The sequence below is a fragment of the Hevea brasiliensis genome, chromosome 1 (assembly GCF_030052815.1).
Source record: "Hevea brasiliensis isolate MT/VB/25A 57/8 chromosome 1, ASM3005281v1, whole genome shotgun sequence".
NCBI lineage: Eukaryota > Viridiplantae > Streptophyta > Magnoliopsida > Malpighiales > Euphorbiaceae > Hevea > Hevea brasiliensis.
Window position 1 is genome coordinate 98236706 of NC_079493.1, and position 72089 is coordinate 98308794.

Sequence of the window (72089 nt, forward strand, 5' to 3'; positions counted from 1 at the left end):
ATAACCCTTCTCTGGAGTCCCAAAAATTATTTTAAAATTTTTTCCCCGGGTCTAAGGCTCCTCGTTGCGAGAACCGCAACTTCCCTCTGGTTACCCTTCGCTAGGGCACCGGCTCATTTAACTTGGTTGTATTTTATTTCTAAAATTTTTACTAAATTTTTCTTATTAATATTTGAGTTAATTATGGTTCCTGACTTTAGTTTAAATATTTTTCTAGACGTTCTAGCTGTCCGGACCGACACCGATCACCGAAACAGTAGAATGTACGGAGTTGCTACCGGGAGGATGTTACAATACATATAAGCCTAGGCATACTTTGGGCAAATTAGTACTATTAAGCACTTATAGTTTTATTATTTCATGCTATGTACTATTAAGGGTTCACAAAATATTTTTTTATTTCACTTCATGTACTACCTATGCTTTATACCATTTCCATGTTATTATAATGGGAACATAGGTCCCAAGCACTTATTCGTATAACTTATGTATTTATCACTCTCATTATTTTATGTCATATACTATACATATTTATAGTATTGTTATTTCATATATGATGGAAACATAGGTTCCAAGTGTATTTTTCTATGACTTATGTGTTTAGCAAACCATTTAGGTAAATTTACATTTTATGTGTCAACTAATTTCATGTCACCTTGTAGTGGGAAAGTAGGTCTCACATACCTATTTCATGTAATTTAGCTTGTAGTGACTTATTAGGGATAAGTCCTTACTAAAAAAAAATTTAATTCAAGAATCTTTCTTTAGGTTCAATTTCACTATTTTGATTTTACATATCAAATTGAGCAATTACACATTATTACTAATTTCTTTGAAATGTACATATCACTTTATAGTGGGAAAATAGGTCCCACATACCCTTTCATGTAATTTAGTGTTTAATGGCTCGTTAGGGTTAAATTCCTACCATAAGATAATATATCTCATAGAGCTTTCTTTGGTTTCAGTTTTTATGTCCTAGTTTTACCTATCCGTATGATCAGTTCATAACCACTGTTTGGCCACACTTCCTTCATGGAAGTTGTTCCTCTATATCTTATCTTTATTTTCCCTTTGAATCATGTCAATTTGATTTTTAGAACTCAAGTTGTGGTGGGATAACCATAACTGACTCATTTCCAGATTCTAGTTCCACAACTAGGCAGCTTTTAGACTTAGAGTTTACCTAATTAATAGAACATGTTGCAGTCACTTTTAGGCAGGGTAATCTTCATAAAAATTGTTGCCCTATGTCTTATGATCATTTAGAAATTTGTATCACAATTTTTCAAGTTTTGTGGAATTATTTATGGCCCATTTAACTGGGCTGGACTCCTATACCCTGTGCCAACAGACCTTCAGTTCAGGTCAGTGACTGTAGGTCACCTTAAACTCATAATTTGTAGAAGGTTCCTAAAAAAAAGTTTTATCCCTATCTCTTAGGTTTCTGGAAAGGTATGGTTCATCCCAATTGGATTTTTTTAGTGGGAGATATGACTAAAAGACAGTGCTGGGGTCAAATGAAGTTTGGTCAGATTGAAGGTTTTGATGCAGTGACTTGTTCTAACTATTTGACCTAGTTCTCTTAATTTTTGGGTTTTGGTCAAAATACCAATTTTTTAGGTATGTGTCTTATGGACATTTTGCCACTAGTTTCATTACATTTGAGTTCTTGTAGGCCAAGTTATAGTCATTTTTCCAAAACTAATCGGGTGAGTTTATGCCTAGCAATTTCTAGGCAACACAGGTCTAGACAGTTTTGTGACCCAAATTAGGCCAGCAATTTGGTTTGGTATTTGGCATTTCTGGGTTTAGTAGTCCTCATGAAAATTGTAGCCCTATATCTAAGCTTTCCAATGGTATCAAATTCAGGTCATTTGGACCAGTATAGAGTGAGTTATGGCCAAAAGACTGATTACTGTTCATATAGTGAAATTCTAGGTTCACAATGTAGGTAATCCAGATTTTGTCACTTTTTAGGTCACATTCTAAGAAAAATTTTGGCATGACCTCCACATGAAAATTGGTCTATTATAGGTCATATTTCATTGCCAATTCACCTCATACCAATTGGGGTCACACAATTTCATTTTTAGCCTAAAATGTATACTACCCTCAACAAACACAACTTGCAGAAAATAGCACTCCCAATAATTCATTTCTCCTCTAACTTCCTTACTTCAATTTGACATTCAAGGCACTTCTAAATATCATCAACACATCTCAACAATCCCAATTGCAAGGTATAATACAAAAATATCAAAGTTAGGTCAAACCATAACTCACAATTTCAACCTCATAAAATCTCAATGTAAATCAACTTCTAATACTTATAAATGCATCAACCAACATCATTAAATCACTTTATATACATCAAAGTCATCAAAAACCCTCACTTACCATGGGTACCGAAATTTACTCCCTTCATAACTCACTAATTTCTTTTAGTTTCTTACAAATTTCACTTCATTTTAACCTTAACTCAAGGATTAATAAAGGGAGAAAAGAATATTAGGCCCTAACCTCTTGTGACCCACTTCAAATTTTAACCTTTCTTCTTTTTATCACTATCAATGGCTTCTTTATGGAGTGGGCTAGATTTTTAATGAAGGGGACTATGGGTTTTGGTGAGGAGAAAGCATGGGAAATCAAGCTTTAAGAAAACAAAAATGGAGGGAGAGAGCTCCCATGGTGGCCGGCTCAAAGAGAGGGAGAGAGAGAAGAGGGAGGAAGAAGATGAAGGCTTAGGGTTGGTGAGATTTTGTCTTTTATCTCATTCACACACATATATATATATATATATATATATATATATATTGTACTTTAAATTTTAAATTGTCAGAAGCTCTTTTTTTCATTTTCTTTTCTTTTCTTTTCTTTTCTTCTTCTTCTTCTTTTCTTTTCTCATTTTCCAATTCATTTTATAAATTTTTAATTTATGTTAATTATTTTATTCTCTCAATTTTTATTTTGACTTTTAGGTTAAAATTCACCTCTGGGGGGTGAAATGACCAAAATGCCCTTCGAGATGCTCATCGGTTTATTTTTATTATTTTTATACTAATTAATTAAATTCTCTATATTTTATTTTATTTTATTTTCTCTAAATTTTATTTAACATCTTTAATGTTATCATTTTTTTTTACCTAAATAAACTTTAAAATTGGATCCCAAAATTATTTCCTATTTTTATTAAATTTTCTTTACATTTATTTCATTAATTTAGGTCTCTTCACTATAGTTTAAGTGTGGTCCCACACAATCTGACTGTCCGAATAGACATTGATCGTTGAAACAGTAGAATATATGGACTACCCATGGTGAAGGCGTTACAATACTGGTGCTAGTTCTCACATTACTTATGATGTGCAGGAATTAGCAAATAGCAGCAGCTTGCAGTCACGAGATATTAGACTCTAGGTTGGCAATGGCTCAACTGTTGAAACTTTAGCCATAGGATCTAAATCTTTATACATGTATGGACATGTTTTGTATTTAAATAATGTTTTGCATGTGTCTAATGCTTTTAAGAACATCATTTTTATATCTAGTTTGACTAGAAATAACTATGAATTTCAGTTTTGCATTAGAATCAGCTTTGCATATTCTGAATAGGATTCCATCAAAATCAGTTTCTTCCACACCTTATAAGATATGGCATGGAAGAAAACCAAGTCTTAAGTATGTTAAGATTTGGAGTTGTCCAGCTTATATTAAAAGCTAAACACTGATAAATTGGAAATCATATCAGAAAAAGGTCGATTTGTTAGATATCCAAAAGAAAGTTTTAGATATTATTTTTATTTGTCTACATCACAAAAGGTTGTGGTAAGCAGAGATGCCATATTTCTTGAACAAAGGTTTATTCAATAAGGTAGCAAAGGATGGCAAATAGAGTTAGAATGGGAGAATTTTGACTAACCAACAGATCAAATAGATATAGATCCATCTAGTCAACCTACACCTATTGATGAAACATCTACTGTAATTCCTTACAGATCGACTAAGATATCTCACTCGCTAGAGAGATATGATTTTCTTCATGAAGATGAACAAGAGTTGTTTACTCATGAAGAAATAGATCATGGAGATGATCCTCTTACCCATGAAGAACCTATATCAGATATAGACACTTCAAAATGGATTGACGTTATGAAATTCAAAATTGATTCCATGCATAAGAACCAAGTTTGAGACCTTGTTGAACCACCTAAAGGTATTGTACCTATAGGGAATAAATGGGTTTTCAAGAAGAAAATTGGTTCTGATGGAAAGGTAGAGACCCATAAAGCAAGGCTATTAGCCAAAGGGTTTCGCCAAAGGCAAGGAATCGACTATGAGGAGACTTTCTCACCTGTTGCCATGCTTAAATCAATTAGGATTCTATTAGCAATAGCTGCATACTATGATTATAAGATTTGGCAGATGGATGTCAAAACAGCTTTTCTTAATGGATACATTGATGAAAACATTTTCATGGAATAACCTAGGGGTTTTGAATCCCAAGATGGTTCTAAGGTGTGCAAGCTAAAGCGATCCATTTATGGGTTAAAACAAGCTTCGAGGAGTTGGAACATCCATTTTGATAAAGCCATTAAGTCATTTGGTTTTATAAAAAATGTGGATAAACCATAGGTATATAAAAAGGTTAGTGATAATGTTGTCACTTTCCTTATCTTATATGTGGATGACATTCTGTTGATAGGCAATGATATAGGTATGTTGACAACTATCAAGGTATGGTTGTCAAATACATTCTCTATGAAAGACTTAGAGGAGGTAACCTATATTCTTAAAATTAGCATCTATAGAGATAGAGCGAAAAGAATAATTGGTTTATCCCAAAGTTTATACTTAGAAAAGGTGTTAAAGAGGTTTAACATGCTTGATTCCAAGAGAGGATTGTTACCAGTAAGACATGGTATCCACTTTTCTTAAGAGATATCTACAAAGACACCAAAAGAAAGAGATAAAATGGCCAGGATTTCATATGCTTCAGCTATTGGAAGTTTAATGTATGCAATGTTGTGTACTAGGTCAGATATCACATATGCTGTTAGTTTGAGTAGCAGGTTTCAATCCAATCCAGGTTTAAAACACTAGATAGTTGTCAAGAATATCTTTAAGTATTTGAGAAGAACTAAGGATTTATTCTTGATTTATGGAGGTGGTGACTTGCAATTTGATGGCTATACTAATTTTGATTTTCAATCAGATATCGATGATAGAAAGTCTACTTCTGGGTTTGTGTTCATTTGTAATGGAGGTGCAATCAGTTGGAAAAGTTTCGAACAGAGTATGATTACTGATTCCACTACAGAGGCCAAGTAAATTGCTGCATCAGATGCTGCAAAAGAGGCTATTTGGATAAAGAAGTTTATGACAGAACTTACAATAGTTCCTTCCACTGAGTTAGTAGTTCCTCTCTACTGTGACAACAATGCAGCGATCATATAGGTTAAGGAACCCTAGTCTCACTTGAAATCCAAATACATAGAAAGGCGTTACCACATTATCAGAGAGATAGTTGGGCGAGATGATGTAGCCATGCAGAAAATAGCATCAGCCGAAAATCCAACTGATCCATTCACAAACCCTATGTCACAAACTCATTTAGACCGACATCTTGAGAAGATGAGTCTAAGATAATGTACTGAATAGCTCTAGTACTAGTGGGAGATTGTTCGTAGTATGCCTTAAAGCATATCATTTTGTATGTATCTTGTACATATTTTATTAATAAAAGGTAATTTCCCTTTTCCGTTTACATAATATATTTATGTGTAATAGAAAAGGTCCATTGATATGTTGTTAAAAATTCTATTCTTAAGTTGCTAAGAATATGAGTGATAGTATTTCTAGCACAAAGTATCATAAATTGGCTCACAATTGAGGATACTTCACAAAGGGCATGACTTATCTAGAAAGATTGTAATCATATTTGTTCCCAAGGTATTTATATGAGATATAAATAAGATGGAGTGGTAAGTCTCATGCCACATAATAAACATGATAGGCACTTATACATGATAAGTAGCCCGAACCAGTGATGCATATGACAAGCACATGGAGTTTACTCTTGTTAATGCATTGTCATATTCATATCAGTGTATATAATCTTTAGACCTGAGATAACACAGTTATCTTATATATAGATGGTTTGAGTTTGATACTGCTTTCATACTTGTACTGTGTATGGGTATATGGGCATGTGTTGGCTCCTACTAGTTATATATGGAGATAGGTGTTGATCAAGATGAAATCCGTTACCCCAAGTAAATAGGGATAAAATCCTATGTTCATTTAATTGTTTTTTATCTTTCAAGTTCCTGGCCATGACAGACAGATTTAGTCAGAAAAGAGTTTTTGATAAGAAAATCTAATTAATCAAGAACTGGAATTAAAAGAGAACATAATGTTTATAGCAAATGGGGTTTGACATTAACCATGACTTCAGCTGGAATTGGGATTTTGTAACGGAAAGATTTTAGTGCATGGTAACATATGATTAAAGGTTCATTTAAGGTATTCCTTATTATTGATTGGTTGGCCATGGCATACTATGCTAAGTGTCAACCATGATCTATGAGATGCCTAAAATGATTTAGAGAAATCATTTACGGTAAGAAAGAGTTCTAATGATATTAAGAGTTAATATTATTTCTCATTGCCAATAAGTAATGAGTCTAGTAAGTCACACATCTACACAAGCTAATCACCATTTAAAATGTGATTTAATTGATTAATTGAAGAGTTTAATTAATTAATTAATTAAAGAGGTTTGGTTTGCAATAAGATTGCAAAGTCCCTAACATGACTTGAAACCAAGTCTAGGTTATTGGATGTATAGTATAAATTAAATTTATATTTAATTTGATTAAATATGAATTTAATTATGAGAAATTAATTAATGGAGATTGATTAATTAATTAATTTATATTTGATATAAATTGATTTAAAGAGGAGAAATTATAATTTTGGGTTGAGACCTCAAATTAAAGAGTAAGGGCAAATTGGCACCATATGATCTTGCCACTTGTCTTCCTATGATGGAAGACCACATGTCATGATTTAAATGGAGCTTGACACTTGGCTTCATAGGATTAAATCAAATAATAACAAGATGGGATCTTGTGATGACATGTGGTAAGGGAGTTAGGGTTTGACCTAAGTATATAGAGAAAGGTTAGACGACAACATGATCTGTTCTTCTCCTCTTCAATTTCTTAATTGATTCAAGGGAAAAACTTTGATTTCCTCTGGAATTAAGATTATTAGAAAGTGTTTCTAACAGCCAATACATTCATACTATCTTCACAAATCATAAACCCCATCTCAAAATTTGTTGACAAGGCTTGAGAAGCCAATCCAGGGGCTGCCATTGCATCTTTGGTGTGTGATTGTGGTGGACAAACTAGAGGGAGAACATTTGGGGTCCTAAGAACATCCTAAGAGCTTCAATTGTTCATCAAGAGGTTAGTACCTAAAATCCCTCTTTTAGTTAGGATTTAATTGAATTAAATGTTAATTCATAATCTTTAATGGCAAATGAAATTTTAATGCATGCTAAAATATTTTTTGGTATGCAATTGGGCATTAGAAATTGATTAGGATCATAAGATACTTTGTATGGTGCAGGTAACTTAGAAATAATTTTTGAAATTTAAGACTCTAATGCCCTTTATTCACGCTTCCACTTCTTCAATTTTAATGTACATTTAGGTTAAAAGTTACCTCTATGGGCAAATTGACCAAAATGCCCCTCATCGGTAATAATTCATCTTTTTAATGATGCTTGATAACTCCTTGAGTCCTGATTCACTTATTTGAACTGGTTCTCTTTTCTTTTCTATGATTTTTTCATTCCCAATAGTTTCTCTATTATCTCTTGACCAAGGATGTCATGGGATCCCACACGAATTTAGGGTTATAACTGAGCCCGCAGTCGCTTCCCGAATTGGTCACCCATTGCCAGGATCTCGACTCATTTAACCCAATTGTGCTTCATTTCTTTTATTTTTACCCACCTTTATTCAATCTTTATCAATATTATTTATAACTTCTATATGTGATTTAAGTTTAACTCTAGACATTCTAACTGTCCGGACAGATATTGATCACCGAAACAGTAGAATGCACAGGACTGCTTATTATAAGGGTGTTACAAGATCAAGAACCCTAAGTTCAAAATCTTATTTATTCCAATATCAAGAACCGTAAGTTCAAAATCTTGTTTATTCCAATATTCACTTTCACCTTTCAGTCCTTCAATTATATCTAAAATTAATACTTAGTAGAGCTCAACACATAGCATGCATTAAGAACATTAGTTGAAGATGCAGTCAACATAATCGAGTTAGGAGTTCCAAAGGTTAATGCCTAAATTTTTCATATAAGGTATATGTAAATTTTATGGAAGTCCCTTCTATGAAATGTAATATATATAAAGGTTTATTGTGCTTGCTATCCCACATTTTAGGATGTAATAAATTATTTCTATGAATTATATTATTAAATGTTTCAAGACTTATTAGAGCCCTACGAATGTTTGTGAAATCATGAGCAGACTTGTTATAGGTTTTGGTGGTTTATTACCTGCTTGTTCACCTAACACCGACAACGGCCTTAGATTTGGGTCATTATGATGAACCACTAGCTACATATGTATTTACCTTAACAAGGTTATGGTCTAGTCTCTAGCTGGTTTCATTTTACTTATCGAGCTTGCAAATTATGTATCACTATAAATCTGCTTCTGTCTTGAAATAGTCTTGCATGGGAGTGATAGTTCCAAAAAGGCCTGCAATGGCTGGAGTTTTTTTTCTTGTTAGTGTTGGAAAAAAAAAAAGGGAAAAAGTATAAATAAGTGGCATTAATATGAGCAAACCAACATAAATAGGAAATAAAAAAGAGAATGAATCAAATATTGGATTAAACTAAGAAGAAAAATAATGGCATCAAATCTCGTTTCTTTGCATGTAAATGAACTCCTCTTAGGCAACAGAGAGAGGTAGCTCAAAAGAAAAAGCTATGCTTTTAAGAGAGGGATTTACTCTTAGAATTTTTCTCTAGAGATCTAGAGGGCAATTGTTTTAGTGTGGGCGCCTTAAACACTGGGTAGTGGTCATAGCAAATCTTTATTGAATGTAAAGGGAGTTTTGATTGGATATATTTAAAAGGATATTACAATTTGTACGTTTTAGTATTCTCACAAAGTGAAAAAGAGTTTATTGCTATCTATAGATGTAGGCAAAAATTTGGTGAAACCACATAAAATTTTGTGTCTCTTTTATTTATTGTGACATTTATTTTTGGCCTCATCAAAATTCCCAACAAGTGATATCAGCATTGAAGGTTTAGGAACGATTTAAGAAAAATTCAAAAGATGGCAAGCAATTTATCACACTTCATAGTTGAGAAGTTTGATGGGAAAGTAAGTTTCAGCCTTTAGCAAAAAATAGTGAAGGATCTTCTCATTCAACAAGGTTTGGCAAAAGTGTTGAAGGGAAAGGAGAAAAAAAAAAAAGCCTAAAAAATTGATTGATGCATAATGGAAGGAGTTTGAGGAAAGATCTATAAGTGCAATAAGGCTTTGCATTGTTAATAACATTGTGAAAAAAAAGTTATTGACGAAGATTCTGCCTTGAATATTTGGCAGAAGCTGGAAAAGCTTTATATTTCAGAAAGCACGTCCAACCAGTTGCATTTAAAGCAGACATTATACCAGCTAAGGAGGCAAATGGTGGCAATTTGATGGAGCATTTGAACGAGTCCAATAGAATTTTAAATCAATAAGCAAAAGTTGATATAAAGATTGAGAAAGGACTTAGGGCATTATTGCTTCTTATCTCACTTCCTAACTCATATAAGAACTTTTTAGAATATTTTCTGGTGGAAAATATACCTTGAAGATGGAGCATGCACAAGAAACTCTAATGTCTTATGAAATTCAAAGCAAGCAAAATGCAATTGTCTGAGGTGATAGTGAGGTATTCCTTACTCATGATATGAGCCATCGAGGACAATCCTTTGACAATGGATCTCAAAAGAGACGTAAATAAAAAATTAGAGATGATACTTAAAGCTATCGATGCAAAGAATTTAGGCATATTTAAAGAGATTATCCAAAGGTAACAAAAAAAAAAAAGGTGGAGGAAGATGGTAGAGAGTGTTCTATGGTATTGGTGGTGATGCTGTGTAGTTGAAGCAAGAAATTTTCATTTGCGAAGAGGCAAATGAAAAGCTTGTGTGTGTGTGTGTTTTTATTTTTATTTTTTTTCAACGTAGAGAATTGTTAGTTGAAGGAAGAAAGTTTATTTGCGGTGGAGAATCGTCTCTGTGAGTGTGTGTGTGTGTGCTCTTCTTTTTTTTTTTTCAAAGTGGAGAATTGTTTGTATTAAACAAAAAATGAAAGAGCCAAAATAAGTGGCATTGATATGAGTATACCAATATTAATAGGAAATGAAAAGGAAAAGAATCAAATATTGGATTAAATTAAGGAGAAAATGATAGCAACAAATCTCCTCTCTTTGCATATAAATAGGGGGAGTTGAATTCCTTTTGGGCAATAGTGAGAGGTAACTCAAAAAGAAAGAGCTATGCTTTTTAGAGCCAAATTTACTCTTGGAATTTTTCTTTAGGTATCTAGAGAATAATTGATTCAATGCGGATGATTTAAACGATATTACAATTTTTGTATGTTTTATTGTTCTCATATAGTGAAAAGGGATTTTTCTTGTCTAGACCTGATTCACCAAACCCAAGACATAAGATCATGGTGGGATGTTTATGTCTTGGGTCCATTATAGACTGGGCCTAAGCAAGAATTTTTCTGTGAAGAGAGTTTATTGCTACCCTTGGACATAGAAAAAAAATAGGCCAAACCATGTAAATTTTTGAGTCTCCTATTTTTTTCCTGTGATATTTATTTTTGGGCTCATAAAAAATTCCCAACATTTCTATCTTCGTTAAAAGCTATATAAAGGCTCCTTTTTAATTCCTTACTTTGTGCAGTCCTATATTTTCCTTTCCCTGCACTCTGCTATCGCTAGGTCAATCTACAAGAAAACTCTTAAAATGAGTGCTGACTAGCTTCCCTACGCTTTCATTCTACACATCCTTCGCATAGAGCCGCATTTATTGAGAGAACTTCACAAATTTGTGGTCGTAAATGTTGAGTTTGAGTTACTAAGATATTATGACTTACAACTTTTGACAAACACCAAACTGAACATAATTTTACATCACTGCCATGTATATATGTTATAATTGTAACAAGTAATATAAAGACATTCAGCAAAATTATCAACATTACAATCAACAAGTATAAATTTCATGCAATACCATCATATTACAATCACCTTCCATCCTTTGCCTTGAATGAATAATTCATCATTGTTGATTCCGCCTCCAGACCCCAGTAGGAAGAGGGAAATTGACTACTTGGTTACAGAAGCTAACCTCTGCATAGCATAATAAAGGCATCGCATCTCTCAACTTGCTCCAGTCCATCTTTAGGTGTGGCAACAACCTCAAACACAAACCCTCCAACTTCCAAGTCGTTTCACTTAAGCAAATGTCGACCAGGCGTCCTTCCTCTATGCAAAGATATTCTAAATTAGGAAGCATCTCAGGACTAACCCATCTTGGCAATTTTTCATGATTGTAAGCCCTAAGATACAGCTTCTTAAGGTGAGGCGGAGGTAAAAGTGGATCTAGCATCTTTTGCATTGTTGTACCTTCCATCCCTTCAGAGTCAAAATCAATGGCTAAAAGCTTGAGTTTCTTGAGTTTTGACAGGACACCACATTCCTTCTCTGTTATTTCACTGTTATTGCTCAAACTCATTCGCAATACTCTTAACTCGGTTAGGCCTTCAAGCTCAAGAAGTTGACAACTTCTTCTGTTTGCCTGACGAATCAGTTTCAGTCCAGATATTTGTTGAAGCTGGGACAGCCTGCCTAGTCCACGAGGCAGGTATGGAAGCAATTGGCAAGAGCTTAAGTCCAAGACTACCAGACTCTTCAAAAAAGTGACTGAAGGGCTTATTTTGGATAGCTTATGGCATCCAATTAAAACTAAGAGCTGGAGGTTCTGGAGTTTGCAAATGGAATCCGGCAATTCTTCAAGGCCCTCGGCTCTACTTAGATTTAGATATGCAAGGCGTTTGAGAGAACTAATCCAACTCAAGAGTCTATTTAAAGTGATTTTGTCGAACTTATTGTCTGACAAGTCAAGTGCCCTGAGTGAGTGGAGTGAAACCAAATTCATGGGAGGTTGGCTGCCAGTCACCTGCAGCAATGCTCTGAGCTTTGTATTTCTGTTTAATGATTGCGCATCCATTTCGCTCGTGAATCCTAACCATGGAGAATATTCATTTAATTTTTGTATGCCCTTGCTATCAAAGGTGGAAAGTTTCTCCTCTTGTGCCATCATAAGGGTCAAGTCTCGCACCAGATCATGCATTTTGCATTTGTTGACTCTTCCATCAAAGCCTCGCCTCTCCACAGCTTCAACTAGACATCTGCTGACCAGTTGCGATAAATGCTCAAAGGCCAACTCCGTTGGATTTTTTGATTTGATGCCTTGGATAAGACCATCTCCAACCCACCAATGGACTAGCTTCTGAGCTGGTATCTCAAAGTCTTCAGGAAAAATGGAGAAACATAGTAGACATTGCCTTAAATGTGGTGGGAGTGCCTTATAACTCAGTTGCAAAGAAGTCATAACGACACAGTTTTCTTCCGTGATGCTCGGGACTGAAAATTTTTTGCAAATTTTCTTCCACTCATCAAGAGAATCTGTCGATCCAAGTGAGGCTCCTATAGTCTTGATTGCCAGAGGATGTCCCTCACATTTATCCACGATTTCCTTACCCAATTTTTCAAAATTTTCAATAGGAACACTGTCCTCTTTTTTCCTGGAAAATGCATGCTTGGAGAACAATAACCAGCTTTCACTTTTATTAAGAACATTGGGTTGATGAATTTTGTCAACTTCAATAGCAGATGCGACATCTTTGTCTCTGGTCGTGATAATAATGCAACTCCCCTTACAAGCATAATCCGGCAATACAGAGAAAAAATTCATCCACCATTTGAGACCTGTCTCCCACATATCATCCAAAATAATCAGACAGGTCTTGGCTCTTAACAGTGAAATAATAATTTGTAGCATCTGACGAGGTTTTTCTAATGATTGCTTTGCAATTTGTTCTCCTGATTGTTGCAGGATGCTCCTCAAGATCTCCTCCACTATAAATCTCTGAGAAATTGACACCCAAATCCTCTTCTGGAAATGCTGACAAACATCATTATCATTAAAAATTTCCTTGGCAATAGTGGTTTTCCCCAAGCCTCCCATCCCCACAATGCCAATCTTTTGAAGCTTGTAATCGGGGCAAAAAATCCAATCTTTTATCTTCTTAACATCCATTTGAAGTCCAACTATATCATCTGACTGGGATGATGAGGTTTCAATATGCTGGTCCGTGTGAACTTCTTCATGGGTGCTTCCACCATGTACTTTCAAATGCTTGACCAGAGTTTCATCTATCTCCTTCATTCTTATAATAATATCCCGTATTTTCTTTCCAGTTTGAAGGCGGAAAAAGAATTTCTGAGGAAATGATTTGAAGAAGGGTTGTCCATTTTTCTGATATTCTTGTCTGAGTCGGTAGTCCGTCAATATATCATCTGCTTCATACATCAGAACTCTGAATTTAGTCAAGGTTTCCCGGACAATTTCCAGACTGCGGCCTTCAGTATCCCCAAGTAAGGCCTCTATACCATGAAGAATCGCCATCATCACCTGAAACTCTTCTTCAAACTCACATCCATTTTGAGCATTAAGAGCTGTGGAAAGTTGGTCTATCAGTGCTGGAATCATAGCATCTACAAGTGCCATAATCTTCTGTATAAACCTGAAAGAAATAAAGAAAGTCACATCTAAAGGATTTTTATTCTTAAACACTGTTCATAAATCATATTCCTGCATTGAATCTTGTTTGTAATGTTGGTCAAAACTTCCCAATAATTGATATGCATATCATCTTTCTGGGAAGCCACAAATGGATCCTTCTTCAATTCATATTCCAACATTGGAGAACATACAGGAACTTGAAGGGAAGTATAGATTCCTGTATGGTTTATTATTTTGGGATACATAACACAGACTTTTTCTGCATTGACTTCTTGTAATAAACAAAATTAGAAACATTATTTATTGATAGGTAAGAAAATTATTTTTCTTCTACGAATTACCATCAGTAAAAGAAATCAAAATTAATACATTTAAATTCAGTTATACATAATGTAAAAAAATGCTAGGTTTCAGACACTAACAAGCAGTTTTTTCTTTTATAAGTAAGATATTTTATTGATAAAAGTCAAGAAAAACTTAGCATAAATAACTCCACTGGATCTCAGCTGATGGACCTCTACTGAAGAGCTAACCTAAAGTGATTTAGGTTAAGTGAAAAAACTTGGCAAGATTACAGAAAAATTCGAAAAGAAAACCAATTAAAACCAGGAAAAGGAAAACCAATAAAACAAGGAAAGCTACAAAGAACAACAGCCTAAAAAAAAAGATAAACCTTGAAAGCTGCCGGCAATATTGTAATTAAAACCTAGCATATCAAAACTCAGTGAGCAAAGACAGCTATTAAAATTTATTAATTCCAAAAAAACATAGACAACCCATCCAGAGAACCAGTCAACATGGGAACAATGCAACGGCAGAATTCGATCAATTCCAAATTCGGAAAGCAAACCACCCATAGTTGGAGCCTAAGACCCATCCATCACAATCGAAAACAGAGTAGTTCAGAATCCACCTACGACGGCAAAGCATAACACAGACCAATATTATAAACCAAGCAACAAATGCAGTGCCTCTATTTACACCTTGCTTAGCAAGACCATCAGCTACCTGATTTTGCTCCCTAGGCACATGGTAGGAAAGAAAAAAGGCGTATCTGATTTGTTATCAGTTACATATAAGAAAGAAGAAAGGCGAGAAATTCAGAGGAAAGGGAGGCAATTCAGGAAGAAAGAGATAGAATTTAGGGAGTGAAAGAAGCAATTTTTATTTCTAGAAAATTCTGGAACAAATCATTGCAAAAAATCTCTGGTAACAGACTAACAGTTACTATAACTACCTCCAGCTAGCTATAACTGATTCTAACTACTTGCTATACTACTTTCTACTTTCAACTACCTCTAACTATCCAAAAGTGCATTTCACTCTCAGTTCATTCAACTTATTCTTTAGCTTCTTACTTCTTGAATCCTTTCCTGTACTGCATAATAATACCTCCCAAGTAGCACCATTTTGTCCCCAAGATGGTGCAAAATCTATAAATTGAGCAAGTACAAAGGTCTAATCCTCCCATGTGGCATCCTCAATAGGCAGGTTGATCCATTCAATGAGACCTTGCAACACTTGTTGATTCCCTCTAAAAGCTACTCTTGCACTCATAAACTTTTCTGGTGCTACCATAAAAGTATCCTCTTGCATCAGAGGCAATTGAGACAAGGGATTTCTCCTAGTTATTATTTTTTTTAAGCATAGAAACAGGGAAAATATGATTGGATGGAAGAAGAAATAGGTAATTGCAACTTGTATGCTATAGCTCCAATGTTAGCAATGAACTGAAAAAGTCCATAAAATTTTGCTGATTGGCTTCCACTTCACACGAAGTTTAGACCTGCCCTTATTTGATTGCTACCTGAAGATGTTCCTTGAACAAGTGATTGAGATGTTGCCTTTGCTGAAGAAAATCTCCGACAGTTGCAACTATTAGCATTTCACCTAAAACTATAGGAAGAATGACAGAGCCTTGAAAGGAGACATTTTTATAGTAGTATGATAAGAAGCATTATACCACCATTTAGTTAGAGTAATCCACTTTGACCAAGAAGAAGGCTGCAAGTGAACCATAAATATCGAAGATAGCCCTCTAAGCATTGGTTAAGCCTTTCAATTTGTTGATATATTTGTGGGTGATAGGTTGAAATGAAAGCCAGGATAATTTGTAAACAATCGAACAGATTCTGCCAAAAAAGGCTAGTAAATCTTGTTGAGTGTATGTCAGATGTCAAAAAGAAATTATGGTTTACATTTTGAGAATATGTCCTGCATTGTATTTGATAAGTCTGGTTGTGAGTTATTTGCTGTCAAAATGAAGAGCAAAAGCTTTCCTATTGAGTGCAAGCAAACTGAAATTCATGTCTTTCCTAGTTATGTTGAAGATTCTTCATTGTGGCATATGGGTCATTTTAATTACTCTTCACTCAAATATATGCAAAGCAAGGAGTTGGTTAAAAATATGCCTATGGTATGTGATACTAAGGGTGTGGGAAGTATGTCAATTGGGGAAGCAAAAAAAATTTCCATTTCTAATGAATATGGCTTGGAGAGCATCTCAGAAGCTGCAACTCATCTACACCAATATGCATTCACCAATGAATACTCCATCCTTAAGTGGGAGCAAATATTTCATTCTCTTCATTGATGATTTTTCTAGAATGTATTGGGTTTATTTTTTAAAACAGAAGTCAAAAGTTTTTGGTGCATTTCAGAAATTCAAAGCTATGGTGGAGACTTAATAGGATTGTAAAAAAAGACTTTAAGGTCTAATAATGAAACTGAATGATACTTCTAAGAGGTTTGACAAGTACTGTGAAGAAGTTGCGATTCAACATAAGCTCACTGTTAGTTATATTCCTCAACAAAACGGGGTGAGTGAGAGAAAGAATAAAATAGTTATAGAAATGGCAAGGTGTCTTTATTTTTTTAGAAAGATATATTGAAGAAGTTTTAGGCTGAAGAAGTTAACATTGTTGTATATTTGCTAAATTTATTACCCATAAGAGCCTTAAAAGGTAAAACTCCATTCGAAGCAAGGTTTGGGAATAAACCTTCAATTGGTCATCTAAAAGTGTTGATGCATTTGTTATACACTTGCTCTTGATGTTAAGAGGAGTAAGGATGATCACAAGGTTGAAATTAGAGTGTTTCTTGGATATGGCAGCAATGTGAAGGGTTATGAAGAGACTGCAAAGTCTTCAAATTGGAGAGCTTTAGTGAAGGAGGAGCTAAAAATGATTCATAAAAATGAAACTTAGCAGCTGGTTGACAAGCCTACCAACAAGAAAGTAATTAGAGTGAAGTGGGTTTATAAAACAAGTTGAATTCAGATGGTTCAATCAATAAATTCAAAGTAGGACTGGTTATCAAGGGTTACTCACAACAATATGGAGTGGATTTCACAGACACCTTTGCACCATTAGCAAGATATGACACTATAAGGCTTCTTATTGCTTTCGCAACTTAGAAAAATTATTAGTAATATGTTCTAGAGCATGACATGTAATTGTATCTTGTAAATATTTATTCCCTTTTATGGCAATATAATTTTCATTTAATTTAAATTGTTTAACTTTATATGAAAAGATCCTTTAGTAGCTTGTTAGATATTTCATTTTTAAGGTGTTAATAATATGAGTGATGGAATAATCTGGCTTAAGCACCATGAATATTGGTTCACAGTTAATGATACTTCATTGAGTATGATTTATCCGGCTAAATTGTCACCTCTGTTTGTTTTCACGGATTAGTATGAGATACAAATGAAAGTGGAACGACGAGTCTTATGCCATTTGACATTATGATGTTGGGACAAACACAATCGACACTTGTAAGATAAGTAGGTTCAACCAGTGGTGTATAGATGACATATACATGGAGTTTACACTTATCAATATGTTGTCATCTAGATTATAATAGTGCATACAGTCCCTTAGCATGAGATGACATGGTTATCTCATATATAGGTGGTTTAAGTTTGATACCACTTACATACTTGTATTATGTATGGGTGTACTAGCATGTATTGGCTCTGACTAGTTGTAAATGGATATAGGTATTCAATCAATGTGGGATCCATTATCCTAAGTAAATAGGGATAAATTCCTATGCTATCTATATCATTCTTAATGAATAAAGTTCCTAGCCAGGACAAGTAGACTTAATTATAAAAGAGTTTCTAATGAAAAAGTCTCATTAATCAAGAATTTGAAACAAGATGAGGACATATGATTTAAAGCAATTAGAGTCTGACATGAACTGTGACCGTAGCTTGAGTCAAGACTTTGTAATGGAGATATCTTAGTGCATGGTATGTATGAACAAGGTTCTAAGAAAGGGATGTTTTAATTCATCACTAGTTGAGTAGTCATAACACTACTAGGTGTCAACTATGGTTTATAAGAACCAAGGGTGGAAAGGGAATTTTAGCCTAGGTATGGAAGGAGTTTCATTAATATTAAAGAGTTAATAACATTCTCATTGCCAATTAGTTATGAACCCATGAAGTCACACACAATAAGAACAAAATTATCAAGGCTTGATTAATGTAATTGGTTAATTGAATGGTTTGATTAATTAATTAAATTAATAAATTTAGTTTTACAACAAGATTATAAAAGTCCTTAGCCTGACTTGAAACTAGATTCAAAGAATTAGGTTCAAAGGAAGAAAAATAATGCTGGCCGAAAGTTGCATGAGATGCAACGTGGGGCATGTTCCATCCCAATACAAAGGTTGTGTTGGATGTGTAGCAGCAACATGGGGTATGCCAAACCCAAGGCAAAAGTTGCATAGGGCATATCATTGAGAGAAAGAAGATGTTTCATGGGTTTTAATGTCTCTTAACATGAGATGACTTGAGATAATGTTAGTGGGAGACAAGAATATAATTGTGGGACAAGAGTGTCATTCCTGTCTCCTAAAAAGAATAGATTCCTTCTACCCTAACAAAGTTTAGGGATTTAGAATCCCTAAGATGGAGTGAATTCCTTAAAGTTTAGGGATATGGAAATCCCTATACTATATAAAGGGAAATCCACATGCAAGTTTGGTAGAAACTTATAGTATTCTTCTTTTTCTTCTTAAAACTTTCTCAACCTCCATTGAAGCACCTTAAGCTTTTGTTTCTTAAACTAATTCAAGAGACATTAGTAGTTATTACTTTTGAATTAACATATGAAGAAATTGTTTCTTTAAATTACCAAAGTAAAACAAATTTAACCTAAAACCCCATTGTACCATATGATTGACATGAAGAAAGGGTTCATCAAGGTTTGTGGTTTAAGTGTTCAAAGGACTTGATCATTGGTTCGTATGGACAGACAAGAGGATTAATGTAAGGAACCAGGCCTCCTTAAAAAAAGAGGTAGAATAGTGATTCTGCGCCCCTTTTGGTAAGATCCCTAATTTGTTTAGGGTCTTCTTTTATGTTTCCTAAATTAGCGAAATGAGCATTATGACTTGTGGTAGTTGCATGGGATGCAACTTTATTGTTTTGACTCAAATAGCATAAAATGGTTTATGTATGAGATGCATGCAACCTAGGCTAAAATCAAAATTTTTAAAATTCTCACTACACAAGTCCAACCTACCAAGTCCAACCTACAATTTGAATGATGGAATTTCTTATAATTTTAACTAAATAATCTAGCACAATATTGTTCCTAAAAGTAAAATGAGGTGGCTCTAATACCAAAAATTGGGAAATTTTTTAGCTTGATGTCAAATTAGCCTTTTTGAATGGTTATTTGCAAGAGCAAATATTTGTAATAACAACCACTTAGTTTTATAGTTTAAGGAAATGAAGACAAGTTTTATGTGCCCAAGAAGGCCTTGTATGGCCTAAAACAGGCTCCTAGAGCTTCGCACACCAGAATAGATATGTATTTATTGATCATGAGTTTCAAAAGAAGCATTAGTAAGTCTACATTATATTTGAAGAGTGTTAATGGTGATTTACTAATAGTTTCATTTTATATGGATGTTCCTCTAATTGCTGGTGGCAAAATCTCATTTGTGAAAGAACTTAGGAAAGAAATGTAGAATGAGTTTGAGATGACTGATCTTGGAAAGATGTTTGTGTTCCTTCGAATGGAAGTTCATCAATTTGAGGAAAGAACTTTTATAAATCAAGGGAAATATGCTAAGGAGATTTTGAGGAAATTTGACATCGAGAATTGTAACGAAGTTGATATTCCTTTAGCTCAGAATGAAAAACTGAGCAACAAAGATGGGTCTGATAAGGTGGATGCTGGAATTTATAGAAGTTTAATTGGATGTTTGCTATATCTATAAACTATAAGACCTGACATTATATTTGTTACAAGCCTATTGTCTAGGTTCATGCAAGCTTTTAAATGAAATTCATTTTAAAGTAACAAAAACGGTGTTAAGGTATGTGAGAGGAACAACTGATCTTGGAGTTTAGTTTAAAAGAAATTCTAAAGTGAAGTTTATGGGCTGTGCCAATAGTGATTGGGGCCTTCAATAGATGACATAAAAGCCACATCTGAGTATGCATTCACCATTGTTTCAACTGTTATTAATTGGAGTTCAAAAAAGTAAATGTTATGGCTCAATCAACAGTTGAAGCTAAGTATATATCAGCTGCAATTGCTATTAATTAGGCGATATGGTTGACATAAATTCTCAATGATTTACATCAGATGCAAGAAGAAGCTACAACCATTTATTGTGACAATCAATCTATTATGGCTATTGCAAATCCTATTTTCCATGGAAGAATTAAACATATAAAGATTAAGTATCATTTCATAAGAGAAGCTGAGAAAGAAGAAGAAATGAAGTTGGTTCATTGTTGTTCGAAGTCCAACGAGCTGATATTTTGACCAAGCCCTTGTCCAAGCAAGGTTTGAAACATTGAGGAAGACTCTTCTTGTTTCTAGTAAAAGCACTAAGGGTGAGTATTAATGGAAGTGACACTTTTGCTATTACTTAGTCCTTAAGTTTTTTACTAATGATTATTTTGTAATGTACTAAAGTATGGGTTGGTATAGCTGATTTCAGTTCAAGGGGCTTTTCTTGTAAAACTTAATTTCATGTACTAATGTTTATATATTTTGTATTATTGAAAAATTACAGTAGAAAAATAGAGTTCTCCCGCAATTTCTCCCCATTTTATTTATTCTTTATGCTTACACAGTCTCAATGGTAAATGGTTGGGAAAAGTTTGGAAGGGCTAAGATAGGTGCCTTAGACATAATCACTCTAACAAGTATTAAATGCCTACTGTGTGACCTCATTCCATTGAAAAATGTCCTTCTTCAGTAACTTAGTCAAAGGCTTAGATATCACCCCTATAGCATTGAATGAATTTTCTATAACTTGTTAGTCTAAGGAAACTTCATAGTCCCTTGATTGAAACAAGTGTAGTCCATTCCACCATTGCTTGAACTTTCTTTAGATATATTGCTACACCACCTTAATAAAAACTGAAATGTCATAAATATAATCTTTGATTAGCCAAATGAACACTTGGATTTCTTAACAAACAATTGTCATTCTTGTAGAACCTAAAAAGTACTCTTCAAGTACTATAAATGACTGTGAAAGTGAGGATTGTATACAAAATTATCATGAAAAAGGTTAGAAAAAATCTTCTAAAAAATGGTTGGAAATTGTGGTTCATTAAAGCATAAAATGTAGCAGTGCATCAAAGATGCCAAATGGCATCATTATGGACTCATAATGGCCATGTTTCATTTTGAATGTTGCCTTTGGAATATATGGTTATAATATGATGACAACATGCTTTCTTACATATTTAAGAGAAAACTTGAACCCCTTGTAACTCATCCAATAAGTCATCAATAATGAGAATTGGAAACTTCTTCTTTATAGTATGGTCATTGAGCTTTTTGTGGTCAATATAGAATCTCCAAGAACCATTCTTTTTGTTAACCAAAAAGATTGGAGAAGAGTAAGCAATCTTGCTAGGCTGAACTACAAAAGATGCTAACATCTTAGAAGCTAACTTCTCAATCTCCGCTTTTTGAAAGAGAGGATACTTGTATGGTATGATATTAATTGGCTAAGATGGAAGTAGTAGGTTAACAAAGCAGTTATAGCTTATGAATTGAGGTAATAAGGCAGGTTCTCGAAAAAATCTATTGATATTTCTCAAGTAAAATGCTACAGGTCAAAAGCATCAGGATTATGAATTAAAGGAGAGCCAAATCTTCTTGCTACAAGGATGAAATGCAAATATAGAAGATTGAAGATGGGGAAGCACCGTCAAATTTATTCATCGATTCCTAGAAATACTCACATGACAAAGCAATTTATTGAAAAGAACATACTTCCATTTCTTGCAAAATAACTAGTTGGCCTAACTATTTAAAAGATATCTTTGAAGATTGAAAGTAATAAAGAATTGGATTAAAGTATCTTAACCAATCGACTCATAGAATCATATCAAAACTATATAATTTCAAGACCCTTAGGTCAAAATGGAATTCGTGAGAGTGAATTTTCCATCCAAAACCTAGTGCATATAGCCACATGATATTTTTCTTTCATCAGTTTCATTAATGGTAGAAGAAGGCATTTGCATTAATGCTATTTTCAATCTTTAGCTACTTTTTCTATCCAAGAAACTATTAGTGCTTCCACTATCCATTAATATTACAAGCTGCCTACTTTTATGTACTTCCATTATTTTTATAATATCAGAACCTTGGTTCCCACCAAAGCATGCATTGGTGAAGTGACCTCTAGTGTCTCTCTATTTCCTCTACTTTCTCTAATAAATCATGCCAAACCTCTTTAAATCCCTCTTCCTCTTGCTTACTTCCTTACATAGCCATCATGGTGTTTTGCTTGCATTGATGGCTAGGAAAATACTTTTCCACACATTATAATAGGGGTAAGACATAGGCCTATGTTGTTCATTAGCTTGGTTTGTAGGTTTATTAAAAGAAAATTTTGGATGTTGATTAATTTACTGATGTTCAACTGAGAGATAGGTAGGAGTTAGGAATTATATTTGGTGATTTCTAAGGGAAATTACTATCTAAATTTCCTAGTTTAGGTGGATAAGGGTAGCTATGAAACAATGAAGATGTTTTAGAAGGATGAAATTTAGTGAAAGTTCTAGAAAAAGGTATATATGTTGAGGAATAAGGCCTTGTAGCAGCAAACTTAGTTCTTTTAGTATTGTCTACCAGTTGGTCTCGTGATCTTGTTGTTTCAAAGGCTTGAAAAAAGGTTGTTAACCTAAGCATTCTCACCATAGGTCATATATCATTCTTCAATCCTCTAATAAGACTAGTGAGAAAATAAGCTTCAGCTAATTCAGTCATTACTCTCTCCAGTGTTACAATCCACCCCCCTTATGGGACTCAGCGTCCTCGCTGAGGTTTGCCCCACCATCGCTCAAGGTTGCACGCGGAGCGGCTCTGATACCACAAATGTAATGGCCCGGCCCACTAGTGATATTATCCGCTCTGGGCCGAAACCCTCACGTTTTAAAACGCGTCACTAGGAGTTACGAACCATCAACTTATAAACCCAGTATCTCTCCCGTGTTTTGCCGATGTGGGATTTGCCTAGAGTGTTACATATTCCCTCTCAATCCTTGCTTCAAGTCCTGAATCCCTCCATTAAGATTTGTGGTAGTTTTCCTAGAGTCTTCTTTGAGAATTCTTAATTACTCTTCAAGCTTTGCTCACTTAACAGCTTTAAAACTAATGACCATAGTTCTGACCATCATTTCAACTCTAATCAATCAAAAATCATAGTGTTTCCATTAAAAACCTTTCTCTAATACAAAATGTTAGGGTTTTATACCCTAATATGGTAATTACGAAAAAGAAAGAAGAATAAAAAGGAGAAATTAGGAGGAAATGAGGGAATTCAGGAAGAAAGAGAGAGAATTTAGGAAGAGAAAGGAGTAATCTTTATTTTTGGAAAATTCTAGAATGAATCTTTATAGAAAATCTCCTTACTTATAGTATTTAGATTTGGAAATTGACAATAACTTAGTACAATTACTACAACTACCTTCAGCTAGCTATAGCTACTTCTAACTACTTCCAGCTGATTATTTCTAGCTGTTACAACTACTCACAACTACTTATATCTATCCTTAAGTGAATTTCACTATCGGATCCTATCTACTCAATTTACTTGTGAGCTTTTTCTTCCTTCTCCTTGAATCTTTTCATGTAATACATAGCAAAGAATTATTGAAAGCCATGTGTAAGACATGACAATTTGCTTGTAAGCATATAAATTTTTAAAGTAATCCCATTGCTATGGAAAACAAATCATTAATAAAAATTTTTATGTAGATCTAGTCTGTCATGTGACTATAAACTAATTGAGTAATATCATGTCATATCATTTATAATTTAAGGATAAATATAGATAATTGATAAGTTCATCTGTAACCTAACATGGCATCATATCATTACATTTTATAAATAACATGGTAGACTAAACCTTCTTAAAAGTTTTTTAATTATTAATGCTTGTAAAAAAATTCAATCTATTAAAGCTTAGCTCAAATTAGACTATGATATAAGGAGAAAATATATGCCTAATCAAATCAAGCCACATGTTCAAGGAAATAACCAAGACAACCACACCATAATGAGGAGGTCGTGGATGACCATAGAGGTTCGACGAGGCCTCTATACGGGGTAAGTCCATGCCCAAAATTCTCATGACCTAATCTCTATGACTATTGTCCTTTAAAACTAGCTCTACCAATTACCATGGGTAACCTAAGCTCTCTATGAGTACTTTACGACCTTAGCTCCAATGCCTTATAACCCAAGTCACCTTTTTGCCGACTAGGGGCTTTAAATAGCTAATTGGGCCCATTTAATATCCTAAAGCTCAAGGAACTTCAACTTAGGAAAAGCCTTGGCACAACTACTATAGGGTGACCTAGATCAAAAAGTAACTATCACTAACACACCAAGGTAAAATAGTGGTAGCTATAACTTATTGGTATGACAAACAAAACCCTTATTTAAAGTTTATTCTTTCATAAGGAACTTTGGGAGAGTAAATTTAAGCTTGGGGCCTTCAGTTCTCTCACCTCTAAGCTCTAAGAAAAGAGGTAACTTTCTTTTCTTCTTGATCTAATAGGTAGATCCAAGCATGTTGATGAGAAATTAGGTTTTTATAACTTCAATTTCACGTGAAGTTCATGTTCAAGAGAAAATAAGAAAGTTATACATATTAGGGTTAGGGTTTTGTGATTTTATGTTGAAATTACATGTTTTGTTTTTAGATTAGTTATGTTTAAGTGCTATGGGCCTTAAATGGCCAGTTTTCTTTGATGGATTGAGAAAAATCCCTATTTATGTTATATTAGGTTTGGGGAAAAACTTATGATTTGAGTTTTTGGTTAATATATGTGAGATTTAAGCATGATTTGAAGTCTTTTTAGGCCTTAGAGATATGTATATGGGTTTGGTTTATGTTTTAGAACTTTGGAATGAGTTTATGGCTTTTAGAGAGTTTGAATCTGCTGTTTTCGACTTGGGAATTCTAGAAATTCCCATGTTTAGCTTCTAAAAACCATGGTTTTAATAGCCAAAGCATGCGATTTCTCAAGAAAATCTAGAAAATTTCTAGGTTCAACAGTCGTAGTCCAAGACTTCAGACTTGTAGTTAGCACTAGACTAAAAGGCCATCCGAAGCCTAAGACTTTGGTAGCCTATAATACTCCTATATTCGGTAGTGCGTTCTACTGTTCCGGTGACCAATGTCTGTCCAGACAACTAGAATGCCTGGAATTATACTTAAATATTAGTGAGGAGAGATGAAATAATGAAATACAATAGAGGAAAATACAAGAAAAACAAAAGAGAAATAAGAGCAATGAAATGTAACTAAATTAAACGAGCCAAAAACCGTAGCGATGGGTGACCACACTGGGAAGTTGCGGCAAGGACCGTTGACTAGCCCTTGACCGCGGGGAACCTTGGAAAATATTTTTAAGACTTAAATAAACATCTATTGAAGTATAAATGACATTAGAAATGTCAAAAAAAAATTAATTCATTAGTACAAAGAAAAATGAGAAATCAAGAAACCGACAAATATAGGTGTTACCGAAAAATTGGAAATACAACTCAAATAGGGGCATTTTGGTCAATTGACACTCCGAGTTGCCTTTTGACCTAAATGTCCACTAAAAATAAGTGACATCAAAGTTGGAAAACTTCATGAAAAATGAAATTATAAATGAAATATATAAATAAGGAAAATTAGGGGTAAGAATTTGAATAATTGAAAGTTGAATTAAATTGATATTACCGTCGATTTGTGAAAGGGTTTTCTATGTTAGCTTCTCCACTGACCAAGCTGCTTCGAAAAGATGTAAAATTTCAGTGGACAGATAAATGCCAGTAGAGTTTTGATGAGTTAAAGAGGTGTTTAACTGAAGCTCTAGTCCTTACATTTCTTACACCGAGTAAGGAATACACAGTTTATAGTGATGCTTCTCACAATAGGTTAGGTTGTGCACTGATGCAAGATCAGAATGTTATTGATTATGCATCACGCCAGCTGAAACTGCATGAAAGGAACTACCCAACACATGACTTGGAGCTAGCAGCTATTGTTTTTGCTCTGAAAATTTGGAGACATTACTTATATGGGGAGAAGTGCTACATCTACACAAATCATAAGAGCTTGAAGTACTTGGGCACCCAGAAGGAATTGAATTTGAGTCAAAGGAGATAGTTAGAACTGATTAAAGACTATGATTGCTTAATAGACTATCAGCCAGGGAAAGTAAATGTGGTGGCTGATGCTTTAAGTCGCAAGACTATGGCAAGTCTCAGAGTTTCTCCTTTGTCCATGGTACATGAGTTGAAAGCACAGCACGCCAGTTTGGGGATTGATGATGAGGGACAGACAGTAGTTGCATATCATGTACAACCAGTGTTGATTGTTCATATCAGAATGGCTACTCAGAATGATAAAAAATATTAGAAGCTACTGAAAGAAGTCCAGCGGGGTAAGAAACCTGAATTTTCTATGAGAGATGATGGTTTATTGCTACATCAGGGTAGAATGTGAGTTCCTTATGATGTGGAATTTAGATAGATCATTATGAAGGAAGCACATGAGTCTCCTTTTGCTATGCATCCTGGTGGAACTAAAATGTACAGAGGGCTGAAAGAGCATTACTGGTGGACGGGTATGAAAAGGGATGTAGCTAATTTTGTTTCCAAATGCCTAACTTGTCAACAAGTGAAGGCAGAACATCAAGTAACAGCTAGTTTATTACATCCATTGCCAGTACTAGAGTGGAAATGGGAATAGATAACTATGGATTTTATGATGAGACTTTCGAGGATGCAGAATAGTCATGATGCAGTATGGGTTATAGTTGACAGACTGACCAATTCTGCTCACTCTCTGCCAATCTGGATGGACTATAGCCTAGAAAGATTGGCTAGATTGTACATAGATAAGATTGTAAGACTGCATGGAGTGCCAGTATCGATTGTATCAGACAGAGATCCTAGGTTCACTTCTAGATTCTAGGGTAGTCTTCAGAGAGCCCTAGGAACTAGATTGAACTTCAGCACGGCATTCCACTCACAGACAGATGGTCAGTCTGAGAGGGTAATTCAGATCTTGGAGGATATGTTACAAGCTTGTGTGATTGAGTTTGAATTTAGTTGGGATACACACTTGCTTTTGATTGAGTTTGCTTATAATAATAGCTACCAATCAAGCATTGGGATGCCTCCATATGAAGCTTTGTATGGCAGAAAGTGCAGAACTCCCCTATGTTGGGATGAAGTAGGTGAAAAAAAGATGATTGGTCTAGAAATTGTTCAACAGATAGAGAAAAATATCAGATTGATCAGAGATCGACTCAAGGCTACATCAGACCGTCAGAAGTCCTATATTGATCTGAAGAGAAGAGATATTGAATATGCAGTGGGTGATAAGGTATTCCTCAAAGTTTCTCCTTGGAAGAGGATTATGAGATTTGGCAGAAAGGGGAAACTGAGTCCTTGTTTTATTGGACCATATGAGGTTCTGGAAAAAGTGGGTCCTTTGGCATATCAGTTGGCATTACCTCCAGAGTTAGAAAGGATACACAGTGTCTTTCATGTGTCCATGTTAAGGAGGTACAGATCTGACCTATCTCATGTTCTATCAGTTGAAGAGATTTAGGTAAATCCGGACCTTCATATGAAGAAGAACCTATAGAGATTCTAGCATATGAGGTGAAACAGCTAAGGAACAAACAGATATCCCTGGTTAAAGTGCTATGGAACCATCATTCAGGCCAGGAAGCTACTTGGAAACGTGAAGAGGACATGAGACGACAGCACCCACAGTTGTTCAGAAACTGATGCCAGGTAAAATTTCGAGATGAAATTTATTTTAAGGGGAGGAGAATTGTAACACTCTTATATTCGGTAGTGCGTTCTACTGTTTCGATAACCAGTGTCTGTCCGGACAACTAGAATGCCTGGAATTATACTTAAATATTGGTGAGGAGACATGAAATAATGAAATACAATAGAGGAAAATACAAGAAAAACAAAGGAAAAATAAAAGAAATAAAATGTAACTAAGTTAAATGAGCCAAAAACCGTAGCGATGGGTGACCACACCGGGAAGTTATGGCGAGGACCGTTGACTAGCCCTGGATCGTGGGGAACCCTAGAAAATATTTTTAAGACTTAAATAAACATCTATTGAAGTATAAATGACATTAGAAATGTCAAAGAAAAATTAATTAATTAGTACAAAGAAAAACGAGAAATCGAGAAACCGACAAAAATTTGTGTTACCAACAAATCGGGAATACAACTCGAATAGGGGCATTTTGATCAATTGACACCCTGAGTTGCCTTTTGACCTAAATTTCCACTAAAAATAAGTGACATTAAAGTTGGAAAACTTCTTGAAAAATGAAATTGTAAATGAAATATATAAATAAGGAAAATTAGGGGGTAAGAATTTGAATAATTGAAAGTTGAATTAAATTAATGTTATTCCTACATTAGTGGACCACTAAGCACTTTGTAAATCAATTAAAAATCTGTCATCTTCCACTAACTTCTGCAAAACCATCTTCTTCCTCAAACTCTCTCTTGGCCAAAACTAAGTTCTTCCCAAAACCTCCATGGCCGCCTCATAACCAAACCCCATGCATCCATGATCCAACCATGAATCCTCTAGTCTTCTTCACTAAAGTTGTTCTATACAACTTGGGCAACATTTTGGGAGCAAGAAAGGAAAGTTTTGGTGGAGTTTGAAGGAAGTACATAAGAGGTAAGTATTCATTTCCTGATCCTTTCTTTGTTAAAGTTTGTGTGGGTGTTATAGTGAGTTGATTTATGAAGAAACTTTGAGGTTTTAATGAGTTATTGGAAGGTACTATTTTTGGCAGCCATGGAATATCAAGGTTAATGAATTATTTCTTCATGTAAATGGTGTTTTGAGGTGTCGAATTAAGTGTTTAAATGTATAGGAATGATTTACCATGTATATAGTTTGAATTGTAAGTTTGAAAAGTTAAAATGAAAACTTGATGTATATGTGTTACTTGGGCAGCCTCATGATGAAGATTGGAAGTGGTTAAATTCATGAAAAGTTTGTTGAATTATGGTACTAAAAATGGCAGCATATGTGTATGAAATAGTGGTGAATATATATATATATAATTGATGATGGAAATTATATGTATTGGTTAAGAGTATTATGTGAAAAAATTATTTAGAATTGGATATTGTGAAATGGAAGTGTAAATAGTGCTTTGCCAATTGGTTATATTCTGCCCAAAGTTACTATCATGTAAACTAATGAATGGTTGTGGTATGATACAAATGCAAAATTTGGTTTGGGCATGAAGATATAGTTGGTTGAATGTGTGATTGGTTGATGCTTTAAAAATGTGTTAAGGGCAGTATGTGTTTTAGGCTATAAATGGAATTGTGTGACTCCAATTAGTATGAGGCCAATTGGAAGTGAAACTAGGCACAAAATGTGCCAACTTTCATAAAGAAAGCCTACCTAAATTCTGTCCAGAAAGTGACATGAGAATTAACCAAATCCGGATTAGTGACTTTGCAAACCTGAAAATTGACCATTTGAACAGCAGTCAGTTTTTTGGCCATAACTCACTCAAAACAAGTCCAAATGACCTGAAATTTATACCATGGAAAGATTAGACATAGGGCTACAACTCTTATGAAGACACCAAAACCCAGAAATGACCATAAATAAGTCAAAATGCTTGTAAAATTCGGGTATAAAAACTGCCAGAATCAGAAATGACCTAAAAATGACCTAAGTTTGCCATTTTAGTGCACTCTGTCCAGCAATAGTAAAATGACCATAACTTGGTCTAGTAAACTCCAAATGAACTAAAATTTATGGAAAAAGTTCAATAAGACATAGATCTACAAGTTTGTAATTCGGACCAGAACTCGAAAACCGAGGAAACTAGGTCATCCAGCTAGGTCAAAACAGCATACCAAAATCCAATAAATTACAATAAAATGCAATACACTTGAAAATAAAATTGGTAACATGTACTAACAATAGGACTATAAAATGTGACATATTGGTAACATTAAAGTTTATTCCCCTAGAGTGCATCAAAAGTCAACATTATAGGTTGACTAATGAAAGTAATAGTATTAAATAAATTTAATTATTGAACCTTATTATTAGAAACAAAGTAAATGAGTACTGAAACACTTTAAATTGTGTGTTTCAGTTAGCAAAGACTCAGGGAAGGAGAAAAAACCACTGAGTCAAGGCTAAGAGGCTATTCATCAAAGATTTGTACACAACAATTATTTCTTTTGAATTTTCAATTGAAATAAATTATGAGAATTTGTATGTTATTGCTTAAATTGTGGAAAAAATTATTCGAATGGAATTTGATGGATGCTTATTGCTTGAAAAATATTGTAAATGGTTTGAAACCACAGCTATCGTGTATATTTGATTGAATTCCTCGCTAGCTTGTCTAGTGGAAAGAATTGGCTTTGAATTCCCTCTCTAGCTGAAGTGTTGAGGTGTGTGCCAATTGAGGACAAATAGAATGAGTACTCATATAATTGCTAGCTAGCTATGTTATTCCTCATTAGCCATTGGCTTTTGGGACGAATTGGACTTTGGAAACATGATTAAGCTATGTGTGATTTATTGATATTTATTGAGACATTGTGAAATGGAGTTTAATTCTTTATGACATTCTCTGTCTTTTGAATTTAATTATGATTTTAAGTATCCACAGTTTATATGATTTATGGTTTATGGTTTAAAATTGCATTTTCTTAATGTTATGCACCACTGAGATATTGGCTCAGCGATAGCCTTTTCATTGTTGTCGCAGGTTGACAGACAGACAGAGCAGTAGAGTAGGCTGTTTGTGCTACATTTTGGGATTCTGCTGGGTATATTGAGTATACCATCTTTTTTGTAATTTTTGTTGTAATGTATGTGCACTGTATGTATATATTGTACTTGGTCTTGAGCAGTTGTAAACTAAAGTTGAAATATATTTCTCTTATCTTGGCTTTTGAACTACGCAGTCATTTTGTAGTCTATCTTTGGAAATACTGGAAATTGATGTTGAATTGAGTTTGACAAATGTTGAGAAAATTGATTTGTGTTGAGCCATACTGGAGTTTGGGATTGAACAAATAGATTAGAAGTGCTTTTTATAGGTTTTTGAAGAATTGTTTTATTTAAAGTACAGATGGCACTCTGCTAAAATTTTTATAGAAATTACTGATACTTCATATTTGTTATTTAGGTTCACTTCAGTTAAAAAAAAAAAAAATTCTAACACCTGTCTAAAGTGCTCACCACTGTAAAAAGGAATAAGAAAAGGTTTAAAATCTCTTGTAGTATAATTAATGGGTTATCAGTAGACAAAGTTTGGTAATTCATTAGGTATACTACGGGATCATGTTATGCCTCACGGAAGGGTAAGGTGTGACATAGCCGAAATAGGTGTTGCCCATCTCTTTCTCCCTTCTTTTCTAAGGTTCCAAAACATAGTTTCATAGTTCCTAAAAACCTAAAATAAGATGTTTAATATGTGTATAGAGTTTTAGAACCTTGTATAACTCTTTAGGATCTGAGTTTATCATATCGGCTTGAGGGACTCGAAAAGTTAAGGATCTAATGATAGCTACCATTCAAGATAGGAGGTTGATAGGCTACAAGAGGTGAGTAGCTCTAACTTTAATAAAATGGAAACTTTTCAAATTTAATTTACGATCATTCTCATCCATCATGTCATATTTATTTAGGATATATGTATCGAGAACACAAATATGTTGCACAATTGCATAATTGTTAATGGTACATTGATAGATGATGCACCCACTGACTCCCTCCATGTTATGACTATGTTATGTTATGTATGTTATAGATCCATAAAATCCAAGAGGAGACCTTTATAATGCTCTTGATGCATGATAGAAATCATGTTTTAAGCGAAAGTCCTAAGGAGCCTCTATATGAGCCGAGCACATTGGATATATATGTTAAGCGGAAGTCCTGAGGAGCCTCTATATGAGCCGGGCACATTGGATTAGGGGAGTCATTAGTGACAACTCTATCCTATGTGAAATTTTTATGATGTGAAAACCCATTTGGATGATGTATTGCATATGTATGAAATGAATGATATAATTAACATTGGTTAGTTTACTCACTAAGCTTACATAAGCTTACCCTTTTTCCCTACCCCCCCATATGCAGGTTTGCAAGATTAGAAAGTTCTTTGGAGAGAGAGTAATAGGGGAAGGTTTAGCACTATTCTTTATGTATGATGTATAGGCAAATGGACATGTAAAATGTAAATGGATAGTAGTATGCAGAAAATTATAGAAAATTAGAGTTATGTAACACTTTAAGTATGAATGATGATATTTATGATTAGGTTAATTCTTTTGGGAGTATATATGTTAAACCATTACACTTTAGAGCTTTATGTATGTTAAGGTTCAAATTATGAACCACTTTTATGTTGAAGATGTTTATGTATGGATAAAAAGACTAAAGTATAATGGTTTGTTATATGATTAGGTGTTGATACTATAGGTGTTAAATGAATGTTTATAGGTTTTAGGCTTGTTATGGATTCCGATAACCTTGAGCTAACCTGATCCCTAGCATTGATAAGGACCCCTGGCTTGCATCATTACAAAGTTGGTATAAGAGTTCTAAGCTAGATGAGCAGACCTAAATGCTAGTAAAAGTTTAGAATAGAGATGAAAGGAAGTATGTTGACTAGCACAGTTAGGAAAATACATGTCTAATAGGGTTGAGTCCTTATATGTTATATGATGAATGCTATGTATATGTTATGTTTCATGCTATGCCTGATTATATGTTATGTGTTCTTGTGATTCCACATGAACTTTATGTGTGCTCAACACTTCTTGTTTGCTTTCAGAAATGTGAGGTTCAAGACAGTTCACTAAGTTAACTGATGTCTAACTCGAGAATGAGGGTATTGGAGCATTACCCACAATCCCTATTATCAGGGAGAAGATAAGTAGAAGTGGAAGGGGAGAATCTTTAAGAGGACCTAGAAGGCCCTTTAAAGTCAGTAGGGAGACTACAAGTGCATCAAGAATATTGGTCGATACACGAAAGAGTTCTCATAGCTTTTCACAATAGCATGAGAACCTCAAGCCTTTAGTCATGGGTAGAGTGGGAGAATATAGTTTTATGGAGGGGGGGTGATGAATCAGAATTTGTGCCCTCACCTCAAACAAAGTAGGGTTATGGGTTTGGGTATGGCTATCCACAGCAGGGAAGCTTTGGAGACCACGAGTTTATGGGCTACCCTCAGTACCCTTTCTTTATGACCTATCCACCTTACTTCCCGCAATTCAGCATGTACCCTATATATCCTTCCCAATAATAACCCTGAAGTTCTTCAATCACCATGGGAACTCAAAACCTTATGGGGGGAGTTACAAAAGAGCAACTACCACCACCACTCCCTATAGCCCTTACAGTTCCTACATAAGAGATTAAAACTAGTAGTAGAGACAAAACAAAGATGATGGACTACTTAAAACCAAATGAATCTTAGTACAAGGAAGAAGATGATCCTTTTAAGTACATTAAGGTGGTCTATATGATAGCCAATAAATTGGATGCGATTTAGATGGCTGGCTTTACCTTGAAATATAAGAAGGCGAAAGAATGGCACAAGTCTTATATTGCTGACGGGGTTGATAACACGAACTGGTTTCAGTTTGTGGTAGAGTTTATCAATTGGGCTTTTCCAGAAAGCTTTAGGGAATTAAAAGTGGTGGATTTTAAGCAGTTGAGATAGAAGACTAATATGAGTATCGATGAGTATATCGATAAATTTGTGCATCTCTTGTAATATGATGGGTAGGAGTATTATACAAATAAGAAGAAAGCAAAAAGGCACACCCAGAGACTAAACTTTAGGTACTCCTCATTGATTTTGGTTGTAAAAACCCACAGCCTCCATTCAATAGTAGATGTTGTAAGAAAAATGGAAGTAAGGGCTATCATTAAAGGGAGTATGGAGCTAAAAAGTATAAGAGCTGAGCCATCCACAATTCCCAAGGATACAAATGTACGGAGGTTCAGTCACCTGACTAAGACTATTTCCTCATCCAAAACTAAGAAGGATAAAGGAATGAAGTTTAGTAAGAAGCAAAAGAAGCATAAGTTCTAGAGCAAAATCAAGTCAGGCCTTAGAATGGGAAGCAGATCTAGTTCTAAATCAGATACATCTAGTTTTGTTAGATGTGGGAAGCCTCATTGGGGACCTTGTAGGTTTGGCACCTTACAATGCTACTGGTGTGGTCAGGAGGGACACATGTCAAGGGAGTTTCCTAACATGGAAAAGGTCGCTTCACAATAGCAAATAGGGTCAGCTAGTATGGCTCAGTAGGCAATGAGACAAACTCCTATTGTTTCCTCTTCAGGGAGAGGACAAGGTAGAGGAGGAAGGTTTTTTCCTCTATGGTAGGCTCACAAAGGAGAGGTTCAATAACACCAGCTCGAATCTTCTTCATGACATAATAAAAAGCCAAATTTCCAACATGTTAGGTAACTTTCTTATGGGAAGTTTTAATGTGCATGTTTCAATTGATCTTGGTGCATCTCATTCCTTTATTAACCCTGAAGCAGTCCTAAGATTTAATTTAGTAGTCTTGAGTTAGTAATGTCCATTGCTTGTTAGTGGGCTAATTATGCAAGCTGACCTGGTGGTCTTAGAATTGATGGATTTTGATGTCTTTCTAGATATAGATTAGCTCTCAGCCAATTATGCTATCTTAGACTATAGGAAAAAGGTAGTAAGGTTCAGAGGATAGGATGGGTCAAAGGTAGTTTTCTAGGGGGTTTAAGTACCATCTGTGAAGTGGATGATCTCTACTATGTAAGCTAGAAATATGCTCCAAAGGGGATATAGAGGGTTTCTAGCCCATGCTAGAGAGGTTATGGAAAATAATAGTGGATTGGGATTAGTTTCTATGGTGAGAGAGTTTCCAGATGAATTTCTAAAGGAACTACCTAGTTGCCACCTGAGAGTGAGATAAATTTTGAGATTGATCTCGTGCCAGGTACTAGGCCCATATCTATTCCTCCTTATAGGATGGCTTCTGCAGAGTTGAAAGAGTTAAAAGAATAATTACAGGAATTAATGGATAAAGGGTTCATCCAATCGAGTACCTCTCTTTCGGGTGCTCCAATACTATTTTTAAAAAGAAGGATGGATTCTAAGGCTATACATTAACTATAGGCAATTGAATAAGGTCACTATGAAGAACAAGTACCCTTTGCCCTGTATTGATTATTTGTTTAATTAGTTAATGGGAGTTAATTGTTTTTCAAAGATAGATTTGAGGTCCAGATATCACTAGTTGAGGATTAAGGAGATAAACATCCCGAAGACTACTTTTCGGACTAAATACAGGCATTATGAGTTTCTTGCAATGATATTCTAGTTAACCAATGCCCCAACTACATTCATGGATCTCATGAACATGGTATTCAAAAAATATCTAAATCGCTTTGTAATCATCTTCATTGATGATATCTTAGTGTATTTTAGAAGAGCATGCATAACACTTCAGAATGGTTCTCCAAACCTTAAAAGAGCATTAGATGTATGCTAAATTTTGATTATATCTTTCTTAGGGCACATAGTGTCAGAAAATGGTATTAAAGTGGACCCCAAAAAGGTGGAAGCAAAAAGCAAATTGACCAAGACTAATAATAGTGATGGAGATCAAGAGTTTCCTAGGCTTTGCCAATAACTACAGGAGATTCATGCCTGATTTCTCTAAGATAACTGCCCCAATGACAAGGTTAACTTAGAAAAATAAGAAGTTTAAATGAAGTGCATAATGTGAAGAGATTTTCTAGAAGCTTAAGGAATGTTTGATTACTACACCAGTGCTAGCTTTTTCCTCGAGCAATGAAGATTTCATTGTTTATTATGATGCCTCCAGAGTGGGTTTAGGAAGTGTTCTTATACAAAAGGGTAGAGTAATAGCTTATACTTTAAGGCAGTTGAAAAAGCATGAAGCTAACAATCCCACTCACAATTTAGAAATGGTAGCTGTAGTTTTTGCCTTAAAGATGTGGAGACACTGTCTGTATGGGGTTAAGTATAAAATCTTCACAGACCATAAGAGTCTCTAGTACATCTTTAGTCGAAAGGAACTGAACCTCAAATAAAAGAGATGGGTAGAACTACTTAATGATTATGATTGTACTATCTAATACTACCCAGGTAAGGCAAATGTAGTTGCTGATGCCTTTATTTGGAAATCATTTGGTAGTTTGGCCCACATATCAATGGAAAGAAGATTAGTTATGAAGGAGTTACACCAGCTAATTAGAGAAGAATTATAGCTGGATTTGTCAACTAATGGTACCTGGATAGTTCAGATAAAAGTGACACTAGTGTACTAAGGCAGATAGTAGAGAAATAGCATGAAGATTCGAAGTTGGTAAAGATAGTAGAGACGATGCAGAAAGGTAAGAATAGTGAGTTTCGATTTGATTGGGAAGGATTGCTGAGGTATGGCAACAAGCTATGTGTACTAGATGATGTCAAACTCAAAGGAGACATTATGAGAAAAGCTCATAATGCTAGGTATAGTACACACCCAGGAGCCACCAAAATGTATAAAGATTTAAAAAAAAGGTGTATTGGTGGCCCTCTATGAAGAAAGAGATTACATAGTTTATGTCTGCTTGTGAGGTCTTTTAGAGAGTGAAGCTAGAACATCAGAAATCAACAGGAATGCTTAACCCACTACCCATTCTAGAGTGGAAATGGGAAAATGTGGCAATGGATTTTGTTATGGGGTTACACTTAGCCTCCAATAGACATGACTCGATACGGGTTATAGTGGACAAGTTGACCAAAACTGCTCACTTCATTCCTATGAGAGCCAACTATTTTGTGGATAAGTTGGCCTAGGTATATGTAGCAAAAATAATAAGGTTTCATGGAGCTCTAGTGATAATAGTCTTTGATAAAGGATCACAGTTCACATTAAGGTTTTGGTGTTGTTTTCAAAATGAGTTAGGCACCAGGTTAGACTTCAACATGGCTTTTATAATCAGATAGATGGATAGTTAGAAAGGACTATACAGACTTTGGAGGATATGCTAAGGATGTGCGCACTTGACTGTGGAGAGTTATGAAAAAAGTACATTTTTTTATTTAAGTTTGCATGCAACAACAACTATCACTCTAACATTAAAATGGCACCGTATGAGGCTCTATATAGGAGGAAGTGTAGGTCTCTTGCCTACTAGGAAGAAATAAATGAAAAAGATTTAGTGGGAATAAAATTGGTGGAAATCACCAATTAGGCCATGCTTTTAATCAAGGCAAGTTGAAGACAATAGCTAGTAGGTAGAAAAGTTATATAGATCTCTATAGGAGAGAAGTGGCTTCCAAGAAGGGGACATGATCCTTCTAAAGGTATCTCCAATGAAGGGTGTCATCCAATTTGGAAAGAGAGGCAAACTGGCCCCAAGGTACATTGGACCATATAATGTGCTACAAAGGGTTGGAAATGTATAATATAAGCTAGTTTTGTCTCTGAAAATGGAAAGAATCCATCCAGTATTTCATGTTTCTATGTTGAGGAAGTTCGTGTTAGATCTGAATAAGGTTATAAGTGAGCCAGACATAGAAATTTTGGAAGATCTTTCTTATATTGATCAACTTATCTGGATTATAGATACTCAAATAAGGAAGCTAAAGAACAAGGAGATACCAATGGTTAAGGTGTTATGGAATCACCACAACATGGAAAAGTGCACATGGGAAACTCATGACTCCATGATACAACAATATCCCTACGTTTTCTAGGTATGTTATGTTATGTTTGTTATGTGATTTGCTTTAACATTTGAGGATGAATTTTTTAAAGGGGGGAGAATATAATACCCACTATTTTCTAATGTCAGAATATCTATCCTTGATGAAATATTCTTATGAAAATTAAAACTTCATTGACAAGGTAGTGTAGTAAGTTGTGAAAATATGTACATATATGTGTATGTATATGTGTATAAATGTATGTCTTTGGTTGTGTATAGGAGCATATAGGTCTTGAAAGAACATATATTAGGTGTCAAAGGAAGTGATAAACTCAAGTGTCCCTTTTGTATAGCATGACTTTTGATAGTTAAAAGTCCCTCGACATTAATGATATAAAGAGGGACCAAAGCTCATTTTTCTACCAAAACACTTGAGTTTTTCTCTTCTTCCCTCTCTCTCAATTCCTAGAGCATGCAAGGAGCTCTTTGAAGATATTCCCTTAGGTTTTTTAAGATTTAGAGGTTGATTCTTCCATAAAGAAGCTTGGGATAGTAGATTCAAGCTTTGGGCCTTTAGTTCTCTCACCTCAAAGTTCCAAGCAAAGATGTAACTTTCTTTTCTTGATTTAATAGGTCGAGTCAAGCATGTTGATGATAAATTAGGCTTTTAAAACTTCAATTTCATGTGAAGTTGATGTTTAAGAGAAAATAGGAAAGCTATGCATGTAAAGGTTAGGCTTTTGTGATTTTATGTTGAAATTGCATGTTTTGTTGTTAGATTAATTATGCTTAAGTGCTATGGGCCTTAAATGGCCAATTTCCTTTAATGGATTGAGAAAAATCCTTGTTTATATTATGTTAGGTTCTGGGAAAACCTAAGATTTGAGTTTTTAGGAGTTTTTATTTAATTTATGTGAGATTTAAGCATGATTTCAAGTTGTTCTAGGCCCTAAAAATGTGTATATGTGTTTGGTTTATGTTTTGGAACTTTAGAATGAGTTTGTGGCTTTTAGGGAGTTTAAATCTACAGATTTTTTACTTAGAAATTTTAGGAATTTCCAGGTTTAACTACCGAAAACCATAGTTTCAACAACTTATGTATATAGTTTCTTGGGAAATCCTAGTGTAATACTTGCCACTTTTCGACGTCGGAATATCTATCTTTGATGAAATATTCTGGCGAAAAATAAAATTTCACTGGCAAGTGAGTGGCAGTGAGATGTAAAAATGTGTTTATGTATATATGATGTGCTTAAAATGTATTTAAGAATAAAAAAAGTTTTAAAGTTTTACTTCCTAAAAGTTTTTATGTATATACTTTGACTACTAAAGCCCCTTTTCCTGAACAAATTCTCTTTTGGATAGAATAGACTCTAGTAGCTAAAAGCTGGACTTTTGGTAGCCAAAAGCTGGACTTTTGGTAGCCAAAAGCTGGACTTTTGGTAGCCGAAAGTCCCTTAACAGAGAGGGTATAAAAAGGGTCAAAAGCTTATTTTGCTATCAAAACACTTAGGGTTTTCTTCTTTCCTCTCTCTCTCAACTTTGGGCCATGCAATGAGCTCTTTGAAGAGATTTCTTTGAAGTTTTAAAGATCCAGAGATAGATTCTTCCATTTAGAATTGTGGAAGTGTATATTCAAGCTTTAAGGTTTTTATTCTCTCTCCTCCAAGCTCGAAGAAAAAAGGTAACTTTTTTTTTTCTTCTTGTTCTAATAAATAGATCTAAGAAAGTTGATGGGGGATTAGTTTTCTCTAATTTCAATTTCATGAAAAGTTATATCTAAGATGAGTTTTGAGATGTTTATGCATATTAAGGTTGGGGTTTTGTGATTTTGTGTGGAAATTTCATGTTTTGTAGTTAGTTTAGTAATGTTTAGGTGTCATGGGCCTTAAATGGCTAGTTTCCCTTAATGTATTTGAAGAAATCCACACATATATATATATATATATATATATATATATATATATATATATATATATATATATATATATATGTTATGTTGGGTTCTAGGGAAAACCTAAGGTTTGAGTTTTAATTAATGTATGTAGATACTAAGCATGCTTTCAAGTTGTTTTAGGCCCTATAGATGTGTAATTGTGATTAGATTGTGTTTTGGAACTTTAAAATAAGTTTGGGCATTGATGGGAGAAAGAATCTGTAGGTTTTTTACTTGGGAATTCTAAAAATTCCCAGGTTTGACTGCTGAAAGCAAAAGGTTCAATAGTTGAAGCATTCGATTTCTCAAAAAATTTAAAAAATTTCAAAGTTCAATAGTCAATGGCCAAGACTTTAGCAGTCAATGTTAGCATTGAACAAAAGTGACGTCCGAAGCCTAAGACATCAGCAACCAAAGTTTAGAACTTCAGCAGCCAAAGTGGGTTCTACCTAACATTTTCTCCCTTCTTTTCTAAGGTTCCAAAAAATGCTTTCATGGCTCCTAAGGGCCTAGAATAAAATGTTTATGATATATATAGAGTTTTAGAACCTTATATAACACTATAAGGTTTTTAATAGGATCGAACTTCAGGGACTCAGAAGGTTAAGGATCCAAGGATAGCTACCATTTGAGTAAGATGGTTGATAGGCTTCAAGAGGTGAGTAACTCTAACCTTAATAAAATGGAAACTATTTATAGGTAATTAATGATCATCCTCATACATCATGTCATATTAATTTAGGATGTATGGATCTAGGCCATGAAGATGTTGCATAATTGCATATTTTGTTATTGGTGCATTGATGAATGTTAGATGACCCATTGACTCCCCCCATGTTTATGACTATGTAACATTACGTATGTTATGGATCCATAAGTAAATCCTATGGGGAGATCTTTATGATGCCCTTCGAGGGAGATTTGTAAGTTGCCTTAGGGTGCATGACACAGATCATGTTATAAGTGAAAGTTTAGGGAGTTACTGGTGACAAGTCCATCCTGCTTGAAATGTTTATAATGTGAAAACCCATGCCAATGATGCATAGCATATGCGTGAATGAATGATATAATTAATGTAGATTAGTTTACTCACTGAGCTTGTGTAAGCTTACCCCATTCCCTTAACTCCTAGATGCAGGGTTGTAGGACTAGAAGAGTTCTTTGAAGAGAGAGAATTAGGATTAGTTTTAGCCATTCCCTTTATGTATGATGTACGGGTAGATGGACATGTAAAATGTGGATGGATAACACTGTGCTGGTAATTAAAGGAATTTGAAGTTATGTAGTATTTTCAAGTATGATGATGTATATGTTATGCTACCCCTTCTTGGGACTATATATGTTAGACCATTGCACTTTAAAACTTATGTATGTTCAGGTTCAAATTATGGAAAATTTTTATGTTAAAAATGTTATGTATGGATGAAAAGACTTAGGTGTAATGGTTTAAAATATGCTTAGATGGTGAGGTACAGGAAAATGTGTATGCTTTACAAGCTTTAGGATTGCTACATGTTCCAACTACATGTTCCAGCAGCCTTAAGCTGACTCAATCTCTAATGCCGGTAATGGCCCACTGGTTAGGGTCATTACATCTACAAAATTTTCAGGCTTGACACTCAAAGTCTAAGACTTTGGTAGTCGTAGTCAACACTAGACTAAAGGGCCATCTGAAGATTGAGACTTCGACAGTTGAAGTACGTGCTACCCGACTTTTCCTCCCTTCTTTTCTAAGGTTCCAAAACATGGTGGGTCTTAAAGGCTTAGAATAAGATGTTTAATATGTGTATGGAGTTTTAGAACCTTGTATAAGTCTTTAGGATCTGATTTTATAGGATTAGGCTTGAGGGAGTAAGAAGGTTCCAAAACATGGTGGTTCTTAAGGGCCTAGCATAAGATGTTTAATATATGTATAGAGTTTTAGAACCTTGTATAACTCTTTAGGATCCTATTTTATAGGATTGGGCTTGAGGGAGTAAGAAGGTTAAGGATCCGAAGATAGCTACCGTTGGAGATAGGAGGTTGATAGGCTAAAAGAGATGAGTAACTCTAACTTTAATAAAATGCAAACCATTTAAATTTCATTTATGATCATCCTCATGCATCACGTCATATTTATTTAGGATGTATGTATCAAGAACACGAATATATTGCATGATTACATAATTGTTATTGGTCATTAATGGATGATGGATGACCCACTGACTCCCCCCATATTATGACTATGTTATGTTATGTGTGTAATCAATCCATAAAATCCAAGGGGAGATCTTTACGATGCCCCTGGTACATGATAGAGGTCATGTTTTAAGCGAAAGTCCTAAGGAGTCTCTGTATAAGCCGGGCACATTGGATATATATATGCTAAGCAAAAGCTCTGAGGAGCTCTGTATGAGTCAGGCACACTGAATTAGCGAAGTCACTAGTGACAAGTCCACTATGTGAAATGTTTATGATGTCAAAACTGATTTGGATGATACATTGCATATGTATGAAATGAATAATATAATTAATATTAGTTAGTTTACTTATTGAGCTTATGTAAGCTTACCCCTTTCCCTAACCCTCAGATGCAGGTTTGTAGGAATAGAAGTGTTCTTTAAAGAGAGAGCAATAGGGGTAGCTTTAGCGCTCTTCTTTATGTATGATGTAAGGGTAGCTGGATATGTAAAATGTGAGTGGATAGTACTATACCAATAATTATAAAAAATTGAAGTTATGTAGCACTTGAAGGATAAATGATGATATTTATGATTATGTTAACTGCTTTGTTATTATATATGTTGAACCATTATGCTTTAGAGCTTTACGTATGTTAAGGTTTAAATTATGAACCACTTTTATGTTAAAGATGTTTATGTATGGATGAAAAGACTAAAGTGTAATGGTTTGTTATATGATTGGGTGTTGATAGAACAGGTGTGAAATGTATGTCTATAGGTTTTAGGCTTGCTATGGGTTCTGGCAGCATTAAGCTAACCCAATCCCTAGCATTGGTAACAACCCTTGGCTTGGGTCATTGTAGCTTTTGATCGTGTGTTCATGTGGATGGATAAGAGGACCGATGTTTGGAGGTTTAAGCTATTTGGCTTGATGGTGGACATTGATTCAATGCTTATTTAGGTAAAATCCTTAAAACCTTTGTTTAGGTTTCCTTCTTCTTATTTCTTAGCAATAAAATTGGGCTAGAAGATTAATTGAGGTCATAAGTATTATGTCCATATTATTTTTTTATGCATGATGATGCTTAAAATGTTTTGTATGTGATGCATGTAACCTAGGTGGTTTAAAAATTAAAATTGCCTATTTTTGCTTGCCCTATACTTTCAATCTTTCACTTTAACTCCTTTCTTATCTTGTAGATAACTCTCAACCTATACATAAAGACTCCTTAAACCTAAGAATGGTCATCATTCATTATTAGTTATGCAACATCACTAATTGTCATATGAAGCCATTCCCGCAATCCATTCCATATGGCACCCTTATTCTTAAGTCATTCCAGGTGGCGAGGGTGCTTAAGACCTTCCCTCTTCCATACCCACTATCCTGAACTAAGGTCATTGGGCTCATGGTAAGAGAAGGCTAGTGGAATTCCATAAGGGGTAGAGTTGTTGCCCACATTCTTTCTAATGATTTTGTCCCAGTTATCATCTGAGTGGCGACTCTAGTCAATCCTCTACCTTTTGAGGCATTAATATCCAAACTCCATGGTAGTTTTATAGGAAGATAGAGCCAAACTAGTTCAAAGAGTTAAAAACCTACAACCCATAATGGCTCCACTGGGCATTGAAGATAGTTACTTTGTTATGCGGCTTATAGCCTATTATTATTTCTTTATTAAGGTTCTTTGCATTACATAGGCACCAACACCCATACTACTTCTACAATTGTAATGTGATGTAGCCCTATTGATTCAAGATGATAAGGCTTCCATTCAAGCTAGAGCAAAATTGGCTTCGCTTAGCAATCATAGCATAGACATTTAGATTTAAAAGGACATGAACCTTGTCATTTGTACCTTTGGCTTTCTTAAGGCCAATGGGAGACATAATAGTTAAGTTCTCACTTATGGGAGCCTATTGAACCTAATGGAGACATAAGGATGGATTTAAGCCCATGCTAGTCTTATAAACATGTGCCCCTAGTACCCTTATTGCATGTGATGTGTTCAATTTGTAGACTTATGTGTTAAACATGTAAGTTTTAAGGGATGATGCAATGAATTTGCACTTGGTTGCTAATTTAGAAATTTATAACCAAAGACATTTTGTTAACCCATGGAGGCAAGTGGATGCTCACTGATATGTTAAACTTTAAGGTTTTTGAGTTTTCTCATTTGTGAGGGAAGGACCATCTTGGGCTCATTCCCCTATTATTATGCCCACTATACCAATACCTATGGATAATATATATTTGGACTTGATCTTTAATGTGAGAGCTTCAGGAGATATAAGGGGGCAAAGTTTTTGGTTTAGAAGTTCATGGTCTTTTTTTTTTTGTTTATTATCCAAACATTTTTTTAGAACTTTCAAACTTCTTTTTTTCTTCAAAGTTTATACATGTTTCTTTTCAAAGTTTAAAGTTGTTTATGGTTCAACCATTCCTCTTAAGTAGTTCACAGTTAAACTTTTTCTCAAAATTCAAGTTGTTCAAGGTTTTTTTCCCCTTGCCTCAAGGTTTAAAATTCATTCATTTTCTTTTAAAAATCTTTCTTGGTTTTTACATGCATACTCAAAAGTACACAAGTCCTAAGACTAAAAGCATAAACATCCTGCATATGCATACTTGTGCATTTTCATCATATTACATTAACCTTTTACCCATTTCATTGCATAAGGTTAAGGAACTGTGTCAAAAGGGGAGTATATCTAAGAGATTGAAAAGGTAAGGAGATGTCTTGAAAAGGTGGATGTGCAAAGAATGAAGATAAGGAATCATGAGTATGCATTGTAAGCAGAAAAAGCAAAGGCCGATGCTCAATTCAAAATCCTTAAAAAGAGGTTAAAGGAATTAATGCTCTCCCTTGCCCATCCAAAACAAAAAATCCTACAAGCACACAATACAACAAGGAAAAGGAAGTTAACTAAGTTAATTAAGCCCATGGAAGAGGTGCTCTTGTAAGGGAAGAAAGATTGCTTCAACCAGTAAGTTTTAGGCCTGTTCCTAAGGCATTGCCTAAACACTTTAAGGGCAATGAATATTGCTTATTTCACCACGCATTAGGCAATGAGGTAGAGCATTTGCCTTTGACTTGAAATTTAAGATCTCAATGATAAAGGAGTCTTTATAGAGTAAAATGAGTCACATGTGCATGAAGACCATGGCAAGGATCAAACAAACACAACTACACCTCTATACTCACCTTGAGGATATTTAACCTAGTGGATAAGAACTGTAGAAAAGTTTTGATCAAAGCTCTTTAAAGCTCATTTTGTAATAAGACTTGAGACTAATTATCAATAAAACTTGATTTTCTATTTTATCTTTGTTTCAACTTTTCACTAGTTCCTATTTATAAGGTTTAATAACCATGACAAAGCACCTCAACTAATGTGCAATCAAATGAGCAAAGGTTCATAACATAAGCATGACATGTATATAACATACTAACACTTTATTTTGCAGCCATTTCTAGGCATCTTAAGAATATTCCTATCCTTCAAAGAGAAATGACAAGTGAAGAACAATGAAAAGCAGTGGAAGAAGTTTTGAATAAAGGGATGGAAGAGATGATGTGAAAATTCTCAAGACACTAGGGGAGCAATAGGAGGAATGAAACAAGGGAATCCAAAGACCACTGGAGATCAAAGGGAATCCAATATTATGATGGAAAGGACAACCTAATGAAAAAGGCAATAAATGAAGAAGATGAAATGAATAAAGCCTACCATGCCTTAAAGGAGAGAATGGAATGGTTTAAGGCTAACCTTAGGAATTAACCTATGCCTTAGGTGGTGATTAACGTGGATGATTTAGGGTTGTAAACACGAAAACAATTTCCAAGCTAGTTCAAGATGCCACATTTACTTAAATTTATTAGGTTGAGAAACCCATTGGTCCATGGACTAGAATGTGCATGTTAAGTTTTGCATTGTATTTTAGGTAGAAAATTTTTGTAATTTTTGCATTTTAGTCATAAAATTAATAAAAATTTTGCATTTTTTGACTCTTTTGATATGATGAGAACTGTTTTGATGGATGATTGAAACACTTTGAGAAGTTTGATATGTTGATTGCTCAGAAAAGTATAAAAAGAATAATGTTCATAATGGAATTGATATTTGACTTTGTATAGATTATTTTTCCTGGGCATGTGTGCATCATTCCATTACAATGAAATTGTGAGTTCTTAGAGTAAGTATACATGCGTGGATGTAATTTTCTAATTGTCTCACCAGTCTTAGAACAGGTCTTCTAAACTTATCGAGGAGAAATCCTAGCTTATGCTTGATTAAGAGATGATTTAGTCATTCTTTGACATAGCCTCATTAAGCCTTAGCCAACCTTAATTAAAATATATCCCTTGTAGCCAACTTGAGCCTATATTTTTACTTATATAATTTTCTTTATTTACCCACATTATTTACCTAGCCCTTGGCCCAAACACTTACTTACCCTTATGAGAGAGGTTATCTGTTAAAGTGAGAGGTACACTATATACTAAAAAAAAAAAGAGGGAAAAAGAGAAAATATGGAGAAAGGAATAAAATAGAGATGCTAGTATATTGAAATAAATTATGAAAGAATTAATGCACCCAAGTGCTCAAAGAATGAGTTTGGGGGTGGAAACCAAAAAGGGACAAGTACATCAAATTCACAAATTATAAATAAAATCTCTATTCAATTATCAAGAAGTATGCTAGCACTAGAGTAAATTTGTAAATTTCTTCTCTCCATAAGAAAAAAAAAATTCTGGTGTGTCTTGATCTTTAATAGAGTAATTGCTCTCATACTTTGATTACCTTATATCCTTTGATTGCCACATTATCCTTTATCCCCATTACAACCTTATGAAAAGACCTTTTGATCTTTTGATAATATATCCTATATTGGTGGAGATAGAGTTAGGAGATCTACCTATGGGAATTGGGATATTAAATTCAATACATTCATATAGAGGCATTAGAGATTGCTAAGTGTACATGTGCTTATTTAAGTAAAGCAATTTCTTGTTAGTGGTGTGTGTAGTGTACATGTGTTTATTTAATAAAGCAATTTCCTGTAAGTGGTTTGTGTACATATGTTTTGGGTTCGTAATTTCTTCTTTGCTAGATATTGGTACATACAATGAATGTTTGACTTCTTAGCATTTCGATAAGTTGCTGACATATTGATCTTTTTAAGGTTGTCTTTGAAAGTCCAGATTTTCAATTCTTGTTATAACCAAAAGGAAAATACTTCTCATATGCATCTAATTTTCTCTTTTCTTGAGGACAAGCAAAGGTTTGAGTTTAGAGGTATTTGATGAAGTCAAATTATGTAGACATTTAGGGTTAATATTCATTACATTTTATTAGCATTTAATCTCCTTTCATATTTATTTCTAAGTATTTTTAGTAATATTTTAAAAAACATGTTAATCCAACCTAATTATTTGATTTTTATATTTTATCAGGTATTTTTATGCGATTCTAGAGCCAAAGATGAGTTTAGAAGAGGTCTAGAGGTCAAAACATGAAGAATAAAAGGCTAGAAGCATTACACGGCCTGTGTAACCTACCCCGTGCAGCTTTTTGCACCACGTGTAACCTTCTGGATGAAAAAAAAAACTAAAAAATTCAAGCTAGAAAAAATTACACGGAGTAACCCGTGTACTGGCCCCAGACAATAATTTTGACTCGACTTCTCTTCCTTCTAACTCAACCGGGATAGACTTCTAAGGCATTTAGGACTCTAAAACAAGGGTTTTCACACCAATTATAAATATAATAAGTCAAGAATTGAGAGAGGGAGAATGAATTTACATTTAAGTGTGCACATTTACTTCAAGAAAGGCAAAGGAGAAGCAAGATCTGCAAGATTGCTAGAAGGGATTTTCAGTTGAAGTTCCAAAAGTCTAAGGTTGCAATTCTCCATCAGGGTTCTTTTATTCTATTTCTTCTTATGTCTTTTCTTTATTTTATAAACTTGATTATAAAACTCACCATGTGTAAGTAGTTCTTTATTCTAGGGTTAGGAATGTAGCACTCTCAATCTAATTAGTTATCTTGTTTGATTTTATTTAATATATTGGCTATTTTATTCTTTGATTCAATCTCTTGTGTTCTTAATGTATGCTATGTATTGGTATCCACTTAGTATTAATTTTAGATATTAATTGAAGGACTAAAAAATGTGAAGAATAATATTAGAAAATCAAGATTTTGAACTTAGGATTCTTGATCTAGAGATAGGCTAGAATTCTATGTGGATCTAATAATTAATTAAAGAACATATTGGGTTTTAATTAATTTAATTGCCACGAAAGTAGGGTTTAGGTTAATTAAAATACACCTTGAGTGCCTTGAGAGAGGACTTAAGAGAACTTTGGATTAATTTCTTTTAAAGTAATAATCTATCATTTATTGAATGAATTAGATTGATTCCATAATTGATTAAAGTGTGAACTCCTAGCTCTATAATGTTTTTATTAATTAATATTCAAGTGTAGTTAATTGTCTTAAATTTTATTTCTTTTAATTTAGATTTAATTACCATTTCTCTATAACTTGATCTTCTAGATAATTAAAGTCACTATAGTTTGGTACTCATCATAGTCCTCGTGAGAGCGATACTCTACTCACTACTATATTACTTGTTCACGATTTGTGCAATAGCAAGGTTGTAAACTAGCAAACAGTCATCTGAAGACAATAAGCTTGAATGATGATCAAATCACTTATTTCTTCTCTATATCATTAGAAGAAATTATTGTGTTATGGTATCACACTTTAGGGGATGTGGCCAAAAAAGGATGGGATAAAGCTTTCATTGGGCAGTATTCCTATAATATCACCTTGGATAATAGTCAAAGGGTCCTGGAAACTACCAAGCAAAAGCCCAATGAGCCATTTGTTGAATTTCTGAGGGGATAGAGAAAGATGATTGTTCTTACGGTTCATTGACTTACGGAGGAGTAAATCAAGAAAATCATAAAAAGTCTATTGCCTGTTTATCTTGAGAGAATGTGTTATCTTCTAATTTTTAGTTTTGAAGATTTGTTGCACATGGGGGTAGAATTGGAAGATAAGATGAATGAGATGATTAATAAGTATAGCTTCTAAAGTGGACACATGGATTGTGGAGGACATGCTCTTCAAAATAGAAAGCCTAGTGCTTAAACTTCAAGGAGGTTTTCTAAGTTGGTCAAACTTATAGCATCAATTTTTGCAAAATTGAAGGATGAAGGATTATTCCAGCCTTTGACTAATACCCTAATTCTGAGCCCATTACCAAAGAAATTCAAGAATGATTTATACTATGAATTTCATTAAATCAGTGGCTTAAGCTAAGAGTGTGTAAAGCACTTTGATATAGTCAAATTATATAGGCATTTAGGAAGCATATTCATTACATTTTGTTAATAATCTGTTACTTTCATTGTATTTTGTTAGTATTTTATTACCATCATGCTTTTTTTCAAGTGTTTTTAGTTTTCTTTTAATTTTTTTTGTAAAATTGGTCTAATTCCTTGGTTTTTGGCCTTTATTAGGTGTGTATCAATGGTTACGGATGGTATGAAGGCAATTGGAAAAGGGCCCGAACACAAAAATGCAGTAAAAAAGGGGCCAGAGAATAACATGGCTTGTGTTTTCCATAACACAACCATGCCATGTTTCGAGCTATGAAAACACTAAAAGTCGATAGTCCAAAATGTTACACAAGGCAAGGCCATGTAAACTAAAAAAATTATACAACCCATGTTGTTGTTAGTGATAAAAAAAATCAAATTCGACCTCCTACGACTCCTGGCCATTCCTGGAGGTTTTCTAAGGCCTTTAGGACTCTAAAACAAGGGTTTTTCTACAAATATAAATATAAGAAGTTACGGTTTCAATTGAGACCAACCTTTTCACTTCCAAAAGAGCACATCACCTTTAAGAGATGAGAGGAGAAACAGATCTACAAGGTTTTGAAAGGAAGTTCTAGTTGAAGTTCTAAAAGTTCAAGGCTGCAATTCTTCATCTGGGTTCTTTTCTTCTATTTCTTCTCATGTTTTTTCTTTATTATTTTACAAACTTGTAAAACTCACCATGTGTGAGTAGTTTCTTTATTCTAGGGTTAGGGATGCAACACTTTCAATTCAACTATTCATTTGGTTTGATTTTATTTAATAAATTGATTATTTTATTCTCTGATTCAGTCTCTTGTGTTCTTAACACATACTTTGTGTTGAGCTCCACTTAGTATTGATTTTAGATATTAATTGAAAAGTTGAAAATTAAAGATTAATATTAGAAAAACAGGAGTTTAAACTTAGAGTTCTTAACCTAGAGATAGGCTAGAATTCTATGTGGAACTAACAATTAGTCAAAGAGCTTAAATGGATTTTAATTAATTTAATCACCATGAAAGTAGGGTTTAAATTGGTTAAGATAGAACTTGAGTGCCTTAAGAGAGGACTTGAGATAAATTATGATTAATTTCCTTCAAAGTTATAATTTTCCATTTATTAAATAGATTAAATTGAATCTATAATTGATTCAAGTATGAACCCCTAGCTATGGAATGTTTACATTAATTGATATTTAGGTTTAGTTATTTGCTCTAGATTTTATTTCATTTAATTAGATTTAATTACTACTTCTCTATAATTCAATCATCTAGATAATTGTAATTGTTGTTTAGTTCAATACTCAATATGGTCCTCGTGGGAATGATACTCTCTCATCATTATATTACTTGTTATGATCTGTGCACTTGTACGATTTTGCATAACACTTTTTAAGCTTCTAGCCCATTAGGTAACCGAGTGTCTTTATCACCAATGTTGGCATTCGTGTAAAAAGCTACTTGGTGGCTCAATGAAGTCCTACTAAAAAATAGCTTGCTAGGTTGAAAACTTATAAAGGGCAGCCAAGGCAAAAGTTAGAGCAAACAAAAAAAGGGAAAAAGAGAAAATAAAAAGGGAAGGTGGGATTTGGTGAGAAAACTTACATGAGCTAATCAACGGGTTGTGAATGTTTGGTTTCCTCTTAGAGATTAGTTTAATAGTCCAACCGGGCATTGATAAAGAGTAAGACTTGTGCCCAAATTAATTTTGAATATATTAAATCATATTAGTTTAAGATGAACTATTAGATGCTTTGTGCATGAATAAAAAGGAGAAACAAGAGTGAAGAGGCCAAAATGGATGTTGTAAAAAAAAACAAAAAAAAAAAGGAAGAGATAAAATAAATGGAGCTTACTAAGATGGCCAATATGATCTTGTTGCTTGGGGCTTTGCAATAGAGCCCTTAGTAGGTTGTTTAGCTCTTCAAGCGAACAATGGCCTTCGAGGTAGGAGTAGCTCTAGAATTCTTCCTCATTAGGGCAGTAGTAATAATCTTATCCAAGGAATATCCTAAGGGGAGGTTGTTTTTAAGTGGTGAAGTGATCGGCCTTATAGCAAGAGAAGGCTTCAAAGCAGCATCATTCTTCTTAGTGCTAGAGGAAAAGTTAGAAGGTTGTTTGCCTGTCACTGAGGCCTCCTGAGGTAGGACATTCACCAATAGAGGGCTCGCCTCACATTTAAGCACATGCTTGGCAACCATTGCAATGGGCTTCTTGCACTTAAAAGATTAAGCAACCTTACCAATGTTCTCTTGGCTCATGGAGAAATTTTTTTAGTAGGGTATAGGCTTGTTGAATTTATCCATGGAAGATGTAATGACCAAACAAACAAAGTTATTCACTCAAAAGAGGTTATTAACAAAGAAAAACATAAATAAAACTAATACAATTAATGTATAATAGTGGTCGTGATGACAATGCATGGATACTAAATACCCACCACTTTTCGATGTCGAAATATCTATTCTTGAAGGAATATTCTAGTGAAAGTTAACACTTCACTGACAAGGGAGTGGTAATAAGATGTGAAAATATGTTATGTATATGTGATGTGTTCAAAATGTATTTAAAAATGAAAAATTTTTTAAAGTTTGTCATTCCTAAAAGTTTTTAAGTAAGTGTTTCTAGCAAAAGAAGCTTTGGTAGTCGAAGTATGAACTTTCGGCAACCAAAGCCCCTCTTCCTGTTCAAATACTCTTTTAGAAAAAATAGACTCGGGTAGCTAAAAGCTAGACTTTTGGCAACCGAAAGTCCTTCGACCGAGAGGGTATGAAAAGGGTTAAGTGTAACACCCCAAAGTTCGGTAGTGCGTTACACGCTCCGGTGACTGTTGTCCTGGACAATAGGATGCCTAGAACTGCCGATATGAGTGAGGAGACATAAAATAATGAAATACAAGAAAAGAAAACACAAGAAAAACAAAGGAAAAATCATAGCAAAGAAATGTGATCAAGTTAAACGAGCCGGGAAACCTAGCGATGGGTGACCGCACCGGGAAGTCACGGCGTGGACCGTTGATTAGCCCTGGACTGCGGGGAACCCTGGAAAACATTTTTAGGACATAAATGGACCCTTATTGAAGTATAAATATCATTAGAAATATCAAAGAAAAATTAAATAATTAGTACAAAGAAAAGTGAGAAATCGAAAAAGCAGACAAAACTTGGCAATACTGAAAAATCTGAATGCCACGAACAGGGCATTATGGTCATTTGACATCCCGAAGTGTCTTTTGACCTAAATGTCCATTAAAAATAAATAGTATTACACTTAGAAAATAAAATGAAAAATTAGTTTAGTGGTACCTAAAGAAAATAACTAAAATCATGGGTTAAATGTGGAATAAGTGGGAAGTTTGCTTAAAATATGATTTAATTTGTTTAGTGGTCCACTAAGAACATTAAAATGATTAAAAATACTTATAAGTGGGCAGATTCTTCCCACTCAAAAGGGTCATCTTCTTCATTCCATAACCCATGCCGAATTGAAGAGGAAAAGAAATCCTCCATAGCCGTTTTCATGCAAGCTTTCTTATCTCCCCATTTTCAACTCCAATCCCTTAAGTAGCTTTATGAAAAATGGTCTACACATCACAAGGAAGATATTGATACCAATTTTGAGAAGTTTGGTGAAGGTTTAGCAAGTTACAATTAAAGGTAAGTTTGCATTTTTGAGAATTCCTTTGTTAAATTTTGTGTGCATGTTATGGGTGTTAGTTTTGTGAAGGAAATTTTAGAGTTTAACTAGTTATTGAAATAGCCATTTTGGACAGCCATGGGGTCATGCATTTGATGAATTATTATGCATATAATTGATGAGGAATAATGTTGATCATGGTGGTTTAATATCCTAATGAATTATTTCAAATATATATGGTGATTTATGCACTTGGATGGGAATTGGTAAATTGTAGGGCACTTTGATGTTGAAGGACAAATTTCAGCAGCCTTGGGGACACTTGAATAAATGTGTATATTCATGGGAGTGTTGGCAGAATTGTGGCATTAAGGAATGAAGGATATGTGTATGAAATTATTGTGTAAAGTGTATGTGAGAATTAGTGGTGTTTAGGTGTGTATGTAATGGTATTGAGATATTGTAAATGTGAATTATATTTGGTGTGTTGAGGGTAATGGTAATCTGCCCAAAATAATGTTAATGTAAAGTAGATTATACTGTGGTTAATGTACCAAAACAGATTGGTAGGGAAGTGAACCAAATTGCAAGGTATATGTGTGTTTGAAGTGGGGTGTGAAATGCATATTGAGGGCAGTGTGCATTTTAGCCCATAACCTGAAATGTGTAACCTCAATTGGTATGAGACCAATTTGAGGTGAAACTAGGCACAAAATGTGCCAACTTTCATTGAGAAACCATACCAAAATTCTGCTTGCAAGGTGATGTGAAAAATGACCAATTCGGATTAGGTACACTTGAGACCTAAAAACTGACCATTTGGGCAGCAGTGAGTATTTAGGCCATAACTCACTCAAAACAGGTCCAATTGACCTGAAATTTTAACCATGAATAGTTAAGACCCATACCTACAAGTCTTATGAAGACAACAAAACCCAGAAATGACCAGAAGCAAGTCAAAAAGCTTGCACAAGTTCGGGTCCAAAAACTGGCCGAACCAAAGTTGACCAAATTGACCAAAAAAATGACCTAATTGATGCCATTTGACCAGCAATAGTATAATGACCATAACTTGGTCTACTTAACTCGGATTGACCTGAAATTTTGCCCCGCGTGCAATAAGACCTAGATCTACAAGTTTGTAGTTTCGACCGAGACCCAAAAACCTATGGAACTAGATCGTCGGTTAGGTCAAACTAGTGTCCTGAATCAGCAATTTGCATTAAAATGCACTAAACAAGGAAATGACTTTGGTAAAACATACCAAACCTAAAACCCTATCGAATATGACATATTAATGACACTAAGACCTAATTTATCTAAAACGCAATGAGGGTCGGTATATTAGGTGATTAAGTGAATAATTGAGTTCAGTGCATTATTTACCAAACACCATCGATAGAGACAGTTTAATTTAGTACTGAAACACTTCAAATTGTGTTTCTCAGTTAACAAGGACTCAACAAAAGGGAAAGAAACATTGAGTCGGACCGAGGAAGCGATCATCGAGGTTTGTGCACAACAACTGTTTCTTTTGAATTATTTTCAATTGAAATAAATATTGACTATTTGTATATTATTGTTTTAAATTGTGGAAATGTGTTTGATGGACACTTATTGATTGAAAAATATTGTGAATGGTTTGAAACTGTGAAAAATTGTTTGAATGACATTGATGGATACTTATTGATTTAAAAGCATTGGAAATGGTTTGAAACCACAGCTATCATGTATATTGATTGTATTCCTCATTAGCTTATCTAGTGGGACGAATTGAATTCCCTCTCTGGCTGAAGTGTTGAGGTGTGTACCTGTTGAGGACGAATTGGATGAGTACTCATATTTCGCTAGCTAGCCATGTTATTCCTCATTAGTCATCGACTTTTGGGACGAATTGAATACCTCATTAGCCATCGGCTTTTGGGACGAATTGAACTAAGTATCATGATTAAGCTGTGTGTGATTTATTGATGTGTATTGTGAGATTGTGAAATGGATTTAAACTCTCATTGACATATACTGTCTTTTGAATTCAAACATGACCTGACTTATGAAAATCTATTGTGATATTGAGAAATGGAGTTTAAATTCTTATTGACCTTTATTGTCTTAAATTTGACTATGGTTTTAAGTATCCACTATTTACATGATTTATGAATTGTGATTTAAATTTGTATTTGGTTAATGTTGTGCACCACTGAGACATTGTCTCAGCGATAACTTTATTCTTTATCGCAGTAGAGGCAGACAGAGGCGTGAACTAAATTTGCATATACATCCAATGAGGATTTCTGGTATTATGAGTATACCAGTATTTTGTATTTTGTACTGTAATGTATGACACTGTATGTACATATTGTTTTGGTTTTGAGCAGTTGTAAATTCAAATTGTACCTTGAAGTTGTAAAATAATTATGAGCTGTTTTGACTTGTAAAAGCTGTATTATATTTCCTTATCTCAGACTTTGAAAAATTTCTATGGAATTGAGTTGATAAATTGTTGTGTTGAGAAATATATATTGGAGTTGAGATTTGGAACATTATTGAAGTGCTTTTTACAGGTTTTCTGAAGAATTGTTTTGTCCAAAATACAGATGGCACTCTGCCAAAATTTTTACAGAAATTCCAAATAAACCAAATGAGTTAGTGGTTTCACTTCAGTTCACCAAAGTTTTTAATACCTGTAAATAGTGCTCACCACTGTAAAAGAAGTAAGAAAAGTTTTTAAAATCCCTTGTAGTGTATTTAATGGGTTATCAGTAGACGGAGTTGGTAATTCATTAGGTATACTACGGGATCATGTTATGCCTTACAGAGGGGTAGGGTGTGACATTAAGAGTTTATTTCACTTCCAAAACACTTGCTATTTTCTTCTTTCCTCTCTCTCTCAACTTTAAGGCATACAAAGAGCTCTTTGAAGAGATTTCCTTGAGTTTTTGAAGATCTAGAGATGAATTCTCCCATTTAGAAGCGTGAAAGAGTACATTCAAACTTAGAAGTTTAGATTCTTTCACCTCCAAGCTCTAAGAAGAGAGGCAACTTTCTTTTTTTCTTAATCTTATAGGTAGATCTAAAAAAGTTGAGGAGGAATTAGGTTTCTCTAATTTCCATTTCATGAAAGTTGTTTTTAAATTGAGTTTTGGGAAGTTTATGCATGCTAGGGTTAGGGTTTTGTGATTTTATATTGAAGTTGCATGTTTTATGGTTATAATAGTTATGTTTAAATGTTATTTGCCTTAAATGGCTAGTTTCTCATGATGGATTGGAAGAAATCTATGCATATGCTATGTTGGATTTGGAGAAAACCTAGGATTTGAGTTTTTGATTAATGTATGTGGGTATTAAGCATTTTTTCAATGTTGTTTTAAGCCTTAGATTTGTGTATATGTGGTGCGATTGTTTTTTAAACTTTGGGATAAGTTTTTAGGTTTTAAAACAAGGATTTTGCTGGTTTCCAACTTGAAAATTCTAGAAATTCTCAGGTTTGGCTACCGAAAGCTAATGGTTCGACAGTGGAAGTATGTAGTTTCTTGAAAATTTTAGAAAATTTCTAGGCTCGATAACCAAAGTCTAAGACTTTGGCAACCAAAGTCAGCCCTAGATAAAAGTGCCATCTAAAGCCTAAGGCTTCACAACTGAAGTACAGGACTTCGATAGCCAAAGTGGGTTTTGCCTGGCTTTTTCTCCCTTCTTTTTTAAGGTTCCAAAACATAATTCCATGCTTCCTAAGGGTCTAGAATAAGATGTTTATGATATGTATAGAGTTTTAGAATCTTGTATAGCACTTTAGGGTCTGATTTTATAGGATTAGGCTTGAGGGACTTGGAAGTTTCAGGATTTGAGGATAGCTACCATTCAAGCAACGTGGTTGATAGGCTTCAAGAGGTGAGTAACTCTAAACTTAATAAAATGAAAACTATTTAAAGGTAATTAATGATCATCCTTATGCATCACATCATATTTATTGAGGATGTGTTCATCTGGATCACAAAGATGTTGCATAATTGCACATATTGTTCTTGGTGCATTGATGGATGTTGGATTGCCCACTGACTCCCCTCATGTTTATGACTATGTAACATTACTTATTTTATGGATCCATAAGTAAATCCTATGGGAAGATCTTTAAGTTTCGCCGTTAGGGGAGATCTGTAATTTACCCTAGGGTGCATGACACTAGTCATGTTTTAAAGGAACGTTTAGGGAGTTACTGGTAACACGTCCATCCTATGTGAAATGTTTATGATGTGAAAACTCATGTGAATGATGCATTACATATGCATGAATGAATAATATAATTAATGATAATTAGTTTACTCATTGAGCTTGTGTAAGCTTACCCCTTTCCTTTGATCCCCAAATGCAAGTTTGCAGGACTAGAAGAATTCCTTAAAGGGAGAGCATCAGGGGTAGCTTTAACCTTTCCCTTTATATATGTTGTATGCGTAGATGGACATATAAAATGTGAATAGATAGTATTGTGCTAGTACTTTAAGAAATTTGAAGTTATGTAGTATTTTCTAAGTATGATGATATATATGCCATGTTAACCTTTTTTGGGATTATGCATATCGAACCATTACACTAATGTATGTTAAGGTTCAAATTTTGAATCAAATTTTATGAATGTCTAATTATGTATGAAAAGACTAAAGTGCAATGCTTTGGAGTATGTTTAAATGGTGAGATACAGGAATGTGTGGATGTTCTACAGGTTTTAGGTTTGCTACAAGTTCTGGCAGCCTTAAGCTGACTTGATCTCTAGCACCGATGACAACCTTTGGTTAGGATCATTATGAAGTTAGTATCAAAGCTTTGGGTTAGATGAGTGGGCCTAGATGCTAGTAAAAGTATAGAACAGAGGTGAAAGGAAGTATGTTGACCAATACAATTAGGAAAATACATGTCCAATAGGATTGAGTCTCTATAAGTTATGTGATGAATGTTATGCACATGTTAGGTTTCATGTTATGCTTGATTATATGTTGTATGTTCATGTGAACGCACATGAAATATTTTTGTGCTTAACACTTCTTGGTTACTTTCAGAAATGCGAGGTTCAAGACAGTCTGCTTTGTTGGCTTGCGCTTCACTTGAGAATGAGGGTATTGGAGCACTACACGCCAACCCTATTGACAAGGAGAGAGCAAGTAGGAGTAGAAGGGGTGAATGCTCAAGAGGTCCTAAAAGGTCCTTTAAAGTCAACAGGGAGACTGTACATGCACCTAGAATGTCAATAGATGCACAAAGGAGTTCTCATGGCTTCTCCCAATAGCTTGAGAATCTTGAGTCGTCTAGTGTGGGAAGGATGGGAGAAGATAGTTTTAAGGAAGGAGAGGATGAGTTAGAGTTTGTATCTCCTCCATAAGTAGAACTAAAGTATGGGTTTGGGTATCAATATCCTCAATAGGGAAGTTTTGGAAACCCTGGGTTTATAGGCCATCCCCAATATCCTCTTTTTATGCCCTACCTACCTTGCTTCTCAATATATAACCCATATCCCATATACTCTCCACAATAGTACTCCCAAAGTTCTTCCACCACCATGGGAAATCAAAATCCCATGGACAGAGTTGCAAGAGAGCAATTACCACCACCACCCCTTACAACTCCTATAGTTCCTACATAAGAAATCGAGATAAGTAGTCAAGGTAAAGCAAAGATGATGGACTACTTAAAGCTGAATGCTCCTAAGTACAAGGAAAAAGATGATCCTTTCGAGCACGTTAAAGTGGTCAAAATGATAGCCGAAAAATTGGATGCCAGTGATAGTTGGGCTATTCAGATGGCCAGCTTTACCTTAAAATGTAAGAAGGTAAAGGATTGGTATAAGTCCTATATTATTGATAGAGTCGACAGTATGACTTAGTCTTAGTTTTTGATAGAGTTCACTAATTGGGCATTCCTAGAAAACTCTAGGGAACTAAAGATGGTGTAGTTTTAGTAGTTAAGGTAGACTGCTGATATGAGTGTTGACGAGTATACAAACAAGTTTGTTGATCTTCTACCGTATGTGGGATATAAGTATGAGACGGATAAGAAGAAGGCGAAGAGGTACACTCAAAGGTTGCACTCCAGATATTCCTCATTGATTTTGATAGTAGAAACCCACAGCTTCTATTCTATAGTAGATTCAGCAAAAAAGATAGAGGCTGGGGCTATTATTGAAGGGAGTCTGAAGTTGAAAAGTAAAGGATGAGGTTTTTCTTCCACTATGGCAGGCTCATAAGGGAGGGGCTCAACAGCACTAGCTCGGACCTTTACCATGACACAACAAAAAGCCAATATCTCTAACACTGTGGTGTCAGGTAACCTTTGCATTGGAATTTTCAAAGTACATGTTTTGATTGAGCCTAATGCATCCTATTCTTTTGTTTAACCTGAAGCAGTTCTAAGATTGGGTTTAATAATTTCAAATCTGCGATGTCCATTGCTTATTAGTGGGCCTAAGTGTTATCCTTTAGTAATGGAGATAATCTATTACACTCGTCCAGTGATGGTGGAGCATAAATGCTTTTCGGCTGACCTGGTAGTCCCAGAATTAATGGATTTTGATGTCATTTTAGGGATGGATTGGCTCGTAGCCAATTATGCCACCTTCGACTGTAGAAATAAGGTAGTAAGGTTTAGAGGATAAAATAGTCAAATGTAGTTTTTTAGGGAGAGTAGATATCATCAGTGAAGGGGATGATCTCTGCCATACAAAACAGGAAGATGCTCTAAAAAGGATGTAGAGGGTTTTTAGCACATGTTAGAGAGGTTCTAGAAAATAGAAGTGGATCAGGATCAGTTCCTATGGTAAGAGAGTTTCTAGATGTATTTCCAGAGGAAATACCTGGGTTACCACTTGAGAAGGAGATAGATTTTAAAATTGATCTAGTGCCTAGCACTAGACCCATATCTATTCCCCCTTATAGAGTTAAATGAATAGCTGTAGGAATTAATAAATGGGGGATTCATCTGGTTGAGTACATCTCCTTGGAGTGCTCCAGTACTATTTATAAAGAAGAATGATGGATCCTTGAGGCTGTGCATTGAGTATAGGCAGTTGAATAAGGTTAATACAAAGAACAAGTATCCTCTACCCCATATTGATGACTTGTTTGATTAGCTGGCCAGAGCTAGTTGTTTTTCAAAGATAGATTTGAGGTCCAGGTATCACTGATTGAGGATTAAGGAGACAGACATTCTGAAGACTTCCTTTTGGATCAAATGCGGGCATTATGAGTTTCTTATGATGCCATTTAGGTTAACCAATACCCCAGCTACATTCATGGATCTCGTTAATAGGGTATTCAAGCCATATCTGGATCACTTTGTAATCGTCTTTATTGATGACATCTTGGTGTATTCCAAAAGTCCACAAGAACATACACATCATCTGTGAATAGTTCTTCAGATATTGAGGGAGCATTAGTTATATGCCAAGTTCTCTAAGTGAGAGTTTTGGCTAAGGAGTGTATCCTTCTTAGGACATGTAGTGTCAAAAAATTGAATAGAAGTGAATCCTAAAAAGGTAGAAGCAGTGGTAAATTGGCCAAGGCCGACAATAGTAATTGAAATTAAGAGTTTTCTAGGTTTAGATAGCTATTATAGGAGATTTATTCCTGATTTCTCTAAGATAGCTGCTCCAATGGCTAGGTTAACTTAGAAAAATAAAAGGTTTGAATGGGGTGATGAATGTGAGGAGAGTTTTCAAAAGCTTGAGTAATGTCAGATTTTAGCACCATACTGGCTCTACCTGTAGGCAATGAAGATTTCATTATTTACTGCAATGCCTCCAGATGTGTTCTCATACAGAAGGAAAGAGTAATAACTTATGCTTCAAGATAGTTGAAGAAACATGAAGTTAATTATCCCACTCGTGACTTAGAGATGGCAGTCGTAGTCTTTGCCCTAAAGATATGGAGACATTATCTTTATGGAGCAAAATGCCACAAACCATAAGAGTCTCTAGTACATCTTTAAGTAGAAAGAGCTAAATCTTAGATAGAGAATATGGGTAGAACTGCTCAGTGATTATAACTGTACAATCCAGTACCATCCAAGAAAGGCAAATGTTGTTGCAGATGCCCTCAGTTGGAAATTAATTGGCAGTTTGGCTCATATATCCATAAAAAGATGGCCCATCTTGAAGTAGTTACATCAGCTAATTAGAGAAAAGTTATAGCTAGAGTTATCAGCTAAGGGTACCTGGATAGCTAAAGTGAAGGTGACACCAGTGTGCCTAAGGCAAATAGCAGAGAAACAACATGAAGACCTTGAGTTGGTAAAAATAGCAAAAGCCGTACAGAAAGGTAAGATCGGTGAGTTCCATTTCAATAGAAAATGAGTGTTAAGGTATTGCAACAAGTTAATGTGCCAAATGACATCCAACTTAAGGGCAAAATTATGAGGGAAGCTTATAATGTTAAGCATAGTGTACACCTTGGAGCCACCAAAATGCATCAGGAATTAAAGGAGGTGTATTGGTGGCCTTCCATAAAGAAAGAGATTGCATAGTTTATGACTGGTTGTGAGGTCTATTAGAGAGTGAAGTTGGAGCATCAAAAGCTAGCAGGAATGCTCAACTGTCTACCCATTCCAAAGTGGAAATGAGAAAATGTAGCCATGGACATTTTTGTGGGGTTATTAGTAGCCTCCAATAGACATGGCTCAATAAGTTATAGTGGACAAATTGACCAAGACCACTAACTTCATTCCTGTTAGAGCTAACTATCCTGTGGATAAGTAGCTCAGGTCTACATGGCAAAGATAGTAAGGTTACATAGAGCTCCAGTAACAATAGTATCTAATAAAGGACTACAGTTCACATCAAGGTTTTGGCATTATCTTTAAAATGAGTTGGGTACCAAGTTAGACTTCAGCACTACTTTTCACCTTCAGACTGATGGACAGTCAAAAAGGACCATATAGACTTTGGATGATATGCTGAGAATGTGTGTACTTGACTTTGAAGGACCGTGGAAAAAGTATCTTCCCCTAGTTGAGTTTGCATACAATAACAGCTATCAGTCTAGCATTGGAATGGCACCGTATAGAGCTCTGTATGGGAGGAAATGTAGGTCTCTTGTGTATTGGGAAGAAGTAGGTGAAAGAGCCTTAGCAGGAGCAGAGTTAGTGTAAGTCACCAATCAAGCCATACCCTTAATCAAGGGAAGGTTGAAGATAGCAGCCAGTAGATAGAAGAGTTACGCAGACCTCCATAAAGAAAGAAGTGGTTTTTCAGGAAGGGGACATGGTGCTTTTAAAGGTACCTCCAACGAAGGGTATCATCTAGTTTAGAAAGAGATGCAAACTAGCTCCAAGGTACATTGGACCATATGAAGTGTTGTAAAGGGTCAAAAATATATCTTATAAGTTAGCTTTGCCACCAGAAATGGAGAAAATCCATCCTGTATTTCATGTTTCTATATTGAGAAAGTTCGTATCAATTCGAATAAGGTTATAAGTGAACCAGACATGGAAATTTTGAAAGAGCTTTTTTATGTTAAATAACCTATTTGGATTGTAGACACTCAAATAAGGAAGCTAAGGAATAAGGAGATACCTATGGTCAAAGTGTTATGAAACCACCACAACATGGAAGAGTGCACGTGGGAAACTCGTGACTCCATGATACAACAATATTCCCACCTTTTCTAAGTATGTTATGTTTGTTATGTTTGCTTTTATGTGTTTGTTTTAACATTTGAGAATGAATGTTTTTAAGAGGGAGGGGGGGGGGGCGCGGGGGGGAGAATGTAATACCTACTACTTTCTGACATTAGAATATTTGTCCTTGATGGAATATTCTAGTGAAAGTTGACACATAACTTATGAGGGAATGGTAGTAAGATGTGAAAATATGTTATATATGTATGATGTGTTCAAAATATATTTAAAAATGAAAAATGTTTTCAAGGTTGTTTTTCCTAAAAGTTTTTAAGTAAGTATTTCTGGTAGAAGGAGTTTTGGCAGCCGAAGTATAGACTTTCATCAGTGGAAGCCCTTTTTCCTATTCAAATATTCTTTTGGACAGAATAGACTCTGATAGCTGAAAGTTAGACTTTAAGCTGAAAGTCCCTCGATAGATGGGTCTAGAGTTTATTTTGCTGTCAAAACACTTGGGATTTTCTTCTTTCCTCTCTTTTTTAACTTTAGGGCATATAAAGAGCTCTTTGAAGAGATTTTCTTGAGTTTTTAAAGATCTGATGGTAGATTCTTCCATTTAGAAGTGTAGAAGAGTATATTCAAGCTTAGAAGTTTAGATTCTCTCACCTCCAAGCTCCAAGAAAAGAGGTAACTTTATTTTCTTCTTGATCTAGTTGGTAGACCTACGAGAGTTGAGGAGGGATTAGGTTTCTCTAATTTCAATTTCATGAAAGTTGTTTTCAAATTGAGTTTTGGGAAGTTTATATATGTAACGATCGGGCTCCAACCACTAGAGGAATTGTTCGCTTTGGCCATAAGCCTCATGATTTTATCCCATAGGTGGAATGGAGAACTTCCCAGGAGGTCACCCATCCTAGGATTTCTCTCAAGAGAGCACACTTAACCCTGGAGTTCTTCCAACTCTCCAGGCCATTCCACCAAAAGGCGCCTCTAGTGATTAGTTCCTCCATTTTATAAATCATTACTTTTTGAACCCAAGACCATCTTCGTGCTTTGACAATGTGGGATTTGCCTAAGGGACCTTTCTCCCCCCCTTTCGGGACTCAGCGTCCTCACTGAGGTTTTCCCCACCATCAGTCAAGAGGACACGCGAGCGGCTCTGATACCAATTGTAACGGTCGGGCTCCAACTGCTAGAGAAGTTGTCCGCTTTGGCCATAAGCCTCACGGTTTTGTCCCATAGGTGGAATGGAGAACTTCCTAGGAGGTCACCCATCCTAGGATTTCTCTCAAGCGAACACGCTTAACCCTGGAGTTCTTCCAACTCTCTAGGCCATTCCACCAAAAGGCTCCTCTAGTGATTAGTTCCCCCATCTTATATATCATTACTTTTTGAACCCAAGACCATCTCCGTGCTTTGCCGATATTGGATTTGCCTAAGGGACACAACTAACCTTTTCTTCATTTTTAAACTTGTAAATTGCTTGGAATGTGTTAAATTGAATGAGTTTGCTTTGAACAAGTTTACTTTGACTGAAATATGATTTTTCTCTTGCATTTAAGAAATTTGGATGTTGCCACCTTTATATGGATATTATGATGAATTTAAATGTGTTTATTAGTTTATAAATGTGATTGTTGAGTGGGAAATTTTTGGAAACTGTTTTGAAACTAGGTCCCTTTGACAAATCCCACATTGGCAAAGCACGGAGATGGTCTTAGGTTCAAAAAGTAATAATATATAAAATAGAAGAACTACTCACTAGAGGCGCCTTTTGTTGGAATGGCCTGGAGAGTTGGAAGAACTCTAGGGTTAAGCGTGCTCACATGAGAGAAATCCTAGGATGGGTGACCTCCTGGAAAGTTCTCCATTCCACCTATGGGACAAAACCGTGAGGCTTATGGCCAAAGCGGACAATTCCTCTAGAGGTTGGAGCCTGACCGTTACAATATATGCTAGGGTTAGGGTTTTGTGATTTTATTTTGAAGTTGCATGTTTTATGGTTAGAATAGTTATGTTTAAGTGTTATGGGCCTTAAATGGCTAGTTTCTCTTAATGGATTGGAAGAAATCTGTGTATATGCTATGTTAGGTTTGGCAAAAAACTAGGATTTGAGTTTTTGATTAATTTATGTGGGTATTAAACATGTTTTCAAGTTTTTATAGGCCTTAGAGATGTTTTTATGTGATGGGATTATGTTTTGGAACATTGGGATAAGTTTTGAGGCTTTTAGGAGAAGGATTCTACAGGTTAATTCTAGAAATTTCTAACTTTGGCTGCCAAAAGCCAAATGTTCGACAACAGAAGTATGCAGTTTCTCAGAAAATGATACACTGATATCATATAGGTATTTTAAGGCATTATTACATTGCATTTCATAGCATTTAGGTAGTTAATTACATGCATTTTACTTAGTTTTATTAGTTTTTGTTAGTTTAGTTAATCTCTATTTAATTTCATGCTTTTTTGTATCTTTTTAGGTGTTTTAAAGAAGATCCAAGGTGTAAAAGTCAATTAGACAAGTTTAAAAGTTAAGAAAAACTAGAAGGCCTATTGTACACGTGTAAGCAAGCGAGCTGACTCGTGTAACCTTCTGGTAGTTAAAATCTGAAGAACCAGGGAGAGGTTATAATACATGGGCCATGTTAATTGCCTCGTGTAACCTTCCTATCCCTATGTAACTTGTTATCTCCCTCAAATGCAAAGCTTAAAAAGTGTCCAGAGACTTACAAGGCTTAGGGCTATGTAGTGCCACATGAGCCATGTACTTTACCACAGATAGACTTTTATTTCGACTTGAATTCTCTTACACTCATTCCAAACAGACTTCTAAGGCTTTTGGGACTCTGAAATATGACTTTTAGGCACCTAATGTAAATACTATAAGACAAAAGAGGCAAGGAAGGAGGATGAAGAGCCCATTTTGCTTTCAAACTCTAGTTTTCTAAGCAATTTACAGAGAATCTGCATCAAGCTCAAGGAGAAGGACTCTCAGCTGAAGCTCCAAAAGTTTAAGGCTACAGATCTTTGTTCTGGGTTCTTTTATTTTATTTCTCTAGATTGTCTTATGTTCTTTTATTTTAATTTCATTATGTTTGTTAAACTCACCACGAGTAAGTAGGTTCTTTAATTCTAGGGTTAGGAGAGTAGCAGTTTCAATTTCTATTATGGATATATACTAAAGATATCTAATGGGTTTGAGTTTTGTTCATTGATTTAATATTCTGTGTTCTTAATACATGCTATGTATTGGTATCCACCTAGTGATGATATAAGATACTAAATGAAGAATTGAAAGGTGAAGATAGTATTGGAAATTAGGATTTTAAACCTAAGAAATCTGACCTAGAGATAGCTGAAATCCTTTGTAGAGTTTCATAATTAATCAAAGAGCTTAAAGTGTTTTAATTAAGATTGATCACCATGAAAGTAATGTTTAAGCTAATTAAAATACACCTTAGGTGCCTTGAGAGAAGACTTAAGATATCTCAGGACTAATTTCCATCAAAGTAATAATTCTTAATTTATTAAATAGGTAAGGTTAAGTCCATAACAAGATTGAAGTGTGAATCCCTAATTCTAGAATGTTATCATCCATTAGTATTTTAGTTTAGTTAATTGTTTTAGATTTTATTTCTTCTAATTTAGGTTTAATTAATATTTCCATATAATTCGATTGTCTAGATAATTAAAATCACTATAGTTTGGTACTCAATATGGTCCTCATGGAAATGATATTTTACTCATCATTTTATTACTTTTTTAATGATCCGTGCACTTATAGGGCTGTAAATCAGCAAACAAAAAATCTAGAAAATTTTCAGGTTCGACAGCCGAAGTTAGCATTGGACAAAAGTGCGGTCCGAAACCTAAGGCTTTAACAGTTAAAGTTCAGGACTTCAGCAGTCGGAGTGGATTCTACCTGACTTTTTCTCCCTTCTTTTCTAAGGTTCAACAACAAAGTTTCATGATTCCTAAGGGCCTAGAATAAGATGTTTATAATATGTATAGAGTTTTAAAACCTTATATAATACTCTAAGGCCTGATTTTATAGGATTGGGCTTGAGAGACTCAAAAGGTTAAGAATCTAAGGATAGCTACCATTCGAGTAAGGTGGTTAATAAACTTCAAGAGGTGTGTAACTCTAACCTTAATAAAATGGAAACTATTTAAAGGTAATTAATGTTCATCCTCATGCATCATGTCATATTTATTTAGGATGTACGCATGTAGATCATGAAGATGTTGCATAATTGCATATATCATTGTTGGTGCATTAATGGATGTTAGATGACCCACTGACCCCTCCCATGTTTATAACTATGTAACATTACGTATGTTATAGATCCATAAATAAATCTTATGGGGAGATCTTTAAGCTATCCCATCAAGGGAGATCTGTAAGTTACCCCAAGGTGCATGACACATGCCATGTTTTAAAGGAAAGTTTAGGGAGTTACTGGTGACAAGTCCATCCCACATGAAATGTTTGTGATGTGAAAACTCATGTGGATGATGTATTGCATATGCATGAATGAATAATATAATTAATGATAGTTAGTTTACTCATTAAGCTTGTGTAAGCTTACTCCCTTCCCCTAATCCACAAATGCAGGATTGCAGGACTACAAGAATTCCTTGAAGGCAGAGCACCAGGGGTAGCTTTATCCTTTCCTTTTATGTATGATATATGGATAAATGGATATGTAAAATGTGAATGGATAGTATTGTGCTAGTAATTTAAGAAATTTGAAGTTATGTATTATTTTCTAAGTATAATTATATATATGCCATGTTAACCCTTTGTGAGATTATGCATGTCAAACCATTACACATTAGAGCTTATGTATGTTAAGATTCAAATTCTGAACCAAATTTATGTTATGAATGCCTAAGTATGTATAAAAAGGCTAAAGTGTAATGGTTTGGATTATGTTTAAATGGTGAGATACAGGAATGTGTGGATGTTCTACAGGTTTTAGGCTTGGTACGGGTTCCAACAGCCTTAATCTAACCCGATCCCTAGCACCTATGACGGCCCTTAGTTAGGGTCATTACAAATACAATGCTAAATACTTATTGACATCATATCTTGTTGTAGCAGAATACACAAAGAGTTAGAATAATTCCTACAAGTTTGACAAATAAGGGAGGTCATTGCATTCTTTTGTCATCTCCCTCTAGTATAGGTTGAAAACCCAATCCTTAAGATTGGGATTCCTCTTCAACTCAATAATTATAAATAACTCCAACCAACCATGGAGGGAGTTGTTGTAACCCATAAAAAGAGGAACATTGGTATGGCCAGTGAAACTATAGAAACCAGAATTTTGCTAAAGACCTAAAAAAGGTATGTAAAAGGCACGATATGGGGCAAGAGCTTAGGATTGATAGATGAATTAGAATAAATGAAGAAATTGGATGGAATTGTGAGCCAACATATGAGAGGCAAGATGACAGTAGGTAAAATCATCTAAAAGAAGTAAAAAAAGGGCTAGACTAGCCCAAACTCGAGTTGTTTCATAAATAAGACCATCAAAGCTAAAGAGTTCTAGCCATCTTTAAGACTATCCCTACAAACCCTAACAAAGAAAGCTATTCCCTCATCTTGTTCAGGGATCATAACACAATAAAGTTCACTATCGATCTGATCAAATCTGAGAAACAACTAAGGAGAGAGGAAGTTAAAGTAAACTAGATGCTTTCTACGATCAGGGACAACAATAGGGCCCTGATAAAAGGGGAAGAAGAAGTTAATGAGAGTTATCGAAGGAGGAAGACACAAGGGATTCTTTGGCAAGAATGGGACTAAAGCAAAGGCAAAAATTGTAAAAACACTTAGAAAATTTGATACCAAAATAAAAAAGGTGAAAAGGAAGAAAGGTTTAGTGGCTCTTCATGTTTATGACACGAGACTAAGAAGTTAAAACGGCTCCATTTTTATCATGATTAAGAAAGACTTTTGAAATTTCAACAATTAACATGTGGACAACACACAAACTAAAGATGTTTGATTATTCAATGGATATGATTGGGGCACCTACCATAAGGCTTGAGCAATAAATAACCCGTGCTCAAAGTAAGGTGCAACTAATATAAGGAAAAAAAAAAATATATGCCTCCTTGGTTCACACCATGTGTCTAAGGAAATAACCATGACCATAGTGCCAGAATGGAGGGGTTGTAGAGGACCATATAGGTCTAATTGAGCCTTTAGGAAGGAGAAGCCCAAGCCTAAGGCTTTCATAACCTGATTGCTATGACTATGACCCATCAAAACTTGGTTTGCCAATTCCCACAGGTAGCCTAAGCTTCTCCATGAGAAATCTAGGACCTTAGCTCTAGTGCTTTATTTCTCAAGTCAGCTCTAGCTGGGAGTATTATATAGTCGATTGACAGCATTTAATATCCTAGAGCTCAGAGAACTTCTACTCAGGTAGAGAATTGACATAGCTGCTCAAGCAAGACTTAGATCCTAAGGTAACTGCCACTAACACAACAATGTATAAAAATTCGAAATAAGTAGAGAAAAAAAAAAGTCGAGTCTAAATTTAATTTGTATATTATTAAATAATATTATAAAATTAAAGTTATTCTTTTATTTTAATTGTTATTTTTATACTTTTATAAATGTTTATTAAAATAAATTTAGTTAAATTTTAATACGAAACTAATTAAAATTTAAATAATATTATTATTTATTTATAACAAAAAAATTACTTAAAATTAAAATTTTATAATAAAAAATTTATTAATATCAATGAAAAATAAATATTAATATATTAATTATATATATAAAATAATAAATAGATAAAATTTTATATACCTTTTATTGCATTATAATTATAAATAAAATATAAATTATTAACATTATTAATTGTTAAGTTGCAAGTGGATGACACTAAAATTTTTTATTTTCTTTCCAATAGTAATAAGTTAATATATGTGTGTGTGTTTTGTAGCAAATGAAAAATGAGTTCGCTGGTCACATGGTTATTGATAGGCAAAATTTTAGCTCTTATATTTTAATAAAATTAATTATTTAATCTTTTTATTTTAAAAATATATTATTTAATTTTTTTTATTTTATTTTTGTTAAATCATTTTATTAATTTTTTTTCTTTGGTGAACATATTTTAATTTTAGTCAAATTATTATTTAATTTTTTTATTTTAATTAATTAATTAATTAATCCTGTATTTTAAAAAATATAATATTTTAAAAACATATTCCTAGAGGAAAATTTGTTTTGTAAATACTAAATCTAAATTTATATTATTTTTAAATTATTCAAGCATTTTCTTTTAATTTCTTTGAGCATCATTTTTATATTTTTCATATTGAAAAATAATTTTACTAGATTACTGTCTTGATTATGTAGAGATTTAAGAAAACTGATTAATTTTTTTAAGTGAACAATTTGTACCTTTTTTTGTTAAAAGATGAAAATATAGAGAGAAGGGTGTGAGTGTAAAGGACAAGAAACATAAGGAGAGAAAAATAAGAGAAAATACATTAAAAAAATTTATTAAACAGTTTAAAAAAAAACAAAATAAAAAGACTTAATAATATATTTTTTAATAAATATAATAATTTTATTAAAAAACATCAACTAAATAATAATTTTTTCTTATCAGCATAAAGCAACTCTTCGTGGCCCCAAATGCGGTGGCCCTGGCAAATTTTTTAACTTGAGTGACCGAACCAGACTACTCGGTTCAAATTCAGCAGATAATCCAGTTCGCTGTTTAACTGGTCCACTCACACCTATTTGACATCAATTTTCTAAAAGCAAGATTTGGTTCAATGGAACTTGTTCAAACTTTAATTTCCAATTAAATCAATTCGACCGATTGGTCAGTTCCAGATTTAAGAGCCATGTTTACAAGCGTGCAAAATGTGAAAGATTATGTTATGAAGTACTAAAAGATATGCGTCATTTTGTTTGCAAGCGATTCATTTTCTAAAATGTTATTTTATTTTCTAAAAACTTATTTTTTAAAAGAAAGGCTTTAAACTCCATTCCATCGTCGAAATGATAAGGCAAAAAAGCAAAGAGTTTAAGATTTTCTCAAAGTCAAATTAAAATTTAATTGATATAATGTAAATAAATATTAATTATGCATAATAAAATTAATAATTTATTAAAACAATAATGTATTATTATAATTAATAATTTACATATTTTCTAAATATTTATGAAAATAAAGTTAGTAATTCTAAATATGTAATATTTTAAAATATGGAATTAAAATTTTAAATTTTGACTTATAATATTTATAACAGAAGAAATATGTAGAATAATATTATTAACAAACTACAGATTCATAAGGTAATGGACATTAAAGTTTAGATAATTTTTGTAATACAAAATATATAGGAGAGATAAAATTACTTAGTAATTCAATTTAATACTTTAATAGAATAAATTATTAATACTCTTAATAATTCAAATCACAAGTTAATGCAATGAATAAATTTTTATTTTTTACAGTATATATATATAAGATGGCATGTTTATATTATAGCTCAAATAGAAATAAGTTTCAAAAAATAGTCCTTAAATCTTAGGTTCAAGTCTCATTGCCAACCAACATTAAAATTGTTAAATCTGATTAGATTGATTTGTTCATCGGTTACACAATTGGGTTAATTGAGTCAGTTAATTTTACATTAAATAATTTTTTTATTAAAATTAAATTGACTACTAACTTAATATTATCGGTCGGTTTAATTTTGATAGTCATATCTAAAAGTTAAAATTTTTTTTTTTAAATCAACATCTTAGGGTTTGGTTTACCATTTTTCTTTAAAAAGTACTTTTTTTTTTGAGAAATCATGTATTATTATATTTGATTCGCTCATTAATTATATTTTTAATTAACCTCAATTTATTAAAATATATATCTTTAAATATTTTTAATAAAAAATTTAATTGAAAAATAATAAAACATACACAATTTAGGAAATATGTCCATCTTTCACTAAGGAAGTTAAGCATCATCATTTTTTTATTTTTTTAATATTTAAAGTATTTAGAAAAATAAATAAACAGAAAATATTTTTTAATTAAAGAAAAAATTAAATTATTTAAAAAAAATTGTTAAGTAAGTCATTTTTATACTTTGATAATTTTATTACAATGTGAAATACATTATATAAACACATATTACTAATTTAAAATTATCATTAAACAATAAAA

At 34.2% G+C, this 72089-nt stretch overlaps 1 protein-coding gene across 1 annotated transcript; it reads right to left on the bottom strand.

Moving 5' to 3' along the window:
- Positions 1-11227: 11227 nt before the first annotated feature.
- LOC110671616 (disease resistance RPP13-like protein 4) lies at positions 11228-29979 on the bottom strand. Its single transcript, XM_021834123.2, has 2 exons — positions 29955-29979; positions 11228-13921 (listed from the first exon to the last, which is right to left on the bottom strand). Exon 2 carries the CDS (start codon positions 13903-13905, stop codon positions 11392-11394), a length of 2514 nt encoding a protein of 837 aa, XP_021689815.2. The 5' UTR covers positions 13906-13921; positions 29955-29979; the 3' UTR covers positions 11228-11391.
- Positions 29980-72089: the final 42110 nt, after the last annotated feature.

What these genes read in the sequence shown, in the direction of transcription:
- LOC110671616 (XM_021834123.2), bottom strand. Translation starts at nt 13,905, where the DNA reads ATGGCACTTGTAGATGCTATGATTCCAGCACTGATAGACCAACTTTCC.